This window comes from Papaver somniferum, chromosome 1, assembly GCF_003573695.1.
Source record: "Papaver somniferum cultivar HN1 chromosome 1, ASM357369v1, whole genome shotgun sequence".
NCBI lineage: Eukaryota > Viridiplantae > Streptophyta > Magnoliopsida > Ranunculales > Papaveraceae > Papaver > Papaver somniferum.
The window spans coordinates 119,824,037-119,896,125 of record NC_039358.1 but is presented as its reverse complement, the minus strand read 5'-3'; the positions used below and the strand labels follow the sequence as shown (position 1 = coordinate 119,896,125).

The 72,089-nt window shown below is 36.6% G+C and overlaps 3 protein-coding genes and 1 non-coding gene across 4 annotated transcripts; 3 read left to right on the top strand and 1 right to left on the bottom strand.

The window, feature by feature from the left end:
• Positions 1–37,950: 37,950 nt before the first annotated feature.
• On the top strand, positions 37,951–41,102 carry LOC113298458 (G2/mitotic-specific cyclin-2-like). Its single transcript, XM_026547215.1, has 10 exons — positions 37,951–38,195; positions 38,377–38,449; positions 38,644–38,776; positions 38,874–38,921; positions 39,044–39,266; positions 39,383–39,514; positions 39,731–40,042; positions 40,168–40,266; positions 40,355–40,533; positions 40,645–41,102. The coding sequence occupies exons 2-10, from the start codon at positions 38,386–38,388 to the stop codon at positions 40,787–40,789; spliced, it is 1,335 nt and encodes a 444-aa protein (XP_026403000.1). The 5' UTR covers positions 37,951–38,195; positions 38,377–38,385; the 3' UTR covers positions 40,790–41,102.
• A 1,118-nt stretch (positions 41,103–42,220) lies between these two features.
• Positions 42,221–45,037, top strand: LOC113298468 (penta-EF hand domain-containing protein 2-like). The gene is made up of 10 exons (XM_026547226.1): positions 42,221–42,372; positions 42,452–42,510; positions 42,609–42,649; positions 42,737–42,768; positions 42,938–42,966; positions 43,060–43,096; positions 43,738–43,794; positions 43,994–44,070; positions 44,346–44,416; positions 44,528–45,037. Exons 1-10 carry the CDS (start codon positions 42,289–42,291, stop codon positions 44,545–44,547), a joined length of 507 nt encoding a protein of 168 aa, XP_026403011.1. The 5' UTR covers positions 42,221–42,288; the 3' UTR covers positions 44,548–45,037.
• A 708-nt stretch (positions 45,038–45,745) lies between these two features.
• LOC113298451 (serine acetyltransferase 2-like) lies at positions 45,746–49,044 on the top strand. Its single transcript, XM_026547204.1, has 10 exons — positions 45,746–46,210; positions 46,725–46,922; positions 47,051–47,110; positions 47,281–47,376; positions 47,487–47,511; positions 47,740–47,834; positions 48,045–48,211; positions 48,435–48,508; positions 48,602–48,670; positions 48,805–49,044. The coding sequence occupies exons 1-10, from the start codon at positions 45,938–45,940 to the stop codon at positions 48,816–48,818; spliced, it is 1,071 nt and encodes a 356-aa protein (XP_026402989.1). The 5' UTR covers positions 45,746–45,937; the 3' UTR covers positions 48,819–49,044.
• A 149-nt stretch (positions 49,045–49,193) lies between these two features.
• TRNAE-CUC lies at positions 49,194–49,266 on the bottom strand. Its single transcript has one exon. It is a non-coding gene; the product is annotated as a tRNA-Glu (tRNA).
• Positions 49,267–72,089: the final 22,823 nt, after the last annotated feature.

The following is a 72,089-nucleotide window of genomic DNA, read 5'->3' as shown; positions in this document are numbered from 1 at the left end:
GAATCATTGAGATTTGGGGTCAATAAAGCCCATCCGGGAGAGGCACCTTGGATTCTCAGCTTAAGCATATGACTTGGGTTGGGCGACTAAGGTAATAAGGACTCTCCCAAGGAGTGCAGATATGATCAAGGTACACGGTTGCGTCAAGAGTTCCAGGGACGTTTGAAGCGTACCTTTCCATTCTTGACAAGTCTTGGCTTATACTGCACTCGGCCTGAAGAAAACCCCACTTAGGGTGCAGTCTCGTAACCATAAGCCCTATAGGTAAAAGGGATAATAGGCTGCGAAAACAACCGGTTGTTGTTAAGACTGGATGGGAGGAGCTAACCTTGTATGGTAGAAGTACGCCTCCTTGAAGGGGAAACCATGGGGAGATAAGGGCGACAACCTCCATTAGGGAGCTGATAAGTGTCTTAAGACGCAAATGTCATGAGGATTTCTATTCGCAAGGATATTAAGGCTTGTCATATTTGTGCAACAATCCTGAAGAGGCAACAATACAAAAGAAAAGGATAAGACGATATCAATGGGTTTCGCATGAAAGTGCGAAGACGTCCTGCGATTTCATCGCAAGACGGAAATGTCATGGGACTTTATTTTCGCAAGAATTTTTAGGCCTGTCATATTGTCGCAACATTCCTGAAGAGGCCACAATACAAAAGAAAAAGTTAAGGAAAGATCAATGGGTTTTTGCATGAAAGTGCAAGGACGTCCTGCGATTTTGTCGCAATGACAAAAGGTGGCATAATAATACCTTTAATTAGGAAGACAAAATAAGACCATATGATTAAACAAAATATTTATAAGTATTCGTAACAGATTATTTTTTGCAAGAAAGATAATGAGAGGCAAGTATGAGAATCAGTACACAAGAAGCATTATCTTTCTCATCAACAAAATATTAAAAGGAAAAGTTGACTCCAAAGTTGGTTGAAAAATGTAACTCGCAAAAATGATAAAAATAAGACAGTTCAAGAAGACAAAGTTAAATAAGAAGCTCAAGCTTCAGTATTAATTTCAGTAGCAGGAGATAACAGAAATTCTTCGCCAATATTCTCGCAAGCCTCTCCTTCATTTCGGTTTTGATCTTCGCCTTGACTAGCATCTTGATTATCGCCAGCAATTACTTCTTCAGGAGAAATTTCTTTCTCATTCTGATTAACACCAGCAGATGCTTCTTTAGAAGGAACCTCTTCTTCATCTTCTAAGAAATTATCCTCTGCACCGCTTTCGTAATCATAATCACTATCAGCAGGACGAGGAACTTCATCATCATCTACTTCTAAAGGATCAATTGATGTAGGAGGAAGATAGTTGGACAATAAAATGTCATTTACAAGGACTTCAGCCCGGAGATGAACTTGGCGAAGAAGTGCTCTCTGATGATTCCTGTCTTGAATATCCTTAAAATAAGCAAGATAATCAAGTCTTCTTTCTGCTCGGTCGCGAGAACCAGTAAGGGTAGAGACGATCAATGCATTTTCTTTGCGAATTTTGGCATATTTAGCCTCCAAAACAGAAATGGAAGAATAAAGATTCTTATCAGACTCTGCGAAAGATAGAATACAAAATTTTATTAAGATAAGGAATTCAGAGAGATATGACAAAGAAAACATAATTAAGGCAGTCAAACTATTATGACTACCTTCATTTTGTGAAATAATGTGTTGAATCAAGGATAGACAACTATTCTCCCAACGGTCCATTGCGTCATCAAATTTATCTCCAACTAAACCTTTAAGTCGAGACTGCAGATTTTTCTCTTTAGAAATAAGAAAGGCATTTTTCTTCGCAAGAGAAGAATAAGATTCTTCTAATTTGTAATATTGTTCTTTAAGCTGATTCGCCTTTACACTTAAAGATATTCTACCTTGAATGAGTGTATCTCTTTCAGCGATAGATGACTCTGTTACTTCTTTAAGTTCATTTCTCAAAGAGAGAAGAGATTGCTCTTGGTCATCACATACTTTTTAAAGAATACTAAGTTGTTGCGAAGATATCGCCATCTTGTTTAAGTAAGTTCTCTTCTCTTGGGACAAGGTTTTATTCTCATCTGATAAAGTTTCCATCCCTAAATTAGCTTTAGTTAAAGAATAAGAAAGACGAGATACTTCATTACTTAATAAATCTTGTCTTTGAATTAATTGGGTATTTTCATTGGTAAGATTATTTATATGATCAAGAGAATATGAATAGAGGTTATCTAATTGGTTATATTGATCCATCAAGATTTCTTTATCAACACGGTCTTCTTCAACGGCAGATTCAAATTGATATCTCTCTATTATTCGTTTCTGGTTTAAAGCTTAACATGCGAAAGAGGGATTTCAAGGATAGTTAAATATGGGAAGGATAAAACTATTCAGAAGGAAAATTAAAGACACAGATAATAAAATCATACCTCTCAATTCATCATTCTTCTTGCGAAGATTATCACGATCCAGTAAAACATTTTGAATCTTCTGATTTTCGAGACGAAGAGCATTACATTCTTTTTCCAAAGCTGTCTGCGAAGCAGCTCTGTCAGAACCCAAATGCTTGCTCAGAAATTCGCAAACATTAGACTTGATAGGATCAATAGAAGACTTCTTGACATCATCCAGAACTTCAGATAAAACTTGAAGGCAATATCTATCCCTTCCACGGTTTCTTTAGAAAGAGGAAGAGACTTAGGTAAAGAACTGGTAGAGATAGAAGGTTGAGAAACATTCTCAATGGGAAGATAAGAGGTTTCATTCACAGCAGGATCAATAAGGGGAGTTTAAATCATTGAGAGGTCAGCTGAAGAAATGAAGTCTGAGGCAGTTTTCTCGCGAATTGGAGATAAAGGTTTATCTTGCGAAGATGTCGCAGAAGATTTAGAAGAGATGAGTAAATGGAAGGGAACAGAAGTTGGAACAGTTTTAAGGTGGCGAGATTTCTTGTTTGGTTTATTAACATCTTTATCACCCTGCGAATTACAATCCAGATAAGAAACAGAGGCAACAATATTGTTATTATAAAAGGATAGTGTTTCTTACTACCTTCTCATTCGCAGACTTTCTTTTATGCGCAACAACCTTATGCTGCGACTTGGGAATGTTAGGATTCTGAACTGTAAATCTAGTGTTGGAAGCGCTTTTGCTGAAATAACAAGAATATGGGAATCACATAAACAACATCAAATAAGGCAATAAACAATATCAATTTCAGCAAAACTCATAAAGAAGAAAAAAGAAAACTAACCTTGATGAATCCATGGAAGATAATAGCAGGGAGATTGTTTCGAAGAAAATTATGAACTATGAAGATTTGCAGAAGAAATAGTATGAAGATGAAGAAGAAATTAAAAAGATTGAAGAAGAAAGAAGAAAAGTTGCAATAATGGAATTTGCAGAAGAACGATGAAGTTGCAGAGAAGATAAAAAGAAAGAAGAAGAGAGTGAAAAGGAATATATATAGAGGGAATTTATCCTCGAGAGAATAAACACGATTAATACGGAAAGATATAAGCGGTTAAAAAGTAACGGTTACAAAAGACGTGTCGAGAAATAAATGGAAGAAAGAATACGTGTGATAAATGCAGAATATGAAAAGATAAGCAGCTACGGTATTTCTCACATCATTCTCTACTTTGCATAGAAGATATGAGAAGAGGCAAGATGTAGGATCAGAATCTCACAACGACAATGTTTCAGCGAAATTATCAATGACATAGCACAACAGCGTCGCAGAACAATTTCATAAATGATAAAATAAATGACGTCAGCAAATATCACGAGAAAGATATGATAGTTCTGCGAAAATTAGAGAGTTTGCGAAATTAACATTTGTAAGGTTGCGAGAATGTCGCAAACCATACCCGAAAATAAAAGACAGATTAGCTGTCATCCACTATGTATTTCTTTATAAATAGTCGTTCGAGTTGTAAAGAAGGGGAGAGATCTTTTTCGAGTAAGAAACAAGTAAATAGGAGAGAGAAAGTTCAGAGCAGAGATCATTCTTGATTTCTTTATCTTTTCTTGTAAGAACATTCAAAGATTAATCAATAAAATTAAGAGTGTAAACCTAAAAATGAGTTGATTAAAAATGAAATCATATGAGGGGTGTAGTGTAGGATTTCCTGCAACTATAATGTTAAGAATCAATCAGAAGGAAAAAATAAAAAGAAGGAAAGACTGAGAAAATGCTCAATACGTTCAAGGATATGGAAACTCACTAGATTAACTCTTGATCTTTTTGAGGAATACTATCGAGATGGATCGATTGATAAAAATATGTTCGAAACGTTCGAAGGCGTTTTTAAATTCTTAGAAAAACTTAAATATGTTAAGTCTAAGAATCATTCCGAAAAGGGTTCTGTATGTGTTAAATCTGTTAATACTGAACAACCCAGAAATCGGAGGTATCCTTCTTCAGGCCAGAACAAACGAAGGAAAGAAAGTTCTAACTGTCCTGACTATCATCATTACTTTGATTATACCACAGGGACTATTCACACATATCAACCGGAAATGTCGCATGAGAATATCTCTGCACATTCTGCCTCTTGGTAACGAGACTGGCACTTTCCCTTTGTATATATCTTGTAGAGGGGCAAGAAATAGATTGTGTTGTGTACGGATGTGCTTTCTACTGCATCCGTTATTTATGTTGTCACGGGTTGCATGACCTTTAGTGTTCTAATGGCTAAGAAAATCCCATAAGTCTTATGTGGATCACGGTCATATTCGGCCCAAGCCCATGAATTAGGGATACATGTGTGTATGTGGTCCGCGAACTTTCTCCTCCCTCTTCTTCCCGTCCGCGTACGTGAACTTCTACGGTTTTGTATTTTACCTCCATTAAAGCTTCTTTGGAGAAATTGAGAGAAAGGGTATTCAATCCAAGTAAGTATTTCTCTTTTGATCCTTGCTTAGTTCTAATTCCATGATGAATACTAGAAACACAAAAAGGAGTTCTAAAAGCTCAAAATCCTCTAGCTTGAATCCTCCTCATGATCAAGACTCTCTTAGAATTAGGTTTGTGAATGATTCTTGTTCTAGAATATTTGATAAGATTGCTTCAAAAGGTTTTATTCTAGAAAAGAAGTTGGATTTTTCTAGTGGGCATGAAGAGGATTTGGTATGTTTTTCAAAATTCAAGCTTGGAAATATCTTTGATGGTCTTGGTCAAGGATTTGATTCTCTTACAAGGGTTTTCTATGCCAATATTCATGATGTTGATTATGATAAGATGGAATTCAAATCCATGATTGGTATGAAAAAGTTTCTTGTTGATAGAGAACTAATTTCAAGGATTACCGAAATACCGTTGGGTGACGTACGGCTACCTAGACAAAGTGATGAACGTCCTTTGTATGATGATATCTCTATAAGACTTCGTGGAAAGAAGGTTGTTTGGAGTCAAGGAAAGTTCCTGACTAATGATCTTAGTGTTGCTTTAGTAGCGTTTGGAAAACTCAGCATCTCTAACCTTTGTCCCTCCACGATTGAGAATTCATGGTGGAGTTATGAGTTTCTGGAATTGGTCTACTTCCTTGTATCCGATAAGACAAAACTTGATATTTGTGGTGTTATCATCTTTCAAATGATGACGATGACTTCTCACATCAAGATGTTGGGATACCCTTGTTTGATTATCCGGATTTTCCGGGATCGTGGACTCAATTTTATTGGAAATTCTCTTGGAGTTCCTAAACTTGTCCGTCCATGTACCTTCCGGCGTATAAGGGAAAATGTTCGAAAGCGACAAAGAGGTACTCCTCTTGATGTTGAAGACCCTACCACCTTGAGGCTTATTCAGAAAATTCACAAGGGTGTGTGTAAGGTTAATGCAAGAGTGAAGTGCTTAAAGAAGCAAGTGTCGTTAATTAGAACCAAGTTTCCCGAGCTCAAGGAAGAGTTGGATTCAATTCAAGCATCCTTGAAATTGTCCGATGATGAAGATGATGAGTAATGCTTTTAATTTTATGCCTAGTAAGTCTTCTTTTTGGATTAGTTGGAAGAATAACAAGAGCTTTGAATAGCGACGATTGTGACTACACATAGCTATTTTTGTTTTCATCTTCTTATGTTATTTTTTAGGTTTAATGGTTTTTAAATTCTAAAAATATTTGGAGGATGATATTATTGCAGTATTAATCTGTTTTGAAGTATTGCAATATTTTTATGGGATATGTATTGTTTGCGTCCGTGAACTTGAAGGTCCCATATTGTGTCAAAAGTAAAGTCGTTCATAAATTGATATTCGTATTGATGAAAGGACGAATGGACTTTTGACAATTACAAAAGTTATGCCTATGCGGTCATTTATTTGATGGAAAATAGGATGAAATCTTTTGTTTGACAAGGATAAAGTCTATTATGTCGTTATGCAAATAGTGAGGGAAAATAGAATAGATCCTTGTATGTTATCCACGGTATTGATCTTCATTGATCCATTTTGTTATGTTTTACCGTGAAGGCTCCATTGTGTATCTTATGTTGAGCATCTTACAACTATGTCGATTAATATTGGCCTTGTTGGTTGTTCCATGAGATGCTATATGTTGAGCATTCTTGAACTAAATTAATCATCTTGATTGGTTATTTAGTTATTTGCTCCGAAAGTCTTCTTTTGTCGAGCAAAATCTTTTGACAATTAAATTGATTGCTTCGGTGATAAGTTTGGTTGTGTGTTCCAATTAGATTAATTATAGGTTCTCTTGTAATTAATCTAGTTGAGTTTTTCATATATTTCACAAGTTCTTGTGTTGAGTATATGAACGTATATACTAATCATGTTCTATTGGTTGATGTAGTCGTATATTCCGTAAGGTTTTCCTTATGTCGAGTATTTTAACGATTAAGGTAGTCATCTCCGTGTGGTTATCTTAGTCGTAGATCCGTGAGTTTTCTTATATTGAGCACAATTAATTAAATTGATCACTTTTGTGGTTTGATTTAGTTGTGTATTCCGATTAAATTAATCATGGGTTTACTTGTGATTTGGTTTTTGGTGTCCAATTAAAAAATACTTCTTTTCTTTCGAAATTAAGGTCGCTCTTGTTGTTCTTTCGGGAATTATATCAAATGGGGGGGGGAGTTCTTTTGAACTTGTGCTTAATGGTAATATCTTGCGGGGTGTGCGGCTGTGGAATTTTATAGGGGTTATCTTGTATCTTAAAACTCCTTGATGAATGCATTTAGCTTCGGCTTTATGATTGCATCTAAATTAAGTTGGTATGTATTTTTATTTTAGTCTATGAAATGTCTCTTGTGGAAATTTCATTATGATCCCGTTCTTTTACCTTTGCCAATTTTATTGACAAAAAGGGGGAGAAATAATGTAGTTCACACTACAAATACATATGTTTTTCGGATCATTGTGTAAGGGGGAGTGGTTTTCATAATCGAGATGGAGTATTGATTAAGGGGGAGTGATATATATCACCATAGTATTGTTATTAAAGTCATAATGATACTATGATATTGTATAACAATGATCGAGAATCTCGATTTCTCTCATTGTCATAGCTACAGATCTTCAACAACGGTGGTGCTAAACTTACAACCTTTGGGATCATTGGAGTACTTGGAAGGACGAAGATTTCAAGGAACGTTGAAGATTAGACTATGGAATAGGGTCCACTAAAGTTTATCTTTTTTGTATTCCATATGTATTAATAGTTTTGTCACTAAAATTGACAAAGGGGGAGATTGTTAGAGCATATCCCGGTCAACCTCGCATGCGTTGCTATATCAAGCATGTTTGTCAATGTTAGTGATCAAAACTATGAGTCTTGATTTCTAGTCTATTATAGCTAAGTCTCGGACTAGGATAGAAAAGTGTAGTTGAGCTCAAGGACTTCATGGCGATTCATTATACAACGACGAAGACCTACTCAAGGAACCGTGGAACTTCATCAACAAAAAGGTATGTGGAGACTTGAACTTATCTATCACTCAAAAGTCTGTCTATTCTATCTCATACTTCTTATGAGACAAAAAGTCATATGCTATATAGACTGGATCATACAGATTTGACATTTCGAACTGAGTATTCACTACTTATCTTTTTCTCGAAATCTTGTGTTGGTAAAGCGTTTCGCTTTGATCAAGTTTATCTTCACCTAGTGACGAATGTCATGAAAAGTTTCAATTACTTTGAGAATTGCTCTGACGTGAAACGGTCTGTGAATAACGGTTATATAACGTCCTCTGAGAATGTCTCAATGATTGGAATGAGAGTTTAGATTACATAACCATGTATACCTTAATCTGAAGTTTTCGAATTTTGTTGATTGAGAGAAACCGGAGGAATTGGCTTTGCCAAGTTCGCGAACTCAGTTTGCGAACTCAGTCCGCGAACTGACGGAAGTTCTCTTGCCGAGAATTTCTGCTGGGTCTTTCCAAAAACTCGTTTGCGTGTTTAGTCCGCGAACCTAGTCCGCGAACTGGCGTAAGTCTCTTTGCCGAGATTTTCTGCTGAGTTTGGAAAACTCTGCCGGTTGCCTTAAGTCCGCGAACCTGTTTGTGAGCTTAAGTGGTTATGATCTAAAGATGTGCTCTGAACATGAAACTTAAATTACTAAGGAATGCTTTATACAAACCGTGGCTATAAAGTTCAAGAGACGATTCATCGAATCAAATCACCTTTGTTTCAATTGTGTCTTGTGTAGTTACCTAAGATCTCATAGCAATTGAACAACTCTCTAACTAGTTCATTTGATTCAATTGAACTAGTTATGGTGAAGAAGAACTAGGTTAATATGAATTTCTCATATGGTTAACCTTTTGGGTTACTATATTGAACCAACATACACGTACACGTTTGGGCATGGTTTTCACAAACCCAGTAAACGTCTACCCAAGTGTGTGTGACAAGCTAAGTTTTCGATCTAACGGTTGAGAATTATTAGCTTGAATCTAAATCAGGTTTTCATCTAACGGTGAATATGGATTTCTTTGTAACTAAGGAAAAACCATGATTTGAAGGCTATATAAAGGAGACATCTAGCATTGTGCAAAAATAATCCCCACACGTCTGTGTGATACTAGTGCGCTCGCTAGAGTCGATTCTCCTTTAACCTTTGGTTTTCTTCTCTAAAACCAGGTTAACGACTTAAAGACTTCATTGGGATTGTGAAGCCATACCGATTACTACTTTTATCGTAGTTGTGTGATCTGATCTTGCATCTTCTATCGTACGAGTACAATCTTTGATTGGCTTGAGATTGTGAGAGTTCTCCGATAGGCAAGATGAAGAAGTCACAAACATCTTCGTCTCATTGTTTGTGATTCCTCGACAAACCGCTTGTGTAGTCAAGAAGGATTGTTGAGAGGTGATTTATTAATCTAGGATGTTCTTCGGGAATATAAGACTGGATTATCAATTGGTTCCTGTTCACCTTGATTTTATATCTTAAGACGGAACAAAACCTAGGGTTTTTCTGTGGGAGACAGATTTATCCTTTGATAGACTTTTCTGTGTGAGACATATTTGTTTATTATCAAGTCTGCGATTTTGGGTTGCAGCAACTCTTAGTTGTGGGTGATATCAGCTAAGGGAATCAAGTGCTCAGTATTAGTGGGTGAGATCAGCGTAGGAGTACAACTGTACCTTGAATTAGTGGAAGACTGATTGGGGTTCAACTATAGTCCAGTCCGAAGTTAGCTTGGAGTACGCTAGTGTCTGTAGCGGCTTAATACAGTGTGTATTCAATATGGACTAGGTCCCGGGGTTTTTCTGCATTTGCGGTTTCCTTATTAACAAAACTTCTAGTGTTTGTGTTATTTATTTTCCGCAATATATTTTATATAATTGAAATAATACAGGTTGTGCGTTAAGATCGTCAATTGGAAATCCAACCTTTGGTTATTGATTGATCCTTGGACATTGGTTTTTGGCATCGTCCAAGTTATTCCTTGTGTTTGATTAAAGACTCGCTATTGTTTTAGCTTGAGTAAATCAAAACAAGTGAGAGATATTGACTCCTCGTGGTACTTTAATCTAGATTGAGTCTGACTGTCTAGTTGATTCTCTAACAAACTATTTTGGAGTTAGTCCATACAGATTGGTAATCGAATTATTGGGTGGTGTTGTTAGACCCCCGCTTTTTCAAGGATGACTCTAGCTTTGCAACTAGGACACAAGAGTACCAGGGACTAATAAATCATGTTGTAAGAGTCTCTCTATTTACATATTTTTCAAGGTTATAGAGAGCTTTGAATTTAAGCTAAGGTTTACTTGAGATTCAAGCAAACAATTTCTCGGTTTAGATGAAAATCCTAGTTAGGAATTCATTTAAGCATGTTAAAAGTTTTCCTTACAATTAAACAGAATAATACGCACTATGGTCCGGGTAGTTCTGGAACCGCGCACAATAATAGTCCATAACGGCTAAGTAAGCCTTTGATCTTACAAGCAATAACAATGTTCAATAACACCCAAAACTAAACAATAATCCAGAAGCCCATGGTGATTTTGTGGATAAGGTTGTTTTAGAACTGTTTATGAGAGTTATAGCAAAGTCGAGCATAGTCATATAAACATCCCATGAATTTTTTCCATCTAAAACTGTATAGGTATATGCCTCGCGAAGTCAGACCATATGGGTATGCAAACCTAGTTTGCAAAGCTTACCTCATTCCCGAACTCATATGTAAATGGTATGCAAATGGGGTTTCCAAACCTCTACATCTCGCGAAGGCATATCCCAGGGTATGTAAACCTCCCCCATTCCCGAACTCATATGCAAAAGGCATGTAAATCGGGTTTGCGGACCTCCACAGTTCGTGGAATTAAGATCGACTACTTTGCTCCAAGCAGTTCATGTAATTCTCTCATTCTTAAATTTGAAGCATTCCAATAACCATAAACAACACGTACTGTTTGCTTGAGCAGTTTCCAAATGATCAACTTGAAACATAGATAGTTTGTAAACAATAAATTTTTCTAACTAAGATTGTTAAGGATCTACCAACATCCATTGCTCGAATCATATTTCGAGAGTTTAACCAAGACAAGCTTGAACTCGATTTTTTTTTTTTGCAATATTTACTAAAACCATACGCCATATTCTCATAATGTAAAATGGTATATGCCATGAGTAAATAGGATGGGTGAATCTTCACATACCTCTTTGTTGATGAAGTTTCTCATAAATATCTTCGTTTGTGCTTCAATCTCTGAGGGTTATTCGGTGATGTTTAGTACTCAATTACCATAATTTAATCCTAGTCCGAGACTTCACTTTAGTAGACTAGAAATCAAGATATATTTTTGTGCATCTAACATTGATAGCAAGTTTGAGATAAAAAAACTTGCGAGTTCGACCGAGCAATGCCCTAACAATTTTCACTCATTTTTTTTTTAAGAACCTGTAAAGGTAATTTGGATTTTAATGGTAACTCAAATATTTTTCTTATGTTTGAATTTATTTTCAGGAACTACAAAAGGTAATTAGCTTTTCAATGGTAATTCAAAAAGAAAATTTATGTGAAAAAAATTAAACAAAAAAGCCTGTGACTGATGCAAATGAGTTGAGATTCAGTATTCAGGAAGTTATAGGTTATGTGATAGGATTTAAGCTTGGTAACTGTTGGGTGAAAAGAATTTTAATCCATTTTTATACATGCATATAAAGAAAATTTGAGTAACAATTTCTCTAATATCATTCTCGGTTGGAAAGTCATACTATGAAATTAGTCGAGACAAACAAGTATGGTATCCAAGTGTGTACTAAAAGATAAACGTTTTTTTAATCAGGGAGAAAAAAGGACCCTGACTCAGAGAGAGAGTGTCGAAGGATTGGGCGACGAGTCGGTGAAGTTATTTTTCAAATCTTGTTTGTCCAACGCTGATTTCATTAATACAGGTTTTGTTTCGATTTATTTTCTTCTTGTTTTATGTTCTTCATGATATTGTTGTCATTAACTAAGTGGTTTATAATGGATTCTTGTCCTAAAACCACTTATATTAATGAAAATAATGTTGATAACCTAGATTTTCATAATGTGAAAAGTTCAGAAAATATTCCATCAATTAATTTTCTTGATGATTTGTTTGAAAAAGGTTTTAAATCCACGAAAATTTTCTCTCATTGGAAGATTAAATTTACAGAAATTAAAGTTTATTGATGCTTCAGTAATCTTACGAAGTAAATGGAAACTGGTAGGTGTAAGCTTATTCCATTGGGAAGGGGTTTCTTCATAATCAAATTGGATAATGAAATTGATAGAAAATACATCAAGAATAATGTATGGGAAGTCACCGATCAATTTTTAAAGGTTAGAAACTGGGTATCTAATTTTCGTCCAACTATTCAGAGGAGTTCAAAGCTCTTGTATGGGTAATATTTCCAGGCTTGGGTTTGGAATTTTGGAAGGAAAGTTTTTTATTTACAATATACAAAGAAATTGGAACTCTGGTCAAGATTGATGCAGCTACTGCAAAATATGAAATGAGGTATTATGCAAATGCTTGTTGGAAGTATATTTTGCTCAATCAATTCCCAGCAAAATATAGATTGGTGCAAAATTTGGTGGATTTTTTCAAGATGTATTAATTCCGAATGTCCAAAATTCTGCAATACTTGCAAAATTGTAAGTCACCTAATTATTGAATGTCGAGTTGACATAACAAGAACAAAGCTCAAGATACTGAAGCTAGTGAGATGCGTCAAACTGAAAAGGCTCAAGGTAATAAATTTTTCAAGGCTATTTCAATTTTATATTTGTGATAATTCAGAAGTAAAGGAGGGTGATTCTATTATTGAGAAACCTTGTCTCGAAAATAATGTTGAAGTAGTAATTTCAGAATCTGGTAGATTCAATCCTCTTATAACAGAGGAATGTATCAGATGAAGAATCTGTCACAATGGAAGTAACAAAAATTTTAGAATTTGCAGAGAATATTTGTTTACAGAATAGTGTTATAAAATATGTTGATGGAACTATTGGTAAAGTTACAAGTTCAATTGAGAGTATGTCTAATACTGCAAGTACTTTAGCTTCTAAAAAGTTTACATAGAAAAATAAGGTGAGTAAGCAGACACATGTTAACAACAAATACAAGGGAATGGGGGTACAAAAAACCTTAAATCAAAAAAATGAAGATTTTATTTTGGAACATAAGAGGCCTTAGAATATCCATGGTTCAAGACAAGTTATGGTCTTTAGTGAATCAATTTAATCCTTCTTTAGTGTGGATTGTTGAACCTAAGATAGTTTGTAGTGCTTCTTTTTGTAATAAATTGAATTTACCAGGTACTCAAAGCATGGTAATTCATAATTCTTCTTCTCCAAATAAAACAAGAAATATATGGTTGTGTTGGAATAAGTGTATTGCAACTCCTCAAGTGGTATCAATTTCAAGTCAGATGATAACAATGAGTATTGGTGATGTCCTAATTTTTGGTGTTCATGCTCATGTAGGAATTTGTTCGGAGAAGATTTTTATGGTCAGAAATGGAATCAACAAGTGATATAAAGAAGCCATGGACTGTATTAGGTGATTTTAATGCATCAATATCTCAAGACTCTTGGTCAAATTGTCAGCACGAGAAAAACAGAATATTATGCAACCTTGACAAAGTGGTTTTTAATCAGCAATGGCTGCAGTTACATGGTGATTGGGGTTACAAAGTAGGTTTGAGAATTGTATCAGATCACGCAACTTTATTGGGAAGAAGTGCAGGTGTTCCTAAGCCAAAAATGCTTCTAAGAGATTTCAAAAAAATATGGATAAATCATCCAACTTTCCTTCAAGTTGTTGCAGATAACTGGTCAAATGAAGTAGTTGGAGATTCTTCTTTTGTCTTAATGCAAAAATTTAAGAAGATAAAACAATGCCTCAATGACTGGAATTGGAATGTCTTTTGGTAATATTCAAGTGAAGCTGAAGCTAAAGTTAAAGAAGCAATACAGAATTCTTACAAAAATCGTTTTGATGAAGATGCTCTTAACTTATTAGTGAATGCTCAAAATGAATTATCTATCAAGGAAGTAGAACAAAATACTCTTATGAGGCAAAAATCAAGAATTAAATGGGTTAAAGAATGAGTAGCTAACACCAGTTTCTTTCATACAACCATGAAGATAAGACAAGCATCTAATCAGATCAGTGAACTTGAAGATTCTAATGGTAATATAATTTCTGACCAAGAAAAAATTTATTCTTATTCTTAATTATTTTTTTTAAGAAAAAGTTTGAATCTAAAGAAGTAAACGTTGTTTATAGTCTATTAGATGTCATTCCTCAATTAGTTAATTTTGAAGATCCGACAATGCTTGATGCTCTCCCTGATTCAAAAGAAATAAAAAAATGGTGTTTTTTTATATTGGAAGAGGAAATTCATAAATAAAGGCTTAAAATCTAGTGTCTTGATTGTGCTACCAAAATTTCAAGGTGTAAAAACTGCTTCTAAGTTTAGGCCTATTGGATTAAGTAATGTCAGCTTCAAAATAATCACCAAGCTAATTACCAAAGGAATGAGTACTCTGGTTGGAAAGCTTATATCTCTTCAATAGACTGCTTACATCAAGGGTATAAGAATTCATGAAAAAGTACTTTTAGCTTCAGAAATGGTTAATGATACGAAGAAGAAAAGAAGAGGTGGAAATGTGGGGGAAGAAAAGAATAGGTGGAAATATGGGTCTTAAGTTAGATATTTCTCAGGCTTATGACTCTGTAAGCTGGGAATTTCTAACTAAAGTATTAATCAAATATGGTTTCTCCACTTCATGGTGTAAATGGTTAATAACCATTCTTCAATCAACAAAAATTTCTGTAATTGTGAATGGTGGACCATGTGGTTTCTTCTCAATTGTAAGGGGGTTAAGTCAAGGTGATCCTTTATCACCTATGTAATTTGTTCTTATGGAAGATGTTCTTAGCAGAAATATCTCACAGTTAGTTATGGATGGCAAGCTAATTCCTATAGTGGTCAAAAAAGATATTCATCCAACCCACATATTCTTTTCAGATTATGTTTTACTTTCTGTAATGGAACAAATTGAAGTTTAGAGAGCTTAATGAAGTTATTGGATAATTATCAGTCTAGTTCCGGGCAAGTCATAAACAAGATTAACATCAAATATTTTGTTGAAGGTGTTTCTGTTGTTCAAAAATAACAAAGTGGAGGAATAGCAAACATGGAAGTAACTAATTTTCCTGATAAATATCTTGGAGTCATTTTTGCTCCAGGTAGAGTAACTACTTCAATGGTTTGGCCTATAGAGGAAATGATTCAAATCAAGCTAGCAGCATGGAAATGCAAGCTACTAACTTTTCAAGATAGATTGGTTTTGATCAAATCTTTCCTAAGTAGTGTTCCATTGTACAATATGACAATTTATAAGTGGCCTGCTTCTGTGATTAATAAAAACGCGGGGGTACCAAAATACGCCACCAACTTTTTGTTAGGAAATCTGTATGGACAAACTTAAATACAATTTCGAGAGTTCAACTTAATGAATCTCAATCAAGGAATAATATTTAGAGTTGTATCTCTTTCTCCCACAATCAGAAAGTTTACGGAGACAAGTTCGTGAACCTGATTTGTGTGTGAAAGTACTTGGACGATTCTAAAGATCAATATCCAAGTATAAATAAAGTCGTATCCAACAAACAAGGATGGATGTATCTACTTTGATTGATTAACGTACAAACTGTGATATTTCAATTATAAATATAAACAATATAATACGGAAAAAAATGACACAAATACCAGAAATTTTGTTAACGAGGAAACTGAAAATGCAGAAAAACCCCGGGACCTAGTCCAGATTGAACACCAAATTGTATTAAGCCATTACAGATACAAGCCTACTACCAATTAACTTCGGACTGGAATGTAGTTGAAACCGAATTAAACCTTCACAACAATTCAGTTACAGTCGCGTTCCTTACGCCTCTTAAATTCCAGCAGTACTCCACGCAATTGATTCCCTTAGCTGACGTCCTTTAAGTCTTAAGAGTTGATTCAACTCAATTGAAGACTTTAAACCAATCTGCCTCTCATAGATAAGCCTATATCGTGACCAATAGTTCTTTTTATGTATGCATACTACGTATGCGTACCATTCCAGGTTCACGAGTTCACATACTTTTTGTGGCATGGATACCGGGTATGCGTACCACTAAGTCACTGCCGAATTATAGCTACACCGGTACGTGTAATACGGCTCCGGACTTATAACAGTTTTCCCAGTTTTTGAAACTGGTATGCATACTCTCATGTATCCAGATTTTCAGTAGTTCTATATTTCTCTCTAGATCAATTCGAAACATTCTCAAATAACATCAATGACACGTATCACTGTTTCAGGCTATTTTCGAATGATAATCTTGAATCACAATTTTAGATTATGAACAATAACTTGTCCTTAACCGAAATTCATCAAGTATGAACAAATCAATGTTCATTAAGCTTAGTGATATATATTTCGAGAACTAATTACCAAGATAAATGAAAAAGCGGGGGTCTAACAACACCACCCAATATTTCTCTTAGCAATCTGTATGGACTAACTCCGAAATACTTTGCTAGAGAATCAACTAGACATTCAGACTCAATCTAGATAAAAGTATCTCAAGGAGTTAATATCTCTCTCTTGATTTGATTTTTACTCAAGCTAAAATCAATAGCGATTCTTTATCAAATAAAAGGAATAACTTGGACGGTACCAAAGACCAATGTCCAAGGATTAATCAATATCAATAAACAACCAAAGGTTGGATTTCCAATTGATGATCACGAACACACAACATGTATTATTTCAATTATATAAAATATAATGCGGAAAAGAAATAACACAGACATCATAAGTTTTGTTAACGAGGAAACCGCAAATGCAGAAAAACCCCGGGACCTAGTCCAGATTGAATACACACTGTATTAAGCCGCTATAGACACTAGCCTACTCCAAGCTAACTTCGGACTGGACTATAGTTGAACCCAAATCAGTCTCCCACCGATCCAAGGTACAGTTGTACTCCTACGCCTCTGATCCCAGCAAGATACTGCGCACTTGATTCCCTTAGTTGATCTCACCCACAACCAGGAGTTGTTGCAACCCAAAATCGCAGACTTGATAATAAACAAATCTGTCTCACACAGATAAGTCTATCAGAGGATAAATCTGTCTCCCACAGATAAACCCTAGGTTTTGTTCCGTCTTAAGATATGAAATCAAGGTGAACATGAACTAGTTGATAATCCGGTCTTATATTCCCGAAGAACATCCTAGATTAATCAATCACCTCTCTACAATCCTTCCTGACTACACAGGCAGTTTGTCGAGGAATCACAAACAGTGAGACGGAGATGTTTGTGACTTCTTTATCTTGCCTATCGGAGAACTCTCACGATCTCAAGCCAATAAAATATTGTACTCGTACGATAGAAGATGCAAGATCATATCACACAACTACGAAAAAAGTAGCATCGGTCTGGCTTCACAATCCCAATGAAGTCTTTAAGTCGTTAACCTGGTTTGAGAGAAGAAAACCAAAGGTTAAAGGAGAATCGACTCTAGCGAGCGCACTAGTATCACACAGACGTGTGGGTATTAGTTTTGGACAATGCTAGATGTCTCCTTTATATAGTCTTCCAATTAGGGTTTTGCCTTTGTTACAAAGCAATCCATATTCACCGTTAGATGAAAACCTGATTTAGATTCAAGCTAATATTTCTCTACCGTTAGATCGAAAACTTAGCTTGTCACACACACTTGAGTAGACATTTAATTGGTTTGTGAAAATCATTCCCAAACGTGTACGTGTATGTTGGTTCAACATAGTAACCCAAAAGGTTAACCATATGAGCATTTCATATTAACCTTGTTCTTCTTCACCATAACTAGTTCAATTGACTCAAATGAACTAGTTAAAGAGTTTTTCAATTGCTATGAGATCTTATGTAACTACATAAGACACAATTGAAACAAAGATGATTCGATTCGATTGAATCGGCTCATGAAATTTATAGCCACGGTTTGGATAAAACATTCCTTAGTAATTTAAGTTTCATGTTCAGAGCACATCTTTAGATCATAACCTTTTAAGCTCACAAACAAGTTCGCGGACTTAAGACAACCGGTGGAGTTTTCCAAACTCAGCATAAAATCTCGGCAAAGAGACTTTCGCCAGTTCGCGGACTTACACGCAAACGAGTTTTTGGAAAATCCCAGCAGAAATTCTCGGTACAAGAACTTCTGTCAGTTCGCGGACTGGGTTCGCGGACTAGGCAAAGCCAATTCCTCCGATTTCTCTCAATCAACAAAGTTCGAAAACTTCAGATTAAGGAATACATGGTTATGTAATCTAAACTCTCATTCCAATCTTTGAGACATTCTCATGGGACGTTATATAGCCGTTATTCACAGACCGTTTCGCGTCAGAGCAATTCTCAAAGTAATTGAAACTTTTCATGACTTTCGTCACTAAGTGAAGATAAACTTGATCAAAGCGAAACGCTTTACCAACACATGATTTCGAGATATAGATAGGCGAGATATACTCAGCTCGAAATATCAAATGTGTATGATCCAGTCTATATAGCATACGACTTTTGTCTCATAAGAAGTAGGAGATAGAAGAGATAAACTTTTGAGTGATAGATAATTTCAAGTCTCCACATACCTTTTTGTTGATGAAGTTCCACGGTTCCTTGAGTAGATATTCGTCGTTGTATGATGAATCTCCATGAAGTCCTTGAGCTCAACGACACTTTTCTATCCTAGTCCGAGACTTAGCTATGTAGGCTAGAAATCAAGACTCATAGTTTTGATCACTAACATTGACAAACATGCTTGAGATAGCAACGCATGCGAGGTCGACCGAGCTATGCTCTAACAATAAACTTGACTCGAAATTCTTGATATGCTTATGATAGTTTAATTAGTTATGCGACCACGTCTCATAGATATAAAGATGAATATAACTTGAGAAATAGGTGGTTTAGTCTTCACTTACCTTTTGTTGAAGAACTTCTCCAAATTCTTCGGCTGATCTCTGACCTCAAATGGTATAACGCACTGATGTACGATTCCTAACTACATCTTCTATCCTAATACGAGACTTAACTAATTGTAAACTAGAAATCTAGATATACTTTTGACAACTAAATTTGGCAACAAGCTTGAGATAGCAACACTTGTGAGTTCGACCAAGAAATGCTCTAACAATCTCCCCCTGGTCAATTTTAGTGACAAAACTATCAATACATATGGATTAAAAGATAAAGCTTCAGAAATCCTCGAATCCATCATGCTTGATTTCCTTGGTTGCTTCAACTCCTTAAATTCTTCGTTACTTCAAGTTGCAATGATTCTGAACGTAACTCAGCATCGTTGTTTTTGAAGATTCGTAGTAATAACAACTTTGAAAACAATTATTCTCAATGATCGTTATACGAAAACATAGTATTATTATCTTCTCCAAAGTTCAATTGTATCACAACTTTGAAGTAATACTACGATGATGTGTTTCTCCCCATTAATTAATACTTAAATCTTTTGTATAATAAATGAAACCTATAGATATTGATTCACTACCCCTTACATAGTGATCCGTAAACCATATGTATGTAGTTGGAAACTACTAATTAATTCTTCCCCTTTTTGTCAATAAAAATTGGCAAAGGTACGAAAATCATGGGATCGTAATGAATTCAACCAAAAGATACTTCAATATTTAAGGAAGATAGAGATAATACATAATAACATAGTTAATATGTAACTCCTTATATCAACTTTATTTAGATGATATCACATACTATGAATACTTAGCGCTCATCTAGGAGATTTAAGATACAAGCATTCACTGTAAATTCCACAACCACAGTCCCTACAAATATATAGCAATTAAGCACAAGTTCATTTAAGAACTCTCCCCCATTTAATTTGATGTTATATGCAAGAGAACAACATGAGTGACCTTACTTTGTGAAAAAGAAGGATTTTGTCGGACATTAAAAAATCACATGGATTTGTATCCTGAACATCGACTTAAATTAATCTCAATGCCAGTTACGCACAAGGAGATAATTTTAATTGGTATGACTCAACATAAGAAAAATCTTATGGAGTGTATAGTGTAGTAATAACACAGAAGTGTGATCACGAGTAGATTGATACTGCGAGAAAATTGTCAAACGTACAGTTTGTTCTATTTTTAGTTTATATATAAAACACATAATAGATTTAACTTTTGAGCATATATGAGATATTAGTTCAATTTACAAAAAATACAGAACACATATATCTCATTAGACTTTGCAATATATTAAACCAATAATGATTACATACTGCAAGTTCATCTTCAAAAAAACTCTAGAATTTAAATAAATACATCTAAAAATATGCAAGATAAAAATCGTTGGAAATAGCTTGTGTAATCACAATATATGTTATACCAAACCCTAGTCATCCTTCTCAAAATCAAGAATAAATTCCCATAAGAAGTTTCCTAGAAAATAAGTTAAACTATAACTCATCTATTTCTTCATACCTTTCCAAGACTTCATCATAGAACGTATCATTAATGTCCTTAATCCGCTTGACTGTTGAGAGCCCATGCTCGTGAGTTAAGACACCAACCTTCCGATTGACGATGCGAACAAGTTGTCGATCTTTTGTGCATTCAGAAATCAGCTTCTTCTGGTTCCGTATCAGGACTTTTTGTTTTTCAAGGATTTTGGTTTGACCATCAATAAGATGATTTATTTGCAATCTCAACCTTTCAGTCATTCTGAGAATGAGTCAGATCCTTGATGGACTCTGCAACCCAGGAGTTTTATTCTTTTCTCTCAACCATTCTTTTTAATAGAGATCCTTAAAACGTACTTCTTTCTTCTTTAACATCTTCATCATCAAGATCAATTGTTTCATGAGGTCCTTTTGAGATTTCCATCTTTTTAGAAGAATATGACTCAACTATTTGTTAGGTCAATACAAGAGTTTTCTTAAACAAATAAATCCTTTATTCTTTTATAGATGGCTTTGTCTCTAAGCCCTAACAGAGTACGTGAACTTGTACGCAAACATTAGTTCTTGGATTGGGTTCGTGTACTAAGAAATTATAATGAGTATTCATCACAATAAAACTTTACTTACATAGCAGTTAATCTCTCAAGTATCAATAATGTATTCTTAGCTCGATAAATAATGATTTCCGGACGGATACATCTTTAGAGCACATGAATTATTAACACTTACTTCCCATGGGAAATAATAAAAGATCAATAAGACATTAAGGATCCAAGCTAAACTAAAATATCATACGTTACTTTTGTAGAAAAAGATTAAACTTAACTGAATAAGACTTGAACAATCCTCAAGCATCATTCATATCAAAAATTGATATGAGTGCATTCCTTGTAACTCTCAAGTTAGTTTCAAGGACTAATGGTGTACCGTTATGTAACAGAGTGAGACATAGTCTCACTAGGTGTATCACAAAGTGATGCACTGAGGTTTTTCATGTGACTATTTCTCTTTTTTCTCTTCTTTCTTCTAGTTCGTTTTCTTGTAGAAGATTCTGATGAGCTTTCCGGTTTGTTATACTGATTAATAACACTTGAAAGTTCTAAGGAATTTCTCGAGGTAAGTCTAGGAACTCTTGAAATCCTTTTCAATGAATTAGAATCAGAGATCCAATTCATTGAGGAAGAAATTCCTGTCGTATCCTCTTTATCAGTAGGAAGTCTGACACTAATAATGTTGTATGACACTACCGAGTGAGCATATCTAGGCTTATGCAGGTTCCGAGAGGATTTCTTAACATAAGTACTTAAATTTTCTACAGTGTAAAGATCAATTGAAGATGCAGACAAAATTTTCACTTCATCAATTGCAAAAGTGAGCAATTTTTTAAGTCTAGTAATCAGTTTTGTTCTTCTGAAGCACTTTAATGCTAAATGACCTTCTTTACCGAAGTGTGAACAATTTCACGGATTAGGAACCTTAGTCGGTTCATGATCTTTATTGCAGTATGTACTAGTTTTTTACGCAGTTGTTTCTTACCAGTTTCCTTTCCCAAAACGGAATTCTCAATACTAGGTAATGTTTCTGAAAGTTCAAGGACAACATCAGGTTTTGAGGATTCCTTACTCATAAGTGCAGAATTATCCTTTTTAAGGACTTTATTTTGTTCCCAAGCTAAGTGAAGATCAGAATCGACTTTTTCCTTTGTAACACGAAGTTCATTCATTTTTGATGAATGAGTCTCAGTTAGATGTTTCTCACATATCTCGTTTTCCTTGACATTATCCTCAAGTATACTAAACTTTTATCGGAGAATGTTAGTTTATTGAACAAGTTTCTCGATATCGTCAGGGATAGATTCCATCATGTTAATGAGATTACGTTCTCTAACTAGAGACTTTTCAAGTTCATCAATAGACCGAGCCTTTTGTTTTTCAAGTTCCTTAATTCTAGAGACTTGAAAATAAATCATCTCAACAGCCTTTTTTAAGCTTCTGGTTAGATCCAATTCATATTCTGATATGAAGATATTTGTGTATTTAGGAGTGTAAAGACCCTCAAACTCGTCAACGATATTAGACCAGTCAAGAGACGTTTCAGTCGATAATAACTCGATTAGATGAACACAAACGTTAATTAATGTAAATTAATCTAACAACTATCTAGATACGAAACTAGTACCGTTGAATAGATATCGAAAGGTTATGCGAAATAGGCTACTAGAGCGTATCATTCATATACAAGAAGAAGAAGGAATCATCGGAATAGTGAGAAGGAAAAAATAGTCTTTTGCCATTTGAATGTCTGGGACTTCCCTTATCAATTCAACGGGTGTTCCATAAACTTCCTTTGGTCTTATCTAGACCGGATCGATAAGATAAACTCGATCTCTCTTCTTTTCTTCTTATTCTTAATTCTTCTTCTCTCTTCTCTCTTCTTCTTCTTCCCTGGCGATTCAGAGAGGAAATCTCTGGTGAGAAAACCTTACAAAAAATTAGTCAAATCGCTGGATCAAATAAGGTGTTGTTGAGTTCATAAACTGGATTTGATCAGAAGTTTCGATATTGTTGAAGAAAGATAGATTTGTGAAGAGTTAGGGTTTCACCGGGAATGCAGAGAGGATTCAAAAAATGGAATTGATACTTTGGAAGACTAATTGGAGATGGGTTTGATCCGAGTTAGAGAAGAAGGTTTGAATAACAAGTGTTTAATTTGAGAATTAGGGTTTGTAGATTTATTTTTGAAGTTGTTTGGAATTGATCTGTAAGTCAAGATAGTGATAGTCAGAGAATAAAAGGGTTGGTGATGAATTGATATTTCTGGATTGTTTGGATGAAGAATCGAAGAATTAGAAATTAGGGTTCTTAAATAGAATTGGGTATTTAGGGTTCTTGAGTTTGGGTTGCAGATGAAAAGACGAGATTGTTGTTGAATGGAATAAGAAGACTTCAGAGTTGGTAAAATAAGGTAATTGTTCTTCTCTGCGATTTTAGTTTAAGTCCTGCAATTTCTGTTGTTGAGTTTTGGATTATCTGTAGATAGAGATTTGAGATGGTATGATGACCAAGAGAGATAATTGTGTATGTTTAGAGTTTATCTTGAAAATTTCAGAGAATGGAGATGATACAAGAAATGAGTTTTGTATTAGAATGAGTAATTGAACGAGTGACTGGGAAGAATATTTATTAGCTTGTGGTGAAGAACATTGTATTGCTGGTGTTGTTGCACAAAAATGGAGTCTGGTGATATGGTTGTTGCAGTGTATGTGGTGGTTTTATTAGCAGTGAGTCAGTTTAATGGCCATAGCTTGTAGTTGAACCAAATTTGGTAGTGATAAACTGATATGGTGATGGTGTTGTTGTGTTTTATTTGATTGTGTTGAGCTGAGGTGCAGGGTTATTGAGCTGTGTGTGTGTATGTGTGTGTCTAGTGGTGTTATGAATGAACTGAGAATTGCTGGTGGAAATGATGTTGTTTAGTTTGAATTGGTAGTGAATGTTGTGTTGAGCTGAGCTATTAAGAATGGGTTGTAAGATGCAAGAATAGTTGTGAGTCTTATGTATGAGCTAGAGATGAAATTGTTGGTGAATGTTGAACTGATATTGCAAGGATGTGAATTTAGGGGTATTGTTGGTACTGGGATGGTGGTGCAGGTGAAGTTGTTAGTGGCTTAAGTTAAGAAGAAAGTTACAATAGTTATTTAGAGTTGTTCATGGTAATTTCTGTGAAAGCTTGGAAAAGCTGCAATTTCAGGTAATCTTAGTTTGTATTGTAATTGAAGTTTAAAGTTATTTGAATGAATGATTTAATGTAGTGAATAGATTGAAATTCAACTAGACTTAGAGTTGCGGCTGTGTGCGAAGAACCTTTAGCCTGTCTGACTGAACTTATTCAGTCTGATTTAGTTTGGCATAGCTGACTCAGTTAATCTGACTGCATCAGATCTGTTGACTCACCGAATTGCCAGTTTTGACCTGAGTAGACTCAGTTGACCGAGTTAGACAGTTGACTAGACCAAACCTTGACTTGACTATTGACATTGACCATTAGAGACTGTTAGTCGACTCCCTCTGACCAGACGTTGACTGTTAGTGACCGTTAGTTGACTCAGGTGGACTGGACCTTAAATTAATGGGCCTGTTTAGTGAACTTGGGCTTATAACCAGTTTTCTTAATGAACATGTATTGGACCTTTGTGGTCTGAGTTAGCCTTTGGCTTCTTCTACAAAGTTGTAGATACTCATAAGACTTAGCTAATGGACTATAAAACCATCCTAATTGAATTAGTAAATGTTAGATATGCTAGAGATAGATAATAAAATGGGTAAAACCATAAATGAGCTTAGAACCATTAGATAGTTCACTTAGCTTATAACTAGAGACTTGTACGAAATATTTTTATGAGCCTTGTGTGAGTATTTTGGCTAGGTTCTTAGAGTTCTTGTGCGATTAACAGTTAGTTATTAATAACGATCGATTCAAAGGATGAACCGGTGGATCGTGGATCTCGAGGTAGGCGTGGCTTGTCATCAAAAAAGGTGGGAATACATTTAACTCTTGTGTAACCATTGATGTTTTCTTTTACAAAGATTTATGTTTATCAAACTCATACATTTTCTAGTAGTGTGTTCCATGCTTTGTTTAAATTGCATTATGATAATTCTGTTGATTCTGTTAATCTTTCCATGATTTGGAAAGGACCTGTAATGTTTTGTCGTCAATATGAATTGTTATCGAAAATGAGAATTTCCACGTGTGGTATATAAGATACGCTCCTTCATGTATATCTACATGAATTCGAGTTTTTATGCGTATTAGGTGTGTAAGGAATTGGTCGACACCAGTATAAACTAATAGGGTGTGTAAGGAATTGGTCGACACTCAATATAGTACATTGTTTGAAGAAGGAGTTTGTCCATATACATGTTTGTTTATTTCAGTGACTTGGTCACTATTTAATGTTTCAGAAAACATGTATTGTTTTCCAACTCTTGCTTACGATTACTTGAAAGTTAAATGTTATTCCTATTGGGCACCCCTTTTAGGGATGATGTGCTCACCCTTTCCCACTTTCAGTTTCAGAGACAGATCAGAGTTGCGCAGCGGAAGCTTCGAGGAGTTGAGTTCGTTAGTTGGTTAACTTCGACTATATTTATTATGTTGTATATTATATTGCAAACCAAATGACTATTGTATATGTATCATTTCAGAGGAGTTTTTGTATGTATAAACATTCCAGAGTGGGGCTAGTTTTCGGGATAAGTTTTCTATCATATTTCTTAATTTAATGCTCTAGTTTATGATTAGATCCTTAGTGCCTCTTTATTTAGTTAATCTCTTTTATTAATAAGCTGCTAGCTTTGGGGGCGCTACAAGGAGCATCTCCTCTGGATTCGGAAGAATCAACTAAGGTTATATCCTTTGAGGTAAGTCCCTAACACTTGGCATGATCAAAACCAATAGGAGACGTGTTTGTATGTGAATACATATTCCTAGAGAGTTTCAAACACGGACTTATTAGGTCTTAAACGTGTTTGCCTGCTCTGATACTAATTGAAAACGTGGGGGTACCAAAATAAACCACCAACCTTTTCTTAGGCAACCTGTATGGACAAACTTAAATACAATTTCGAGAGTTCAACTTAATGAATTTCAATCAAGGAATAATATTTAGAGTTATATCTCTTTCTACCACAATCAAAAAGTTTACAAAGACAAGTCTGTGAACCTGATTTGCGTGTGAGAGTACTTGGACGATTCTAAAGATCAATATCCAAGTATCAATCAAGTCGTATCTAACAAACAAGGATGGATGTATCTACTTCGATTGATTAACGTACAACCTGTGATATTTCAATTATAAAGATAAACAATATAATCCGGAAAAAGAAATAACACAGAAATTTTGTTAACGAGGACCGCAAACGCAAAAAACCCCCGGGACCTAGTCCAGATTAAACAACAAACTGTATTTAGCCGATACAGACACTAGCCTACTACCAATTAACTTCATACTGGAATGTATTTGAGACCGAATTAAACCCTCACAACAATTCAATTACAGTCGCGTTCCTTACGCCTCTTGAATCCCAGCAGGAATTCGCGCAATTGATTCCCTTAGCTGACGTCCTTTAAACCCTAAGAGTTGCTTCAACTCAATTGAAGAATTGAAACCAATCTGCCTCTCACATATAAGCCTATATGGTGATCTTTTTTTTTGATCGTAGATCAAGGTGAGATTGGAAATCGATAGCAATAGAAAAAGTCTAGCTAGCTAACCTCAAAATCAGGACTTATGCTTCCCGAAGAGCAGCCTAGATTATTATTCACCTCACAAATATTAAACTTGCAGAATCAACAAAGTCTGAGACGAAGAGAACTTTGTGATTTCTATCCATCTTGATGGATGAAGCAAACTCAACAATCAAACAAGATCAGGATACATGAACTATCAAGATAAAGATAGTTGGACCTGGCTTCACGAATCTATGTGAAGTCTTTTTAGTCGCTAAACCCTAGAAAGGTTTTAGGAAGAGGACGATTCTAGTTTGCAACTAGGACATACAAAGATAGTGTCGGGATTCAAAGATCCCAGTTGTTTGAGGTTCCCCTTTCATAGACTTTCAAAGCATAGGTTGCTTTAGGTTTAATATAAGATAGCTTTAGAACCAAGCAAACAATATTCACCGTTAGATGAATCTCTGAAATGTGATTGTCATATCAAGATAGACACTCTGGTTAAGATGAACTGTAACCGAACCGTCTACAAAGACATTGTTCATAAACGATTAGCCAAAACTAGTCGATTGAACTATAAGCTTAATCATTTTCATAAACACTTGAGAATTTAAGATTGAGTCACAACCATAAGTTATAATATGATCAATCATGTCTATGTAATGTTCTTAGAGATTTTTTCAGATACCTAATTATCTCACAGAAATAATTTTATGTGCATCTGAAAATATTCGACAGGGTAAGTACGTGTACCGTGTACGTGTACGTTAACCTTGTTCGTGACTATATTTGTAACCTTAAGACGAATATAAGTTCTGAAAAAAGTGGGGGTACAACAACCACACCCAATATTTCGCTTAGCAATCTGTATGGACAAACTCCAATATACTTTCTAGAGAATCAACTAGATAGTCAGACTCAATCTAGACAAAAATTATATCAAAGAGTTTATATCTCAATCTCTGAATTTGATATATACTCAAGCAAATAGAAATCTGCGAGTCTTTATCAAATACTAGAGAGATAACTTGGATGGTACCAAAGACCAATATCCAAGTGTCAATCAATTTAAATCAACAACCAAAAGGTCGGGTATTCTAATTGATTGAACAACGCACAACCTGTGATATTTCAATTATATAACAAAATATAACGCGGAAAATAAATAACACAAACATCAGAATTTTGTTAACGAGGAAACCGCAAATGCAGAAAACCCCCGGGACCTAGTCCAGATTGAACACACATTGTATTAAGCCGCTACAGACACTAGCCTACTCCAAACTAACTTCAGTCTGGACTGTAGTTGAACCCCAATCAATCTCACACTGATCCAAGGTACAATTATTCTCCTACGTCTCTGGTCCCAGCAGGATGCTACGTACTTGATTCCCTTAGCTGATCTCACCCACAACTAAGAGTTGTTACGACCCAAAGTCGAAGACTTTAATAAACAAATCTGTATCACACAGAAAAGTCTACTGTAATAGATAAATCCGTCTCCCACGAATATACCTACGATTTTTGTTCCGTCTTTTGATAAATCAAGGCGAACAGGAAGCAATTGATAAATCAGACTTATATTCCCGAAGAACAACCTATTATTATCAACCACCTCACAATAATCCTAATCGACACAGCGAAAAAAGATATTGTGGAATGACAAACGATGAGACGAAGTGTTTGTGATTACTTTTCTATCTTGCCTATCGGAGATATAAATCTCGAGCCAATTATTACAATTGTACTTGTAACGACAGAAGATGCAAGATCAGATCACACAACTACAAGAAAAGTAGTATCGGTCTGGCTTCACAATCCCAATGAAGTATTTAAGTCGTTAACCTGGTTTTAGAAGAAGAAACCAAAGGTTAAAGGAGAATCGACTCTAGCTCTGCAACTAGTATCACACGTAAGGTGTGGGATTAGGTTTCCCAATTACTAGAGTTCTCCTTTATATAGTCTTTCAAATCAGGGTTTGCAATCAATGTTAGCTTGGTAACAAAGCATTCAATATTCACCGTTAGATGAAAACCTAATTAGATTCAAGCTAATATTTGTCAACCGTTGGATCGAAAACTTAGCTTGTTACACACAAATGAAATGTCCAATTTTGGGTTTATGTAACCGTTCCCAAACATTAACATTTGTTGGTTTAACAATAGTTAACCAAATGGTTATCCATATGATTACTTTCATATCCACCATATTCTTCTTCACCATAACTAGTTCAAATGACTCAAATGAACTAGTTAGAGAGTTGTTCAATTGCTTAGATCTTATGTAACTACACAAGACACAATCGAAGCAAAAACGGTTTGATTCACTCGAATCGGTTCATGAACTTTATAGCCACGGTTTGCAAAAGCATTCCTTAGTTTATATAAACATGAGTTCAAGAACAACCTATTTTAGATATAACCTTCTCAAGTTCGCGGACTTAAGCTCATGGAAGGAGTTCACAAACTCCATCAGAAATTCTCGGGTCGAGAACTTCCGCCAGTTCGCGGACTTGGCTCACGCCACATTCCGTTTCTCTTGATCAACAAAGTTCGCAAACTTTGGTTCAAGGAATAAGGACTTATACATATATGTGTTTCCACAACAATGCTTATATCCTACCAATGGTTATGTAATCTAAACTCTCATTTTAATCATTAAAACATTCTCAGATGACGTTATATAGCCGTTATTCACAGACCATTTTTCGTCAGAGCAATTTCCAAAGTGATTGAAACATAACATGACATTCGTCACTAGGTAAAGATGAATTTGGCTAAAGCGAAATCTTACCAACACATATTTCGAGAAATAAATAGGCGAGTTACACTCAACTCGGAATAGCAAATGTGTATAATGAAAGTCTATATATCAAAACGACTTTTGTCTCAAGAATAGGAGATAAAGTAGACAGACTTTTGAGTGACAGATAAGTTCAAGTCTCCACATACCTTTTAGTCGATGAATATCCACCAGTTCCTTGAGTAGTCCTTCGTCTTGTATGATGATTGCCATGGAGTCTTGAGCTCAACTACACTTTCTATCCTAGTCTGAGACCTTTAGCTATATAGGCTAGAAATCAAGACTTATAGTTTTGATCACTAACATTGACAAACATGCTTGAGATAGCAACGCATGCGAGTTCGACCGAGCAATGCTCTAACAATCTCCCCCTTTGTCAATTTTAGTGACAAAACTATTAATACATATGGAATACAAAAAAATAAATAAATAAACTTTTGTAGCTCCTATTCCACATGCTTTATCTTCAACATTACTCGAAACCTTCGTCACTTCCAAGTACTCCAATGATCCCAAAGGTTGTAAGTTTGGTATCATCGTTGTTGAAAATCCGTAGCTATAACAACAAGAAAACAATAATTCTCAATCATTGTTATACAGTGTCATAGTATCATTACACAGCGTCAAAGTCCAATTGTATCACAACTTCAACAACAATACTATGGTAACATGTATCACTCCCCATTAGTCAATACTCCTCTCACATGGAAACCACTCCCCCTTACATAATGATCCGAAAACCATATGTATGTGTAGTGTGAACTACATATTAATTCTCCCCATTTTTGTCAATAAAATTGGCAAAGGTACAAGAACGGGATCCTAATGAAATTTCCGAAAGAGACATTTCTTGACCAAAAGAAAGCAAAAGTATATCATCTTATTTAGATGCAATCATAAAGCCACAGCTAAATGCATTCATCAAGGAGTTTGTAAAGATACAAGATAACCCCTATAATATTCCACAGCCGCACTCCCCCACAAAGATTTGGTAATTAAGCGCAAGTTCAAAAAAAACTCTCCCCCATAAAATGTCATTCCCGAGAGAACAACAAGAGCGACCTTAATTTCGAAGGAAAAGAAGGATTTCTTTGGACATAAAAAATCACATACAAGTATAAATTTGAATCCAAAATATTCAATTAAACTAACCACAAGAGAACTCATGATTAATTTAATCGACAAATGCTCAACATAAGTAAACTTATGGAGACTCAAAATATAGAATTAGATTAATCACAAGAGAACCCGTAATTAATCTAATCGAAATACACAATCAAACTAATCACAAAAGTAATCAATTTAATTGGTCGTGCTCGACATAAAAAAAACTTACGAAGCAACAACTAAATAACCAAACAAGATGATTAATTTAGTTGAATATTCTCGACATAAAGTACCTTACGGAACAAAAACATAGCTAATCATGAAAATAATCAACTTGGTCGTTCAATGCTCAGCATAAGACACTTTACGGAGCCTCACAATAATACATAAAATATGGATCAGGGAAGATCAATTACTGCGGAATACACAAGGATTCATTCTATTTTCCATCACTATTCGCACAATGACATACAATAGACATAATCCTTGAAACAAAAGATTTTAACCTATCTTCCATCAATAATTGACATAATAGGCTTAACTTTTGTATTTGTCAAAAGTCTATTCATTCTTTTATCAATACATGCATATCGACATATAAAAGACTTTTATTTTGACACGGTATGGGATAGTCATAGTTCACGGACGCAAACACATATATCCCATAACAATATTGCAATATATAAAACCATAATGATTAATACTGAAAAAATCATCTTCCAAACAAATTTAGAATTTAAACCAATAAATCTAAAAACATGAAGATGAAAACGTTGGACATAGATATGTGTAATCATAATAATGACTATTCCAAACTCTAGTTATTCTTCTAATAAAAATAAGAAAATAGAAGATTTACTAGGAAAATAGGAACACAAATTACTCTTCTTCCTCATCGGAGATACTCCAATATGCTTGAATTGTGTTCAATTATTCCTTGAGCTCTGGAAACTTCGTTGCAACCGAAGACAATTGTTCTTGGACACACTTCACCCTTGAATCGACCTTACACATACCCTTATGAATTTCTTGAAGAAGACTCAAAGTGGTAGGGTCACAATCATTAATTGAAGCATCTCTTTGTCTTTTGCACACATTCTCCCTTATGCGTCTAAAGGTACACGGACGAACCGGTTTGGGAACCCCTAGAGAGTTTCCAATCGAATCAAGACCACGATCACGACAAATTTGTATAATCAAGCAAGGGTAACCTAACATCTTGATGGGTGAAGTCATTGAGGTCATTTGATAAATGATAAAACCACAAATATCGAGACTTTGAACACCTGATTCAAGGAAATAGACTAATTCCGCAAACTCACGACTCCACCAAGAATTCTCAATTGTGGAGGGATAAAGATTGGGGATACCATTCCAGGTTCACGAGTTCACAGACTTTTTGTGGTATGGATACCAGGTATGCACACCACTAAGTCGTTGTCGAACTATAGCTATGTGGGTACATGTACTATGGCTCCGGACCTATAACTGTTTTCCAGTTTTTGAAACTGGTATGCATAATGTCTTGTATCCAGATTTTCAGTAGTTCTATATTTCTCTCTAGATCAATTTGAAACACTCCCAAATAACATCAATGACACAAATCACCGTTCCATGCTATTTTCGAATGATAATCTTGAATCATAATTTAGATGGACAATAAACCGTTCTTAACCGAAATTCATCAAGTATGAACAAATGTTCATTAAGCTTAATCATATATATTTCGAGAACTAATTACCAAGATAAACTTGACCCGAAATTCTTGATACGCTTACGATAGTCTAATCAGTTATGCGACCACGTCTCATAGATGGAAAGATGAATATATCTTCATAAATAGGTGGTTCAGTCTTCACTTACCTTTTGTTGAAGAAGTTCTCCAAAAGCTTCGGTTGATCTTCAACTTCAAACGGTAGAACGCAGTGATGTCCGATTCTCAACTGCATCTTATATCCTAATCCGAGACTTAACTAATAGTAGAATAGAAATCAAGATATAGTTTTGACAACTAAATTGGAAAACAAGCTTGAGATAACAACACTTGTGAGTTCGACCGAGCAATGCTCTAACAATTAAGGTATATGAGCAAATCATAAGGAATTTTTTGTGATCTGGTGACAGTAAGGTGAGGAAGTATAAAACTTTAGCATGGAAGAAAGTTTATGCTCCATTTTGTGAAGGAGGTCTGGGTGCCATAGGATTAGAAACTGTGAACAAGCTTTGCTTAAGAAAATGTTTTGAAAGATAATAAATTGTAAAGAATAATGGGCTATGTTTTTCTTAGCAAAGTTTACATATAAGAATGGTTAATAGAACACAAATTAGAAGCAATCTACTGTGTGATCTAGTCTCAAATGGGCTTGGAATTCATTACAGAATGATATTATGTGGTGTATTGGAGACGTTTCAAAAATTTCAGTTTGGTTTGACATATGGATTGGGTAGTGTCCAATAATAAGTGATATTGGACTCACTAATTTTGTTAAAGATAACATAAACATGAAAATTAAGGATTTAATGCAGGGGAAAATTTGGTGCAATCCTGATGAGATTCAAAATTGTTTTGCTTCTACAACTCTGCCTGAAGTTAGTGGGGAAAAAGATATAATGGGTGTGGAGCGGTGACTTAAAGGGTAAATTCTCAACTTATGCAGCATTTGGAAAAATTAGGTTAAGGAACCAAAAGTAACTTGGCCTTTTGTTATTTGGAAACCATTTCTTCACCATAGCATTGCAAGCAATATATGTAGAATTAAACATAAATTGTATGTTGATGATGAAGCAATGAAAGAAAATGGTTTTGAAATGGTATCTACATGATGTATATCTGTGGCAGGAGTCAGGACAAGACTGTATGGAACATATTATGTGGCAGTTTAATTTCATCTTAGAAATATGGTTTTGACCATGTTGCATTTTTGGTTTTAAGATACCAACTTCCTTTGATGATGTGTGTAAAGCAGCTCAGCAGAAAAGTCCATTGATAAAAGAAATTTGATAACAACTGCATGTGCAACAATGAAAGAAATATGGTCTCAAAAGAAAAAACAACTCTTTGATGAAAAAATCCCTCATCTCAATGAATTCAAAAGAAGGATCCGTTAGATAGTTCATGAAGCGGGTTACCGAATGTAGGGCACAAAATGGAAACAAAACTATGATCATAGTATAATTGATTTTTTTCAAAGGAGACATTAGACACACTAATATAGCTGTATCAAGGAATTAATGATCTTGGTTTGTTCCAGATTATGGTTATGTACTATTTTGTTGCGATGACTCAATTCGTAACCCAGTTACAACTGGTTTTGGTATAATTACCATATATGTCAAGTAATTGGTATAATGTCAGGTGGAATTGGTATTGCAAAATTTCATTGCAGAAATGTTTGTTGTTATCTGTGTAATTGAATGGGCTTCTGTATTGGGTGCTAAGAGGTTAATAATCAGGTCATATTTTAAATCAGTCATTAGTGATTTTTGGAGAGGTACAATTCCATGGTTTATAAAAACAAGATGGCTAAAAACAAGACACAAATTGGAATGTGCTAGATTTGAGCACTGTTTCAGGGAAACGAATTTTTCTGCATATTTTTTAGCCAAGAAAGGTGCAGAATTTACAGTTGGAGAAAGAACAATGCACAATGGAAGGCCGGAATTTTTGAAGCGTATTGAAATGCCAGAAATTGCCTACTTTAGATTTTGCAGTTGATAGTTTTCAGTGTTTAGCTCTGTAATATTTTTTGCTTTTGTTCTTTTTGGGGGAATCGGATTATAATTTACATAAAATATAAGGGAAAAATTTTATGGGATTAATTAGGAGTTAGGACTTGAATAGTTTTCTACTTTCTTATTATACCCTATCCGTCCTAATTTGTTTGCACCTTTTGTTTGTATTCTTTCGTTTTCTTTACATATTGTAATTATCGTATTATCACTGTATCAAATCTTTTATATAACAGAAATTCTTGATTAATGTTCAATTTTAAATGGTTGATTGATTTTAAGGAATCAAAAATTTAAGTATTAGATAATTTACTATTTTTTTTGTTCGTATACATTATATTTTGGTTGAATTTTTTAATTTAGGTTATAAATATATATTTTTTTTCTTACAATTAGTTAGTTTTTTGTCCAAGATAAGATTACCAAACAGTACGCAATAGCCTGTTTGGATTGCACATCAGAAGTAGCTTTTCAACTTCTAGAAATCGAAAAGTTAGAAGTCAGTTTAGCTGTCAAATTTCAAAACGATTTCTAGAAATCAAAAAATTAACTTTTGATGAAGCAAAATAATTTTGCTTCTGACTTCAACTTCTGGAAAAACAGAAGTCAGAAGCAGATTTTTTCATCCAAACGCGTTATACGTGTGTCAATGGGCCTTCTCTTCCTTGGGGATGTGCCTTGTTTGGGCTCTCGTTCCGTCTTGCTTCGAGAATCAACGCCAATACGCCATAACCGCTTTCTTTCTTTTTAGTTCCTAAAATATAAATCTTTAAGGCTTAGGAAACCAACAAATGTCTTCGGATCGCTTCGGTCATATCTCCATTTAAAGTTTGAAGGCTATTATTGGGACGTCACCATCTAATAGAGGGGCTTCACTTGGATATCTAGTGACCAAAAATCTGGTTATGGCCCTTATGGGGTACTTTTGATTCAATAGCAACTGTCCAAACTACCCTTCAATTAAAATTAAAACTTAAAAACAGAAACAAAACCTAATTTCTATTCTTTATTCTTCACATTTCAATTGCTCTTCTTCTTCCTCTCCTCTTTCTCTTCATCCTTTTCATCGTAAATCCATTTGAATTCATTTCATCGAACAAACCCATGGTGTATGTAAGGTAATAATCGAACATACCCATCTTTGTTTACTTGTTTTTGTGCTTAAAATAGGTTAGATTGAATGAAATCGAAGTAAAATTAGGGTTTTAGTTACTTTTTGCTAGTGTTACGTCTGGGTGCGTTACTAGATTTTTCAACCGTAATTTAGTTTTTGAAGAACTTACGTCTAGGTTTAGTTAAATTCAACCGTAAACTTTGATTTGCATGTTGTATTATGTCTAGGTTTAGTTGAATTCCAACCGTAATTTTCAATTTTACGTCTAGGTTTAGTTTACTGAATTTTCCTTTCGTCAACCTAGCCGTAAATTTCAATTTTACGTCCAGGTTCCTTTTAATTCCAACCGTAGAAATTCATTTTACGTCCAGGTTTGGGTTGATTCCAACCGTAAAAATTGGTTTTACGTCCAGGTTTGGATTGATTCCAACCGTAGAATTAATTATTATCTAATAAAATTAAAATTAACTAAAGGGTTGTTCGGTCATTACAAAATTATTTGAGATAAGGGATTTTTAATATTACTTCTGGGTGACCCGTTTTTGTCCTATTAGGTGACGCCCCTCTAATGGAATGTGACGCCCCAATAATAACCTTCTAAAGTTTAGCTCCCAAAATGGCTGTCGATTTTTCCATAATGCAGCGTCTCCACGATTGATAATTTCCTAGTGCAGCAAACGATGTCCATGTCTGGAGCGTGAAATTTGAATCATGCAAAGCTAAAATTAGAAACAAGGACAAATCACACTTTCAAATTTGTGCTAGCTTTTCCAAAATTCCCTTTTCTAAGGTATTTTGACTCTTTGTGTTTTGTTTTTGCTGAATTCTTCTAAGTTCTGACTGATACCTCATTGTGTGGCATTCTTAGTCGTCTTCTTAAATGTTGTCTTTATATATAATCACACCAATTAGTAATCACTTTGCTAATTATTTGATTAATTGTAATATTTTAAGAAAATTTTCACTGCTTACTCATCAAAACATTCCAAAACAAAAAATAATTTGATGCAATACTTAAATTTAGGACAAGTTTTAATTTCTCCCTAATTAATGTGATTAACATATATTGAGTATGTACCACAATTTTTACCACGATCTATCACTTTGTTACGTGGAGTCCATTGATTATGATATTCATGGCCTAAAATACAACCACATTTCTGGAAAAAAAATTATGAAAGTTTTCGAGTTTCTTGTAGAATATTTGTACGTTTCGAAGATGTCCGGTTCTTAACAATGGTTTAGGTTGATCGGTAAGTCCACGTGTACGGCGCTAAGACAGTACAATTAAAGCAGTATTTGTTATTATAATAAGACTAATTAAAAAGTTAATGGAAGTTTTAATTAGATTAAGCATGGGTTAAATGGTTCAAACGGATACACTATACACTATTACAGGTTGTCAAAAAGTTCAAATTATCTTGATACTTTAAATGTTTCCTAACGGCTTCATTTAATTTAGTAGGAGACGAATCTGAATTCTGAATGAATCTCTGTCAATGCAAAGGCTTTATACTTAATAAGATTATATGAGTCATCGATATTCCTGTCTCAAGTTTTACCACAATAAACATATGATATTCTTTGATGTGGACAGCTACAACACACAATAACCATGTCCAAACCATAACCTAGCTCTTAACCGTTAGATGTATTTGATAATCTGATTGATGCAACAAGTTATTGATTTGACTGCAGTAATTAATGAGTGGTAGATTTGCACGTAAAGTGTGGTTTACACACAATGTACTACTGTTTGAAGTTTGAACCCAAATTTTGGAGGGTAGTCTAGTCTTTCTAGCATAAACCTTGAATTTACTTTGTGAACCCACTTTAAATGGGGGTTAGTAAACTGATTACAGGATTGGTGAAAACTTGCCGTGGTAATGCACCATCATAGACTGCAAAAATGCACGTTGCTAAGATGATTGAAATTTTTTGAACTGTTGAAATTATGAAAATCCGAAATTTGCCCGAAAGATGGCATATAACATAAAAACCATGTCAATAGTGTGATGTTTAAAACTCGTTGGCACTGTAATTTTTATTAATCGATAGAAAATAGATAAATCGGACCATCATAAACGGATTCAAACCTGCTGTAAACACTGGAAACAAACATCAAGACTTTGTTTGGAAGATCAGTTTTGTTTGGTTTCGAGTTGGCTACGGATACCTTAAACAACCCGGTCACACCCGCAATGGGGGTGTACGAAATCCAAAAGTTAAAAGAGAAAGTGACACGAAAGAGAGAAAGTAGCTGAGTGGTGAAGAGCGCACCTCTAGTCTAGTGGTATACAAAGAAAAACTCTTAAACTCAAAATTTGAAACAAGTAACCGTTAAGAAGCTAAAACTCAAAACAACGCGACTTTTCATCGTTTTGAAAGATCTAACGGCTATAATAAACTAGCCGTTGTATTGAAAAGAGAGAGTCATGTGTGTGCAGACATATATCCGTTATTTTCGTCTTAATTTTTCCGAAACTCATATGTTTTTTTATCCTCACCGAGTCTTTATTTTTTTCTTGAATAAAACCAGTGAGAGAGAAAAACTCAAGAGAAGAGACAGACACAGAGAGAGAAGCAAGAGATACAATTTTTCATTGCTACTTGCAATGAAATCATCATCTGCCTAATCTCTCTATTAAAAATCAATTATCTTCTTTTATGTTTGAAGATTTGGGTCTCTCGTGAGTCTCCTCGTCGTCTGGATTGAAAAAAATTTGAAATCTTGATATTTAAGGAAAAAAATCTAGGTTAGAAATCATAATAACCCTTCTATTTTGATTTGATTTGTCAACGATAAATAATCATCTACTGTGGGTTTTGATATTTCTTCTCGATATGACCTAATCTGGGTTATTTCTTAATTTTCTTTTTTGAATAAAAATTTGAATTTTGAATACAGTCTTGATGAATCTGAATTTTTTTTCTTAGATAAGAAAAATGGTGAGATCGGATGAAAACAGTGCTCCTGGTGTCATTGGACCAATTAATAATAATGCCCAAGGTAAATCCAATAATTTCTTATCAAATATTTTTGAATTTTCTTTTGAGCGGCATTTATTTAAATCCCCAAATTTAATTTTTTTTCTTTCTGATTTGGTCTTAAAAAGTTTGAATTTTAGGATTATAAGTGAAATTCCATTACTGATTTTGAACGATATTCTTATTTTTGTTGATGTTGGAATTAAAATAAATTAGGACATCAAAGAGGCGTGGTTGGGAAGACGGTATCGGAGACAGGACATCAAAGGAAAGCGCTGACCGCAGTTAACCGAAATATAATCGGAGGACCTCCTTATCATCAAGCTAGCAAAAAACCAGCATTATCCGAGTAAGAAAATTTCTGTAGAACCCCAATCTTCAAAATGCAATTTTTTTCCTTCTGTTTTCATGTATTCTCTTATCTAAGCCTCAAACCCTTTATTCAGAAACAATGGGATTTGTCACAATAAGCCCCCGCATCGACCCATTACAAGGTCAGAACAAAACCCTTTGTTTCAAATTGAATAAAATGAATTTTGATTTTGATTGTTTTTTGGTTTTCCCCAAATGTCATACCTAGTTTTGTTGATTTGTTTTCCTTGTGTTTGTGATTTAGGAAATTTGCGGCACAGTTGAAGACCACCAACAACCAATTGCCACCAACCTACCCGCAAGTTAAGCCTGAGGAAACCAGAAAACAAGTTCCTTTGGTTGTTCTCGAAGAAGACCCAGATGATTGCACAATTATTGATGTCGATGAGGATAAATCATGTGATGAAAACTTTGTGCCGATGTATGTTAAGCATACTGAAGCTATGTTGGATGAGATCGATCAAATGGTATGTTTCTTAAACCTATACTGTCAAGTACATGATTAGTAATGAACTAATGATGTTTATGAGAATGGGGATGAGTGTTTTATTGTGCCTAATGGGAGCATGATTGGTTTTATTAGGACGATGAAGAGGTCGAAATGGAAGATATAGCAGAAGAGGAAGTCATGGATATTGATAGCAGCGACAAAAAGAACCCCCTTGCTGTTGTTGAGTACATTGAAGATATATTTGCGCATCACAGGAATACTGAGGTTTGCCCAATTTTCAACTTGAGTTTCTATGATGTTAGTAATTAGTAATTCAGAATGATATGCTTCTAGACTAGTATTGTGAACCTTTCTCATTACAGTTTGCCCAATTTTCAATTTAATAACTTCTATGGTGTTAGTGCTTTTGGAGAAATGCTAGTGAACCTTCACAGTTAACAATGTGAGGTAAATTTTAACTCCAACTCAAAATCATTCCAGGGTTCTAGCTGTGTTTCACCAACTTATATGGCACAACAATTTGATATCAATGAAAAGATGAGAGGCATTCTTATTGACTGGCTAATTGAAGTCCACTACAAGTTTGAGCTCATGGATGAGACTTTATACCTTACAGTCAATCTCATTGATCGATTCTTAGAGCGTCAAACTGTTTTAAGAAAGAAGCTTCAGTTGGTTGGAGTGACAGCAATGCTACTTGCTTGCAAATATGAAGAAGTTTCGGTACCAGTTGTAGAGGATCTAATTTTGATATCTGACAAGGCCTACACAAGGAAGGAAGTCCTTGACATGGTAATTTGCTTAATTCTCATGTTCATTTGAATCATCTCCCTTGTATAAATTTCTTGTGTTAGCTTCAATTTTTCAATGTAGGGTATAATTGGTCTAACTCTGCTATATGATGCCTATATTTACAGGAAAAATCCATGGTAAACACGTTGCAGTTCAACATGTCAGTACCAACCCCATACACATTTATGCGGAGGTTTCTCAAGGCCGCCCAATCTGACAAGAAGGTTTGTTGCAGCATTTCTAATTCTCAGTTATATCTGTGTAAATACCATATTGAGTAAATCTGATTCAGAGTTTGATTTGAATCCACAGCTGGAGCTTCTTTCCTTCTTCATGATTGAGCTATGCTTAGTCGAGTACGAAATGCTCAAATACTCGCCCTCTCTATTAGCTGCATCTGCAATATACACAGCTCAGTGTACTATTAGTAGGTCCAAGCATTGGACCAAGACTAGTGAGTGGCACACCAAGTACTGCGAAGATGAACTCAAGTAAGTTGTAATTTTTAATCCTGCCTCGTATTATAGTTTTGTGGTCGATTCATCAGATTAGTTAGATAGCATTAATAAATTGTGTTTGATCTCTTGTTTTGTTGTACACAGGGAATGCTCAAGATTGATGGTTACTTTCCATCAAAAAGCAGGATCTGGAAAAGTCACAGGAGTTCACCGAAAATACAGTACCTATAAATTTGGGTGTGCAGCGAAATCAGAGCCAGCTCTATTTCTCTTAGAGACTGAACTCTAGCAGGATGCAAATGTTATACGTTTACTGGAGGAGTGGAGTGTTCAATCTTGGGTGAGAGTTTGTGAGGGAGGAGGGTGAGGGCGCTATTGTGCAACAGAAGTTGCCCCTGGGGGATGAAGTCTTTATCGGTCCTAAGAACCTATGATTCTCAGATAGGTTTCTTTTGTTGCTCTGGAACATAGATATACAGTCTACTAGTTTTTCGTTTACTTGTCTCCTTTTATCATGTGGATTTTTGGACCCTGTTTGGTAGTCATAAACAACTTGGATCCTGTTTATCGATAATAAAATTGGATCACTTCTGTTGTTGATATGTATGTTCTGCTCTCAGTAATTATTTGTTCCTCTTCTTATCAGTATATTTCTTAAAATGCTAATAATCTATATATTCATTTGGGACTGAAATTGTATAACCTACCATAGTTTTCTCTGAGCTATGATTCAATTGCGACTGACATCTGAAAATATGTAAGAGTTTGGTTTGCTGCAGGTATTTGTAATATACCATGGTTTCTGACAACATTTTCGCTACAGGTGAACTCCAGATATTTGGCACTACTGCATTCACTACCAGGTGAGGTCCAGATATTTGAACAGAAAGTCACCAAGTATGAAGAAAAAAACTTGGAATAGAATGTATATGGCTTTGCATATGCGGATGTCAGTCTGAAGAAGTGGAACCTCCGGATCACCAAGTACGAAGAAAAGAAACCTTGGAATAGTATGTATATGGCTTTGCATATGCACATGTCAGTCTGAAGAAATGGAACCTTTGGATAAGTGAGGCAAAGATTGTTAAGAGTAATTCAGAATGTCTATAGGCAATGTAACAATGCATGAAGAACAATCTCTGTGGAAAGATTTGATATGCAGAATGTCACAAGGCAACATAACAATGTACCAAGAAAGCTGTGTGGAAAGATTGGATAAGCGGGTAACTGATTGGTAGGGAGTAATTCAGAAGGTTAAAAGGCAGTATAACAATCTATGAAGAACCAGCTGTATGGAAAATGTCATATCTCACTCATATCATGCTGTGCAGTACCATCAATTCTTCGTACAGATTTACGCATCATTTATACCCTGAAGAAAATGAGTTCAACAGAACCTTACTTGTTTAAAAGTTCATGGCTATGTGCACGAAGCAATGGGCATTAAGATTGAACTGAATTGTATCCATTGAACTGGCTCATCTAAGCTAAATAATTACGGAGTAGTATATTTATAAGGATGCAATTTGCAAATAACCAAGGTCAGACTTTACTCCTAGAAACCAACTAAAAATCCTAAGTAAAACTTTGATCGCACACTAGAGGACCAGTTGTTCCCTCTTCAGCTTAGACCACTGACTAGTGACCACCACAGCACAAACGAAATGTTTACTTTCTTGGTGTGGGTCCTACTATTTATCAGTTACCTAACTATTTAAGCAAGGTTATCATTTATCAGCTTAGAAGTTTGTTGACTGAGGAAATAAAAGACGTGATTACTGATTAGAAATGGAAAACACAGCAAATTTGAGAGAATGGTTTGGAGTTGTGGATTCAAACAACACAGGAAACATCACTGCTCCTCAATTACAGGTTCTTAACGAAAACCCCTACTTCCCTTTTTCTTTTGGTTTTTTTTTTCTGATTTATGATTGGGTTCGTGCAAATCCAGAGAGCTTTTTCTATTGGGAATTTGGAATTCTCTATCTCAATTGTTCAGCAGATGATTAGGTTTTTATTTTCCTCTTCTTTTTTTTTCATTTCTGAGATTTCTTTTAATTAGGATTGGATTGCTTGAGCTGAGATTTGATTGGTTTGCATGTTTTCAGAATGTATGATTTTGATAAGAATGGAACTATGAGCTTTGAACGTAAGACGATACTTGATCATTTTCTAGAATTTAGCCGGATATTGCTGAAAGTTTCTAACTTGGATTTTGGCCTTTTCATTTTCTCAGAATTCGTTGCCCTCAACAAATTTCTTCTTAAGGTGAGTTAACCTAGCTTTGATATAGAGATGTAAATTGGTTTATGGGCAGTTCTTTTTGATGCCCGAGATACCTTTGGCGTTCTTCACCAACAGTTTTCTAAAAGAGTTGCTCCGTAAAGCATAGTGTTTTCGCGAATATGTTTTTGATTTAGTGTATATGGTTTTGTAGGTACAACAAGCCTTCGCAGACCTAGAGAGGTAATTTATACTGCTTCTTAGTTGTTGCTTATGGTTGAATTTTTTGGGTTGTTGCAAAGTTTGTGTTACTATCTAAGTTGATTGTTGTTGCAGAGGTCGTAGATATCTTGGTACTGATGATGCTTATGAGGTACAGTATTTCTATGAGGCAATAAACAAAATACTGCTTTTAATTTGCTCCAATTAACTTCATACCATAAAAATAGTGGGAAAAATAGGGTAAAGTAACTACCATATCTCCTGGCTCTTTTGTCCACTTCAAATCAAATAGCCATCGCAGTGCACATTACAGACAAGGCTTTTGGAATATGTGGTTGGTAGGTTTCAAGACGTTTAATTATTCGAAGTAGGTCCCCTTTGTGTACTTTGTGAACTTAAGTGTTACTTCAATGATTGGAATGTTCCAGTTGATTTCTTGAAGTGCTGCTCACAGTTCTTTCTTCATACTGTACAATGTAATAGACATGCGTGAAGAACAAATCGAGTTTTCTCATCAGTTCCCTTGAGTATTTTCTGTTTGAAATGATGCCTTCAGAGGTGATCCTTGCATTGTGATCTCTCTTGGCATGTAGATGGACAACCGACCAAGTATGTGATTGACCTCGTAAACAAGCATAACTTGGTGATGCATACTGTTCTGGTGTATAACTTTAATTGTATTTCTTTTGCTCTTATTCCCTGTCTACTGCTTCTAGTTATTCCATTCAAGATATCACGAGGCTAATACCCAAAATATGTCAATTTTGTTTCCATTTTGTTATCTTACTGTAGGCATTGATTAAAGTTGGTTTCTCCCTGGACTCACCTGCTTTCTACACAGTCTGTGAGGTAAAGCTTTAATCTAGTGTCTACCCTCCATAGCAGCTTTTAACTTATCATTTCATCGGTCAGTCGGCCTAAGAAAAAATCTAAGGCATCTGTAGGTCTTCATGAACTGCTTAGGAGTGATTGTTTAACCCAGCATTAAATAGGATATGAACCACTGTTTTAATAACCTCTTGAAGTTGCTGCTTTTTGACCATTTCAGAGCTTTGATAAAAACAAAAGTGGGAAATTTCGTCTGGATGACTTCATATCACTTTCTATATTCTTGCAATCTGCTCGGTATGTTCTCTAAAACTCGGTATGATGATCAAGCTTAGATGGTACATATAGAACTGGGAATGTGTTCTTCATTGGAATATCGGTGTTGTATGTGTTTCACAGATGCAGCCTAATTTGATCTAACCTACTTTTTTGTTGGACATTATATTTTGAGTGTAACTAGATGGATACCTTGCTTGTAAGATATGAAAACTTCTATACTGTGATACTAGATCTTACAAGAATCTAGAAACCATCTCAGTTTCTTGGTAAATGACTTCCTTTTTATTTTACAGGAATCTTTTTAACTCTTTCGATACAGCTAAACAAGGCCGTTTTCTGGATCTCAACCAGTTCGTTTTCTGTGGTGAGTGATTTTTCTAAGCTGATGTTTGTATTATCATAGCTCTTTCTTCCATGTTGCATTCTTCATACTCTGTGTATTAACAATGTAAAAAATAACTATTTTTTTGAACAGCTGCAAATTGTAGAATATGAATTCATAGAATCTGCATTTCCAGAAAGATCACAACTGCTGCCTCCTGGTTTTTGTACTTGCCTTCGTAGCAGAGAAGAACATTATTCTTTTGGTTTGTGTGAGTAATTGTCAAATTCTATAACAACAGCATGTAGGAGTTTCAGAGAAATGCCAATGATCGGGATTCGAGCCGTCCTAGCATGTAAAATGGTAATACAGGGTGAACAGAGTCTTCGAAGGGTGTCCCATCTGAAGCATTGCCTTAAAGGTTGAAGGGTAGAACCGAAGTAAAACACTTGTCGTTCTGTTGCAATATTGAATCCATTAATCTGGTTCCAGCCCAGTGCTAGATGTATTCAAGTTTGCTCTTAGTGTTGCTTGATTGTGTTATGGTTCACAGAATTAAACTTACTGAAATTTAAGATGGATGAGTTCTTGGAGGGACTCAAAACCTCCATCGAACACTTGTGTTTCAATATAAATTCATTATAGGATGCTTCATACATTCAACACCACTCTTACAAGGTAACAAGAAAACTCTGCACTTCCGGGTGCACCACTAACACGTTCCAAATTTTATTTTTGTGCACACCACTGCTAATAAACAAGACTTGTTCAAATTACAGCCAAGGAAAACACTATTCAAATTTAATGTGATCATATCATGACTGTAACAGATTGACCATGCAACTACTACGACAATTTCCACATTTCATGATAAATAGTTTCTGTGCTATTTCCAGAATCCAAACACAAATTTTATTCTACTCCCAGTTGCACACATATTGTATATTGCAATTAAAAATAATAGAATACACATCTCCGCTGCTATCTCTGCCCAGCCCTGGCATTTGAAGCTTTAAGAAATTGGAGTTAAGGCAAGGCCAAACCAGATTATATTAGTCAAATATAAACCTTATCTGGAGATATGCGCTCAGTTTCATTTTCTTTTAGAGTATGGACACGCAGCATTGCACACCCACGAAGCAAATGTACAATACAATAATATAGAAAACGAATCATATTCTTGTCTCACTATCTATCACCACTTTATCAGGATAATGAAGGTCCTTTTTCAGGAGCCTTTTAGGTGGTAGGAAGTCTCAGTGGGACTTCCTCCTTGTTGGCCTTGATACAGTCTCTACTCTAGTCCCTACCGAACAAGTGGAACTAAAGAAAAGGGCAACTCAGTCATCTTACTGTATTGAAACAGTATAAAATTACAGAGTCATAGACAACAATAGGTTTGAACTTCCACACCCCCATTTTCTCTCCCTAAACAACCAATTCTATTATCTCTTCGTCTTCTGATAATGTTGTCAAAGGATAAGTAAATGAATTTCTAGGGTTTTGATTTTGATTTTTTCAATTCTATATCTTGTTGGGGTTTTGATTGATTTCCTGGAGTGAATGGCTTGTTTAAGAGAGGAAAGAAGTGGTTGTTTATCTGAGTGTGTAGTTGTTGTTGATAAAGAAGAGATAAAAGAAGAGAAGGAGAAGATGATGATAAAAACAAGGCCTATAGTTCATTCTGCTTCAAAATATAGGGAATATCGATTAGAGAAAGTTTTTCCTGTTTATGCCATGGGAAATTTGAAGTTAGATGATTCTAATTTCTTGACTGATAATATTACTGTAACTGATCCTATTTGGGATGCTGTCAAAACAGAGGCAAAGATTGAGGTAATTTTTTACTAATTTATTTTTGTATCTGGATTTTGCATGGAATATATAGTGAATGAATTATTGATGGAGTTGAAATTAGTGTTTTTCTTTTAATTATGTGTTTGATCACTCATTAGAAGTGAATTTTAATCATAATGACTAAAAGTTAGGAAAATAATCAAGTTAACAAATGGTATCGTAGTCATAAACCTGGACCACATACATCAAGGGACAATGGTAGGCCAATAGTACCCCCACGTTAAAGTTTTCATGTCTGATGCTCAAGGTAGCGCCGCACGTGAAAAGGACTTTTAAGAATGAGAATGTCTGGCCGAATAGCGTAGTGTTCATGTAACTACTCCGCCTCATTGCAAATTGGTTTTGAGCTGGATGACCACAAATTTAACTGAAATGAAAGTTTATTTTTCTAAGTAATTGGTCTAGATTGTTTGTTACTGTAATTTTCAACTGTATTGTGGAGTTCAATGTGAGGATTGAGAAAAATAGTGATATACTGTTGATGAATTTTCAGGCAGACAAGGAGCCAATCTTAAGTAGTTTTCTGTATGCAAGTGTTTTATCTCATGATTGTTTGGAGAAAGCTTTGGGGTTTGTTCTGGCTAATCGACTACAGGATAACATACTCTTAGCAACGCAATTGTTGGATATATTTTACGATGTTATGTTGCATGATAGAGGTATTCAACGCTCAATTCGCCAAGATGTGCAGGTGATTTCATTGCCATCCGAAAGGCATCTGATTTTCACCCGTGCTTTTTTCTACACATTTTGGTTAATGCTCTTAAGGTTGCTGTTTTAGTGTTCTTTTTTTGTTCATAAGAAGATTTGTTGTTTCAGGCTTTTAAAGATAGGGATCCGTCGTGTATGTCGTATTGCTGGGTCTTGTTATATCTAAAGGTAAGTCTTTCATTCTTTATTTCTGGAACTCATGTTTCAGAGTATTAGATGTGGTTTGTTGTACTTTCAACAGCAGGGAAAGCATATACTTTACAGCAGTTACTTGCATGCATCTTGTCCCGTGCTTACCTGCAAAAGGATCATCTTTTGTCCTTTTTCATTTCTTTCAGGGTTACCATTCCTTACAGTCATACCGAGTAGCTCATGCTTTATGGAACAAGGGACGTAAAGTTTTGGCCTTAGCTTTACAAAGCCGAATAAGTGAGGTATTCTTTGGCCTAAATTCCCTGGATGACCAAATACCAATTATGTTAATTGCATGCAATTGTATCTTCTTGCTTTTAATTTATCGTGTTTTCATTTGTTTGGTGTGTAGGTTTTTGGAGTTGACATACACCCAGGTATAATTTATCTATCTGTCTCTCTCTTTCTCCTGAACCCATGTACAGAATTTGTGTGCCTAGAGTCATAGTTTGTCAACCTTTTCAAAAGCATCAGTAGAAGTAGTTCAGGTTTTGATGACCGGATCAGAATTATATGACTTCTCTTTATTCAGTGGTCTATGGAGATTTGGAATTTCTCCATTACTAGCTTTCAGTTTCTGACGTGATCTGATGTGATTTTATCAGCTGCGAAAATAGGGAATGGCGTATTATTGGATCATGCGACGGGTGTAGTTATTGGTGAAACAGCTGTTGTAGGAAATAGAGTTTCATTGATGCAGGCAAGTAGAAACCTTTTTGCCCATCATCGTTCTATGAAATTGCAGTAAAATTCTGTACTTGCAGTGTGACCGGTATTGCACGTTGACTTTTTGGAAGTTTTAATCAGATTCTTAATCACGACATGAAACGGAATGTGTTGATGTTTTTTAGTTCACACTGTTGGTTTGGGATTTTATTCCGATATTTTGATGGTCATGACTTCTGTGCAGGGTGTAACATTAGGTGGAACAGGGAAAGAAATTGGGGATCGTCATCCAAAAATAGGCCAAGGTGCACTAATTGGAGCTAGTGCAACTATACTTGGTAATATTAAAATAGGTGAAGGTGCTATGATAGCTGCTGGTTCGCTTGTGCTAGAGGATATTCCAGCACATAGGTATGAAGAATAACATATCCTGTATCTATTAACTATCATGTTAGTTAGCAAACTCTGTTTTAAATTAAAATTACTGTTGAATATCATTGAGGATCACACATCGAGCAAAAAAAAATCATTGAGGATCACTTGTTTGCGTTGGTAAGCATATAAAATGGTTCATTGTTGTAAAGTGCGTCTATAGGAATCAATCTGACTTCTTTGATCTGTTTTGGGCTCTTAGCATGGTTGCAGGAATACCTGCACAGGTGGTTGGATATGTAGAAGAACAAGACCCATCTTTGACTATGAAGCACGGTATATTTATGATATTTGAGTATTATTGTAGTATTAGCATATGTTACATTGGCCAAAAATTGACTTGATTGATTGTTGATGTAAACAACACAGATGCTACGAAAGAATTTTTCCAGCATGTAGCTGCTGCAAATTCAGTTGATGGAAGGTCTAGTTGTGGTGGTTAGTTCTCTCTAATACTTCATTCCTCTCTATTTGAACTTGAAGTTCAAAATCCCCATACATGATACACTGTTTTTATTTTTACACACATTACACATCTGGACTCTCACAAAGACCAACTTCTCTGTTTGCAGGCAATTCAAAATGAGGAGAAAGAACAGTATGACGAGGCCAGCTCGAAGATAACTATCTGATGTTATTCGTGTCTCCCTTCAAAAGTGAGATCATTGCACGTTGTATTTGAAGCTCGAACTCTCAACAATAAGTTAGCAAACCTTAGATTGCATGTTGTCCGTGATCCTTTTTCTATGTGACTAGAAAGATGTAAAATCATGATCCAGCTATAATAATCCAATCCATAGTTTCTTCCTGTTTCTTGTTGTCCTCTTTTGTCTGGGTGTTTCTTTATAAGAGAAAAGCGTCAAAAAAAATAAAATCCGTTGCTTTAAAAGAAAAGAATCTTTAAACCAAAAAAGAAAAAGAATTCCGTTGCCGGGATTTGAACCGGAAAGAAAAAAAACAATTCCGTTGCCGGGACTTGAACCCGGGTCTCTCGGGTGAGAGCCGAGTATCCTGACCACCTAGACTACAACGGAGTTATTGCTAGCCAACATTAAATTACTCCTCTCTTGAATAGATTTTCATAAACTTTGTTTGAACTATGATGCCCTATTTCCCTTCCCAATCCCTCATATGTAGTGAAAAATCTAATTTCGCAACTACTATATTCTCCCATATCCCTACTTATGTAAGGATATCCCTTCCCTACTATTCAAAGTGGATCAGATCTGATCCCCTTGTTCGGAAGGGAAATCACACGGATGATTTTAAACGGATACTCAATATCTGTTTGAGATTATTTTTTTTGCTCTTGATTTTCACTTTTAACTCTTTTATTTCCACTAAAACTATTTATTTCCAATTATATCTCCATTTTTTTCTCTTCAAATTTTTTTACTCATGATAAATATTTATCTAAACCCGTAGAAATAAAATTTGGAAGGGAAAAAAAATGGAAAGTCATTATTCACACGGAAACTAAGTAGGAAACGGATGAAAAGAGACCATAATGAAGTTGCCTTTTGAGCCATATCCCTTCCTACATTTGAGGGATAGGAAAGGGATTCCCTCTCCCATAATGCTTGGCCTTATGGACTGACAAACGTATTTATAGCTCATCTTGTTCCCACTCTGATGGCCTATGCTTAGCCTGAAGGGTCAATTTGAAAGTTGGAGTTTTTAATAAATCTATCTTTATAACTCCATGAGTGTGAAACCATTATCTCTTTTGTTTGTGGTAATGGCACAAAGACTGAGATAATAAAATATTGGGGTTATTTTTAATCTTTTTTCGGAAGAAATGGTAGTTCAAGTGGATTTACCATGGCTGCTAACAGGATCTGAATATTACATTAGCTAGCACAGAAAAACTTGAAGGAACCCTTTTTATAATTATTAGAAACAAGGCTTGATATAATTAGGTTTCACTGGACCAATCTTCACTTGTTCAAACAAGCAAAATAGTGGAGATTTGATTAAATCCATATTAGACAGAGCTTTAGCAAATCAAGAGTATATTGTTATTCACCCTAATTCCATTGTGTCTCATCTCCCAGTTATAGGGTATGATCATAACCCTATCATTCTCAACACTTTCCTAGTGATTTTAAACAACATATTCCCTATAGATTCTTTAGTCTCTAGCTTAAAGTATACGAGGTAGTCCAAATTATTAAGGAATTGTCAGAAACACCAACTTTTGGATCCCCTCCGTTTAAAATTGTCTTCAAGCTCAAACTAGTTAATAACCATCTTCCCAAGTGGAATAAATAAGTATTTTAAGTTATTCAATATGATATAAAGTATAAGATGGAAGTTATACCTCGGATCCATGGAAATAATCCTCTTAAAGATCAATATTTATTAGTTATATATCCATCCGGTCGTCGAAGACTTTAAACGAAAGGCAACGCTAGATGTTTCACCTAATTAAAGTACTCTTATCTCTTTTAATTTGGCTTTCCAAAACGACAAAGGCATGTTTTATGGATGAGTTTGAAAGGATATAAGACTCCATATTCATAGAGTTATGACCAAAGGTTGTTTGGAAACATGATCTACCAATTTCGAAAATCCTTAAGATATGCAATAAATGTACTGTGTATTTTCGAAATTAACAAATACTAATTATATTCCAACTCATAACCGATTTAACTTATAGTATGATAACTAAGATTAGCTCACATCCATGTACTTGAAAAATATAACAATTAAAGTGATGCAAACCTATGGGATTTGTTAAACATATAATTCGATAACAAAATTAGTATTGAAAATCGCTTTTTAGGATCTTGTCTTTAGCATCAAAGGAATATACTTGAACAATAAAATATTAGAGTTCGGCACATGTCCAAACAATATGTCAACAATTATGAACATTCGCGGTTTAATTCATGTTTGTCTCGATGAGTACATAAACTCGAAGATATCAGACCAATCGAAAGTATATAAATGAAATCATACATAATCAGGATCAGTCCTGAATTAGGATAGGTATGGGATTGATCCTTGCTAAAGGGATCCATCGGTCCTGGGATCGGTCCTACTACTCGGATCGGTCTTGAATAATAGTAGAAATGCTTAACTGTATTATACTTTTACGTGAGACGTCAAATATGTCACATGAAGGATATTCACCAGGGTTTTGGTCTGGCGTTCTATTTGTACTCATTTTATACCATAATTAGATGTGTTTATGTCCGTTTTAAGCCATATGGATTTGTTAACTCCAGGTATTGAGTTAGTATTACGCATACATGGTCTGATAAGTGAATTGTATTAATAATTTTATTTTGTGAGTTTTTTTAACTAGCAAAAAGGGTTAATTGTGGATGCAAGTATGGATTATGTGTTTGGGATGTATTTTCTTTATACCAAGGTGGGAGCCGTGACATAAAGAATAAAACAATTGAAGCCCTCATATTTTGTCTAAAACGAGAACAGATCGTGAGAAAGAGTTAGCTAGATCTCGTTTTGGGGAAAAAATATAGGAGGGAACTATAACAGCTAGATCTCAACTGAATCCTCAAGAGCCTGATTTAGTGTTTGTCTTTCTATCAGTGGAAACTAGTCAACCACCGAAATTAGTTGTTTTATGCAGCAATATGAGGTAGAGTTTACAGCTATTACAAGTGATTATTCATCGAAACAACAACATATTTTATCGAGAACGAATTACGGGTTTTTTGTGTGCCATATAGAGAGGTGGATAAGGGTTGATTCATGTCTTCTAGGAATGAAAATAAGGCTGATTTGTCGTATCATTTGTGTATAAAGGAGGAATAAAAGGAAAGGCAATGACGATAGAATACCACTTTTTTTTTTTGGATTGCTAGGTTTTTATATTAGTTTCTCCCTAGTTTTTTTTTCCATTCAGAATCATGATGGGTTTCAATATCACCATGAGAAACTAAACCTCTCACTGCCAAGGAAAAAGGGGAAAATTAGTGGTCTCCAATCATAAAATGAAGTTTCATTTCTTTGTCTTTTTTATTATAATTTTGTGTTGAGTGTGTCTAAAAAATTCTTAGATTCAGTGTGCTTTCTGGATACATTGAATTCTAAGAAATCTTTATGACATCTCTCAATTGAACTTTATCTTATGTTAGAGCAATTCTCGGTTGAACCCACAAATTTTGTTATCTCGCTTGTTGTCAATGTTACATAATCAAAACTATATCTTGATTTCTAGTCTACTAAGTCAAGTCTCTGGCTAGGTTAGAATTTGGTAGCTGAGTATCTGATGAGTGCCAAATATTGTATATATTTGCACCTTTTTATTGGCATTTAACTCATCATTTGTGCACTAACGCTCCATTTTATCCCATATTCTGTGTTTTCGTTGTTTTCAAGAATAAATATTTTTCTTAATTAATTTTGCATTTTTAGGTACTAAATAAATCCTGGTTAACTCACGGAGCGAAAAGATCAAAGAAACCGCAAAGACTCCCGCAGAAAGGCAGCGAAGAATGATGTTTACAAGAGCCGGATCAACTAGAAGTGGGCTTGAAGAGGAAGAATTGTCCTTAAAGAAGATATGGGCTTGACATACCCAAGGCCCAAAACCCTTACCCAAATCCATTTCCAATATCCATACCCATTTCCATGAGAGCCGTCAGATTGGATCCATTCCATCATCCAACGGTCGCTTCATCCGAGTACATCGAACTCTGAAGTCCCTGTCTAACATCATAGCACCTAACCCCGATCTTCGCCGTCAATTTTGATGTATCTCATCATCCAACGGTCGCTTCATCCATTCCATCGCGTCGTTGGATCACTCCATCACCTTTTCATCCTACGCTTTTCATCACCGATCATCAAATTTTGATACACCCGCTCAACACCCTAGCAACCAAATACCCTCTTCCCAACCAAACACTCCCCAATCCAAAATCCATCGATCTCTTCTCTCTTTTCCCCAAACTCCATCTTCCCCAAATTGCAGAGAACTGCTCCACCATCTCTTCACCCGACAACACCACCATCTCTTCACCCGACAACACCACCATCTCTCTAGGCTAGATATTTTGCCCATTTCACATCCCGTGAAACCCTAGGGTGTGGAGTTTGTAAAACAGCTAGCTAGGGCATCAATATGGAACAATAGGAGCAGAGGAAGAGCATCAGAGACGCAGAAGAGAGATGGGTTCGACAGAGGAGACAACAAAAGCAGAGACGGGTGAGCTTTAATTTTAATTTTCAATGTAAACCCTAATTTGGGAATTTGGGGGAAATTGTATGAACCCTAATTTTGGGGTATAAATAGAATGTGTGTGTGGATGTTGGGAAGGTATGCCCTGGGTTAGACAGAGCTCAACCCTAGATGCCCGGATTAGCCGGTGCACCAAGCTGTAGTATTTAGGTCTATTTTTCAGTTCTTATAATGTTCTAATTTTCTAACTAGGGCTTAGATGAAGCTCTTAATCTAATATCAGATAATATTTGGTTATGAATTTGTTCTTGTTGTGCTTAACTGCTTAAGGATAGATTTAATCTTTGTGCTACAACATATTACTTTCACCTTGTTTGTCATGCAACCTAGGTAGTTGGAACAATTCTATGTTGTTGTGCTGCAACTCATGCTTAAATGAATTGATTTATCTTTTGAATAGTTGTGCTTTAATCAGACAATTATTACTTAGGATAAATACTTTAGTTGTGATTAGTCATCCATCTTCAGATCACCTTGAATAAGCGGAAGACACGAATCCTCACCGCTATTCATTAAAAGGACAAGAGTAATATCCATAACTGAATTATCTAGTGCAGGTTAAGCAGTGGATTCGACTGCCCTAGTGCTTTCTAATTGTATTCTAATATTGTTTGTGTAGTGTAATCATTCATACTTGTCGTATCGACACATCAAAACAACCCCCATTTTGGTTACTCTTTCTTGTTTAGAATCAGTTTAAGTGAGACCATAGTTTCAGGTTTACACCCACCTTGTCTCTGTGGATCGACCTGTGCTTGCCCTGTTTTACATTGTGACACTGTGCACTTGCAGTTTGACATAGTCGTAGGTACTCTTTCAAGTCCTACCAAGTTTTTGGCGCCGCTTCCGGGGACTTGGCTGCTGTGTAGTTGAAAAAAAACATTCTTGCACTTGCTTTTCTGTTTTCAACCTGCTGTGTACCTTAGATTTTCTGTAGTTTAGTTGTAACTTAGTGTAACTTAGTGTAGCTTAGTTTGCTGTCACATACATCATCTTTTCTTGCATTACCTGTTGTGTAGTTCTGATAAGCATCTTAGTGTAATCATCTCTGCTGTAGCATCTTGCCTCAATTAGCTGTAGCTTGTCTGTTAGCTGTACAATTTTCATCTGTAGCTGTAGCTGTAAGCATTTGCATCTGTAAGCATCTTATTTTCTTTCCTCTTAGTGTAGCTGCATATCACCGCTGTTTTGATCCCTCATTGCTTCTTTATAATTCCATTGTTTCAGTACAAAGAGACTGATCCTCTCTTCTGAGCTAGCAGGTACCTGCTGTGGAGAAGCAACTTGTGGTGCTGCTGATTGATCAAGTCAAGGCTAAGAAAGGGAGGGCAGCAGTTGTGGGCTAGGCCAGAGGAGAAAAGCAAGAACAACAGATTGTGGTGCTGCTGAGAATCCAGCTTTTGGTGCTGCTGAACTGAACTGTGGGCTGTTGAGAAACAAGCCTGCACACTTCTGTGGTGGGCTAAGCCAAAGGAGAAAAGCCAGCAACTATGGGCTGAGGAAGTAATCATCCTAAGCTTACCCAGTTCACTGGGCCTGTGGTATTGCTTTCCTCCCAACTAGAATTCTTGGCTCTGTAGCAAAACTTGTTTTGAGAGTGTTATACCCAAGTTAAAACTTTGTTTCTGAACTGTGGGCTTGACCCAAACTAAATTTGAAAAACATCTTCAAAGCCCAAGTGGGCCTCGTATTTTGGCTAACTGAGAGCCCAAAAATCAAATACCCAGCTGGGCCTCGTGCATTTCTGGGCTTGGTTCATTGAACTCGTTAGTTGGGCCGTGTACTCAAATCTCTAGGCCGGTCGCTGGGCTTGTCCCACAGAAAATTTGAACCAGTTAGCTGGGCCTCATCCCATTAAAACCAAAAGGAGTTTTCAAAACCCATAAAAACCAAATGTTTCCCATCAAAAACCAAATGTTTTTCATTCCCAACAAAACCAAAAATTTCTCCCATATTCAAACCAAAATTTTGCTCCTAATTCAAAACCAAAGCTTTGCTCCACCAATGTGGGCTTGCTCCCAATTTTAAAACCAAAATTTTTCTCCCAATATTAAAAACCAAATTTTTCTTTTTATCTCCCGATTAAAACCAAAAGTTTTCTCCCATTCAAAAACCAAAATTTTTCTCCCTCTTTTTAACCAAAAATCCCAAATAGGCTTTACCTTTAAAGCCTAAAAACCAAAATTTTGAAACCCATAACTGAAAAGTGTGGGCCTTATTTCTCTTTTTTGAATTGTGTGATTGTTTGATAAACATAACATGTCTGGATTTTGGTCTGCCACTGGGAATAAATCTATTAGAGAAGCTTACGGGCAAGATTCACCTTATGAGCCTCCCACAGACCATGATGTCAATAGTTATAGGGATTATTATTATGGACCTTCTGTAGGTCATGAACCTCAATATGCAAACCCTAATGACTATTCACACATGTATCATCCACCATTGGGTGAAAGTGAACATCTAGACAATATCCAACTCACACATTCGTCACTTGTGAATCAGTTAGAGGCTCGGATCACTGCTTTAGAAATGCAAACACATGAGAAATATGTAGCATCTAGTTCACATAGACGACCTGAAATCTGTGCATGTACCTTATGTGGTGGTTTAGACCACCCGGATAAATATTGCTATATTTTGCATGATTACAGGCAATTTAGAGAATCCCATGAAAATCCAAATTATGAAATGCCCACAAATTGTGAGGCTGGTAGTCATTGGGACCATAATCAATCCTTTGAGGGTTGCGATCAATATTTTATAAACCCTAATGACCATGCACACATGTACCATTCACCACAATTTGAACATGAATAATTTTGTACTCCCATGAATTTACACTCCACCACAGAAGCTTTCAGACTCAGTGAGCAAAACTTTGCTAGATCTACATCACGAATTCAGGCATATTTAGATCAGATTTTGCTTCACCTACAAAAGGAGGAAATTCATGAGGAAATGTATGTTGTCCCTAATGAAGTGTCTAGTCCCATTCATGTAAATGATGTTGAATATGAACCTAATTTAGAGGGAAATGAATCGACTAATGACACCACCACTGTTAATGAGGACCAATATGCATGTTACCATGATGATGATTATGAAGATTATGATGATAATGATGTTATGTTAGAAGAACATGAAAATATTGTGGAACCTTTTGGTTCAATAACATATGGATTCTCGCCCTCGACCTTCATGAATGTTGTTTCTTCTAATACTCATAGCAAATCATATGATTTTGATATTGATATGGTACTCGTACAATTGTTCTTCGAAGATGAGCATGACATATGAATAGTTGAATCTTCTGTAGACACTAATGTTAATATGCATGAAAACAAATTTGATGTGTCTGATTCCTTTCCTAAGTCACAAAATGTTATTTCTTCCGATGTTGATTTGAGTACTACGGACAATCATGATACCGATTTAGGTCTTGATGTTTTGTTCGATGAATGTGAGCATGATTTACCAATTTCTTATTTAGGGGAAGTATGTGTTGGTACTATTGATCTTATCCATGAAAATAACTTAGAAGTACCAACTTTCTTACTTAAATCGCATATTGAGATTATTCCACCCAACCTAGATTTGGTTTGTAACAAAACTTTTAAACCAACTTTTCTGAAAATTCCCAACCTAGGATTAGAACTGTGTGCCTCCCAAGTCCTTTTGGACTATTTTTCATCAAAATACAACATTTTTAAAGAGCCACAGTTGGAATTAATTTCTCTGACCATCCCAAACAAAGTCCATTTTGAGTTAGACCTTGTGAATCCCGCACCCCTAAAATGGAAAGATTTTGTGCTTAAAAGTAAACCTGTTGAAAAATATAGGTTTAGGGGTGATTCATTCGGTTTTTCACTCTCACTCCCATTTAAATCCAATTTTAGTGTTTTGAAACTGTCTTTGTTTCAACACTTTGTCTTTTGGGTTGATCCTCAACTCTTTAGACTGTATGTATATAGTGAATTATTTTTATATAATATGGTAGGTAATGTTTAGTGGAATCATATGTTTCTTGTATATATTGTGCTAACCCAATGTGAATTCAGTTGAGTTACTGTTGGGTTTTGCCTTGAATAATGGAGTTCAAAACTTGCTTTCGCCAATATCCGGTAATCTCTTTCCTTTTTCTACACTTAGCATCGTTCTCATGGTATGTGTTATAATCATGTTTATCTTTTGAAACATTGAGGACAATGTTTAGTTTAGGTTTGGGGGTGAAAAGTAGATACTTTGATAACATGCTATAATTGAAAACAGAACTCTTTCTTTTTGAAAAAAAAAAAAAAATCAAAAAATCAAAATCAAAAATTAAAAAATTGAAAAAAACATAAAAATGGAGCTCATTTACCTTGAAATGTTGACTCTTGTGCATGTATGTAAACATAAGGATTCTTAGTCTAGATATTTAGGCACCCTGATTCTAGCACAATTCACATAGTGATAAGAAACTTGCACGCGCACGATCTACCAATACATGTATAGCCTCATCCTTGAGGTGTTCTACCGGAAGTCACGATTTCTAATCACTTTAGAATACTGAACGAAACTTGACTAGCTTGTTCTTTGGTTGGTTGGGATAGAAGGTGGAGGTTACATTAAGAAAGACAACCATCGAATTTAACTGGGTGCATCAAAAAGGGCTACCTCTTGCAAAGTGTCATGTAATTTTTTGTTTCTTTTTGCTTATGTATCAAAAGAGTTACCATGTTGTAAAATTTTTTTCAAAAAAAAATAAAAAAAAAAAGAAAAAAAAAATGATGTATATATTCAGAAAAATATCAAAAAAAAATCAAAATCAAAAAAAAAAAAATCAAGTATTTATCAATTCCATCCTCTCTTGTTCCAGAAATAAAAGAGAGTAGTCAATGTAAATAAGAGTCATCTTTTGTGTTTTTGTGTTATAAGCAAGGAAGGGTGTATGCCATTGATGTACAACGCGAGTAATTGTGAAATACCTCCAACTCATTCACAATTCTCGTAAAGTCCAGACAGCTAGCTAGATTTCGACCTCGGCTCTTAGCCTGAGAAACTATCTCTTGATGATTAGTAGTCATAACGTCCGATCTTTCTTTGTAGATACACTTTACACTCTTATCACATGTTTTTATTTGTTATCAGTGCTAGGATTGTGCCTTTGATAGCTAGATTGACATCTCCATTTTGCCGCGAGCTTCTACTGTCTTGCACATGTCACATTTCATGGAATCTGAGCTTATATTTTGTCCTAGAACTTTGTAGGTACGTTCTAAGCAAACCTTCACGAGACTTCAACTCGTCCACTAGGGACACTTAGTGGTTTAAAAGGCTTATTGCATTCGCTAAATGCAATCGAGAGACCAGCGACAGTGGTATAGGTAGGATTTCCTTAGTTTTGTTTTACTTGAGGACAAGTAAAATTCAGGTTTGGGGGTATTTGATGAGTGCCAAATATTGTATATATTTGCACCTTTTTATTGGCATTTAACTCATCATTTGTGCACTAACGCTCCATTTTATCCCATATTCTGTGTTTTCGTTGTTTTCAAGAATAAATATTTTTCTTAATTAATTTTGCATTTTTAGGTACTAAATAAAGCCTGGTTAACTCACGGAGCGAAAAGAGCAAAGAAACCGCAAAGACTCCCGCAGAAAGGCAGCGAAGAATGATGTTTGCAAGAGCCGGATCAACTAGAAGTGGGCTTGAAGAGGAAGAATTGTCCTTAAATAAGATATGGGCTTGACATACCCAAGGCCCAAAACCCTTACCCAAATCCATTTCCAATATCCATACCCATTTCCATGAGAGCCGTCAGATTGGATTCATTCCATCATCCAACGGTCGCTTCATCCGAGTACATCGAACTCTGAAGTCCCTGTCTAACATCATAGCACCTAACCCCGATCTTCGCCGTCAATTTTGATGTATCTCATCATCCAACGGTCGCTCCACATCCATTCCATCGCGTCGTTGGATCACCCCATCACCTTTTCATCCTACGCTTTTCATCACCGATCATCAAATTTTGATACACCCGCTCAACACCCTAGCAACCAAATACCCTCTTCCCAACCAAACACTCCCCAATCCAAAATCCATCGATCTCTTCTCTCTTTTCCCCAAACTCCATCTTCCCCAAATTGCAGAGAACTGCTCCACCACCATTCCCTGCCACTACCACCACCATCTCTTCACCCGACAACACCACCATCTCTCTAGGCTAGATATTTTGCCCATTTCACATCCCGTGAAACCCTAGGGTGTGGAGTTTGTAAAACAGCTAGCTAGGGCATCAATAGGGAACAATAGGAGCAGAGGAAGAGCATCAGATACGCAGAAGAGAGATGGGTTCGACAGAGGAGACAACAAAAGCAGAGACGGGTGAGCTTTAATTTTAATTTTCAATGTAAACCCTAATTTGGGAATTTGGGGGAAATTGTATGAACCCGAATTTTGGGGTATAAATAGAATGTGTGTGTGGGTGTTGGGAGGGTATACCTGGGTTAGCCAGAGCTCAACCCTAGATGCCCGGATTATCCGGTGCACCAAGCTGTAGTATTTAGGTTTATTTTTTAGTTCTTATAATGTTCTAATTTTCTAACTAGGGCTTAGATGAAGCTCTTAATCTAATATCAGATAATTTTGGTTATGAATTTGTTCTTGTTGTGCTTAACTGCTTAAGGATAGATTTAACCTTTGTGCTACAACATATTACTTTCACCTTGTTTGTCATGCAACCTAGGTAGTTGGAACAATTCTATGTTGTTGTGCTGCAACTCATGCTTAAATGAATTGATTTATCTTTTGAATAGTTGTGCTTTAATCAGACAATTATTACTTAGGATAAATACTTTAGTTGTGATTAGTCATCCATCTTCAGATCACCTTGAATAAGCGGAAGACACGAATCCTCACCGCTATTCATTAAAAGGACAAGAGTAATATCCATAACTGAATTATCTAGTGCAGGTTAAGCAGTGGATTCGACTGTCCTAGTGCTTTCTAATTGCATTCTAATATTGTTTGTGTAGTATAATCATTCATACTTGTCGTATCGACACATCAAAACAACCCCCATTTTGGTTACTCTTTCTTGTTTAGAATCAGTTTAAGTGAGACCATAGTTTCATCTTTACACTCACCTTGTCCCTGTGGATCGACCTGTGCTTGCCCTGTGTTACATTGTGACACTGTGCACTTGCAGTTTGACATAGTCGTAGGTACTCTTTCAATTCCTACCAGTATCAGACATCACCTTCGAAGACTGACGATCGACTAAGACATTTGAAGAACTTTATTAATCAGGTATGTGAAGACTGGACCATTCTATTGTACTCACTATCTTATCATTTTATATTATGAGACTATATCAAATAAGAAATTTCGAGTCAAGCTTGTCTTGTTAAAAACCTGGAAATATGATTCAAGCATAGATGTATAAAGGTCCTTAACAATATTCGTTCAAAACTATTTATTATTAAAAAAATAATTTGTGGATCAGTTGAAAATTGTCCATGCAAATGATTTTATCATTTGGGAATGTTTCAAACATCAAAAGAGATAAATTTAGAACTTCTGATATTTCTGCTCAAGGTAAGTTGGCGAACTAGTTCGCAAACCACAGATATCTAAGTTTCAGAAATATGGGGAAGGTTGGCGAACCAGAATGCAAACCGCAAGTTCAGTTGGGTACAACTATCGAACCGTGGTGAGCTGAATTTTGATGTTGGTGTAAAAGGCTTAAGATTGGCGAAGCCAGTTCACGAACTTGTTTGAGGGTAAAAACTGATTCTGCTGTTTTTGGTAAATTTGGGTGTGTTGATGGGAAACAAATTCAAACCTTAAACAAATGCACTGCACGGGAGTACTTTAGATTCGAGAGATCAATTTGTAAGACTCCAGCCTAAACCAAGAAATGGTCGTTCCAGATTCAATTCGGTCACAAGGTGAAGGAGAAGGGTTGATCTTAGGGAGGGAAGCGAAGAAGGTGTTTGAGATCAAAATGTTGAATGATGAAGGTGTGGCAATTTTATGACTTGTATCAGAAAAATGGTTTCTGGCTACTTGTGTTGATAACACCCTGTGTTGTTTTCGAAATAGATTGAAAACCTATTTATACATGTCATGTTCGAGCACACCCTGATCTCGTAGGAAATGGAGGTGATTAGGCAATGAAGAAGTGGAGTTGTGTAAAAGTGGTAATCACCACGTTTCCACTATGAAGGGAAACTGGTCATGCCTCTACTCACTATCTTATTGTTGTTAACCGTCCGTTCTTTCCTGACACGTTCTCGTAATGGGCGCGTTGCACGCCGCACGCTGTAAACCGCCAGACCAATACCCAAGTGAACATCCCCCAGTTTGTGACATGTTTGATGCCTCGAGTAAGTGGGTCGAGTCGTGGGACTCGTTGATGAAAGTAGCACACAATGCTTTTAGGTCAAATGATAAAATATTTGTGAAACACTTATAAAGCATCGCTTATAATCGATGTGTATGAAGTATCACTGTTTTTGAGCTCGATCGAATCAGTCACGGATTGAGCGTCTTAAAAGTAGCACGACCGATCATCTTTGGGTGATCTTTTGAGGACCCTATGAGCGTGCTACGACTTGATCGATCACTCCCTGTAGCGGAAGAGTGGCCGACGATCACAATGCTGCTTTGTTAGTTTTCTAAAAATAAATCTCCACCGTCCGACTAGGCTGGCGAAGTTGGACGGTCGTGATCGATTTGCGGCAGTTGTATATTGTCGTTGATGTAATTTAGGGTTTAAGGACGTGTGGCCTTCCCTATTTTGGATAGTAGAATCAAAGCACTGGAAGTTGATTCGAACAGGCCGATTGGCCATGTGTGAAGATGAGCCGCTATTGAGTGTGTTGACATCTCCTGGGTCATCTAAGATCGGACCTAAGGCACTTGATTCGGCTGGCGAAGATGAGTGGTCACGATCGATTTGCGATAGTAGCATACTGCCGCAAACATGAATTAGGGTTTAGAACAACCGCGACTACTCTAGTTCAATCGAGCGATTCGATGCGTTATTGACTTCTCACATGCAAGTCGATCGAATGGTAATGAAGTTGGACCGGCGGTGAACTCATGTCCACCTTCTTGATCGTCTGAAACGCAATCTAAGTCGTCCAACTAGGTTGGCTAAGTTGGACGGACACGACTGATTTGCGACAGTTGTATACTGCCGCGACCCAATTAGGGTTTTTAGAATAGAGCGTTTGCTCTAGTTTGGCTAAACGTTTTGGAATTCTCTGGAACTGTTGTGGGAAGGTCGATCGACTAACGGAGGAGTTGGGCCGCCACTGAAAACGCCAATACTCCTTTAATCGTTTGTAGGAAAATCTAAGTCGTCCAACTAGGCTGGCGAAGTTGGACGGTCGTGATGTTTTTGAGACCGTTTTGGCCGCTCTAGCTCGTTTGAGCTCTTTCCTTCAACAGCGCGATCACCCACGCTTGGGTCAATCATTCAAAGCGCCGCAGATGTACTAGGTAGGATTCGATCAGCTAGGGCACTAGTGAGTCCGCCGGTGGTCACTGCGGTGATTGCCTAGTTTCGCAAAAAGCGGTCTAGGTTTGCTGAATCGTACAACCAAATCATGTGGCCGTGATCACTTTTGAGACTGATATTGACAGTCTAGATCTTCCTTAAGGAATTTAAACATGTTCGACCGAGCTATCTTTTTAAAAGTGCGTTGATACAAAAATCTCTTTGTCATAGAATGATGCAGCCTGTGTGAGTATTTTTGTGCAGATCTCAATACTGACACTTCGGGAGATTCACGCTACTCTGCTGAGAGTGGACATTTAACTGTCATGTCATGCCAATATTAAGAGTTCGGCTGAGAATATAGCATAGGAAAATACTAGGCGTGCAATGTGTTAGCAAATGATGCCAGTAAGAGATACAATTCACAGAATATTTGGGATTGCTATTACACACACCATTTTGAGTGAATTTCATACATATATTAAATTGCTCAACGAGCGAGGAGGTTTTTTTTGCACTCGTTGCTTCTTAAATGGCCTTACCCCTTGCAGGGTGATAACATATTAAATAAGGGGTTTTACAATTTTAGACCTAAACCCAAAATCACCATCAAAATTAAGTCCCTGCTTAGTACGTAATGATATTTCCATTGCGGTGTAAGCATTAAATGGTGACGTATATAATGTAAAAGACACGAAATAGAGGAGGCTTACCCGAAGGAGTTTAATTGACCGCCATCAATTGGTCCGTGCGGCGATATCAACGTGGCCGCAGAGTCTTGGGGGTCCGACTACCTTAACGCGGCTGTGAAGTATTAGCGGGCCCATATGCCCTTCCTTGCGTTCGAGCCAAAGAAGGAATCCTTCTTCCACCCGGATTCCACAAACGTACTTGTATAAAAGGGTGTCGACCCTTATACTTTTTTTTTATTATTATTTGCTCGTTTGGCTTCTCCTCGTCGTTTCCGGTCTTTTCCGCCGCTATTAACTGCCTTGCCGTCGAGTGTTTCCAATAGCAAGGTATGTGCTCCCTCTTTTTTTTTTTTTTTTTTTTTCGTTTTTTTTTTTTTTTTACGGATGCAAACCCTAGTTTTAGGTATGGATTCCTTGAACTTGAGAACTCATACCAATGCGAACGGAACTTCTTCGTTGGCAATATTGTAGTGAATTTCACCAGTAGGATCAGGAGCGGAGTAGTTAAAATTGCGAAAATCACCAGTAAAACAAGCAAAGAACCTTAGTTATGTCGTCATTTGCTCATTTTCTTCTTTGCATGCAAAACCTAACTTTAGGTCGTGATCGATGCAAAACTCAACTGTAGGTTTCGGCAGTGGGTGCAATACTCACAGTATGCTCGTTCGTCAGACCGTGTGTTCAGCTTGATCATGGGAATGCATCCTAAGAATGATGCGCGGCTTCATGCGACCTCATCCATTTTTATTTTTGTTTTTCTCCCAAGATCCTATTGGGCCCGACTGTACATGCTTGTCTCGAGGCCAATAGGACGTTCGAGCATGTAATGACCATGAGGACGATCGAGCATATAACAGTCATGAAGATGATCGAGCATGTAGCGGCTTTACTCGATCCAGCTGTGGGCATACATCCTGCGGCTTAACAATTTTTTTTTTTTGTCCTTGCTAGCCCGTTCATCCACACATTTCTTTGTCCATGAGCTTTTGACCATTAGCGACCATGTTGAATTTTGATAACAGATTGTGTGCATGATTCCCCTTTTATCTTGAAGTAATGACTCTTTTACATTGTGCTTCATTGTAGTTATTTGAGAGTGAACAGAGAAGTTCTCGTTAAGATGTCACCTGGAAATACTTCTTCCGCCAACCCAGGAAGTGCTAGCAACGCCAAAGATATGTCGAATACGGATGACGATCTTTTTGTCGTGCCTTACCCAAATGTTAGAACTCATCCTGGTCATAAGATAACCTTGCTTACAGGCTCGGAGAATAAGGAAGATGCTCCATCAGTTTCTCCAGCACGTGTGATGAGGTTCTGTCTCCAAAAGAAAGAATATCCAGCTTCTCCCATTGACTTCAAGGTTTTGCATACTCCGCTACGCTCTTATGAAGGATGGATGAGGCACATGCTGGGCAATGAGCGTGTACAACTTGACTAAGGCGCAGATCGTTGAGGCTATCATGGCGTCTGCAAAACTTCATATCAGGAAAGACACTGCAGGTTTGATCACTTTCATTTCTCGATGGTGTCCTTCCACGCATACGGCCATATGTATATGGGGAGAAATGATTATTACTTTGGAAAGTGTAGTTGTGTTGCTGAGTCTTCCAATTGAGGGAAATATTCACTTTGAGTTGTCCGATGAAGAAAAGGTTATGTTCGCCACTCTAGTTAAGAAGCCGGAGGGGTATAATCAGAAAGAATGTGATGAAAAATGTTTTTATACTTGGTGGGTGTCTGAATGGTTTCCTACGCTGCCGAAAGCAGGACAGGTGTTGGATGATGTACTCAGTGTTGTCGCGTTTTTATCTCTGTGGTTGTCTAGAGATTTTTTCGATGATGGCTCTGGTAAGAAGATCATAAGATAGAAACTCATCATGTTTGTTATTAAGCTGGCGCAAGGCGTGGTGCTTCCCCTAGGTAGCTTGTTCCTTGGGTCTTTGTACTCTCATCTCGATTACCTGGCAGCGGACATGTACGTTTCCAATGGATATATGAAGTTGGAGTCACATATTCACATCGCTTTTCTCCATACATGCTTATGGGAGCACTTCAAAGGTTATTCTCCTGTCCCTGCAGTTTTGTTTTCCAGTTTATATGGAGGTTCCAGAATACTTCATTGGCAGAAGAGGCGTCCAAAGCCTAGGTTGAAGCTCATCAATTTCTTTGATAATGTGCAGGCCATAGATTTCCGCCAATGGGCATCGGTTCATTCTTCTGTGGTCCAGCCAAAAACCTTTGTCGTTGTTCCTGATGCGGTGTTGCACACTGGAGAGAAAATGGGTCTTGGAGAGATCATATTTATGTGAAGCTGCACGCCAGGATATGTTCCGTCCTTCTTTAATGAATCCTTTATTGTAGTTCCGTATAATATCGACCAGGCCGCTCGTCACATGGGATTTGATCAGGGTATTCCGTTCAGTCGTCCGCCCATGCCTCCAACGGATTTTGCTGCATGTTTTTGATACTAACCTCTTCGCCGCAAAGAAGAGCCTTCTATTCTTGATCCCAGGAAGGAAACCAGTGGCGACTCGTAAGTATAATGATTTCTGGAGAGAAGAGCTCCTGGATTTTCAAAAATTCGCGGAAGACTTTGTGACAGTCCCGCGTGACATGCCTTCCCCTGAGATTTTGAAACAACATAAGTTGTTGAAGAAGCTTCCCTCGGGTAAACGAACCCGCAGTTCTAAACAAGGTGAGCGCAGTCCCCAGGAAAAAGAGGTGCGGTCAAAGGGAAGTGCAAGTGGCGCTCGAAAGACTCCGACTGCTCTGATAATCTTCAACTCTTCTAATATGCAGGCGCGCATGTGCCTGTTCCCAAATAGTATGAATTTTCTGTTTTGAAGCAGTCTTACTGAATATCTCCTTTCTTTGAAATCAGGGTTTTGGGATTGTGGACGCCTTTGCTAGAGTCGCTCGTAGCCACAACATGGTGTATCCAGAAGAGAGGTCTTGTTATACTGAGTCTCTCGAAGAGGAAGATGAGGACGAAGAAGATTTGGGCCCTGATGGTGATGAAAGAAATGTTTCTAAGCGTAGTAGAGGATTTAACTCTCCTGGAGAGCCTGAACTGGTACGTCTTCTACATATTCTATGTAGATGATTCTCTCTCTTTTTTCTTTGTCGTAAAACAAACATCAACCAATGATATTGCAGGAGGAGGCCGCTATAGAGAACAATCTTGAGATAGAGGTGGCTAATGATGCAGAGAACGCCTCTGCCTCTCCTGATGAGAACAGAGACATTGCGTCCATGGTTGTGGTTGTCCCCAAAGAAACTCTCGGAAATGGTACAACATTAGTTGTACATTCTGTCGCTGGAGCCATTTTTGACGCCCCTTACACAAACCATGTGCTGGTTGGAGGATTCAGCGTGCCGGGTAAGTATGAGGAGTTGTACACCAAAATATGGAAGAAACATGGTCACATTGCCACTTTCAAGAAGATTAAGAGTCGCTTTTCATTGGTTAAGCGCGTTGAAGAAGCCCTATCTTCCATTCATGATATGTACAGCGTGACTGGACGCACCGTTTCTGAGGAGGTGGTCCAAAGCTGGGAATTCCATCGAGACGTGTTTGTAAAGTTTGAGTTTAACGCCTCCTGGTTCTGTGAAGGATTTTCTAAAGTCCAAGATATGCAAGTAGAAATAGATGATGTTCCCTTCATGGACTTTATTACTCAGCAAGAAGCAGAAATCGAGAAATTGTCCCAGGAGTTGAAACTGAAGCAGACTGCTCTCCAAAACATGAAAGATTCCCTTGCCAAGAAGGATGAGTTTTTGCTGGATGATTTCCCTTGAATTATTTATTCTTTCTCTTTTATTTCTTAGGTGTCTTTGAGTGACGTGAGGAATTTCTTTCATGGTTTGATTTTTTCAGGTTTTTGAACTAGCAAGTGATTGCTTTTATGAAGATATTTGAATTTGCTTTTGGGATAATTCATGAGTAGTTTTCTGAAAGGAATTATGCTTGGGTCGAGTATTCAGACTGAAATTCTGATTTAAGTAATGTAACTTAGAAAAAATTGTGCATGTTACATGAAAATTGCAAACATTACACGAAAAGGGAAATATAAAGTAGAGATTGAAAATGATATTCACTTCATTCTGAAAATGGGACGTGTGCGTCGAGTCCCCAACAAATTTCCAAATGGTCTCTCGCACACAAATAATCGTTTAACGAGACTTACTTGTTGACAAGGTTTCAACGAACGAAATTGGGCTCTCCCAGACAATTTTTTAGAGTCCGGGTTCGATCCGAGTTATTGTAACACGCCTCTGCTAATGAAAAGTCCCCAGATGATTCGATCCCTCCTGTGAAACTACACATGGAGAAAGGGAAGACTCCTCGTTCATAGACGTAGCTCCCCTGAATTAACTTTCTCCTGGACAATGCGTTTCAGGCCGCTGCATTCACTGGTAGGGTGATGGATGAATCTGTGGTAATGGCAATATCTCGGATCAGTCATCTCCTGATCAGTTGGCAGACGCCATACAGAAGGTAGTTGGATTACTCCGTCTTGTACCCAAGCTTCTAGCAGCTCCAGAATCTTCCTTATTGGAAATGGAAAGTGCGGGTACCCTGAGTCTATTTTTTCTCGCGTTTGCAACTGTTGTCGTGAAAATTCTTGCGGGCTTTGATACGAGGCTCGTTTCGAGAGTGGAGTTGAGGCGTGAGTGTGCGTCAACGCAGGTCGCTTAACTGCAACTCCTCTCGAGGACCCTGCATCGATGGTGGCACCGTTGCGGTGTGGTTGAACCGGGTACCATTCATTAGCGAAGCTCTCGTCTTTATGGAGACATTGGTAAATTTCCCCTTCTTCAAGCGTTTCTATGCTCGGTAAAGTAGGAGAAGTCGCGGCCGTGGATTGTTGAGCAACCCTCTGAACTTCTGCAAGGGTCTTAAGATATACACTCTCCAATAGAGCTTCATAAGCTGGTTCCCTGTTCTTATTCTGCAGGTATTGTGACACTCCTGGCGAGTCCCTTTCCCTATGAAACTGTTTTGGCCCTTTGTTGGCGGCTGGATTTTGTTGATCGTTTCCTTTCGGCTCATGTCCGATGTGGTTACGTATTCTGTCTGCATCACTGTTGGCGGAAACACGGACTTCAGATAAAGATCTGATGTCATCTTTATCATTGATGGTGTTCTCCGGGAAAATGTTTGCCGATTCCTTCCATAACCGGTTTACCATACTTCTTAATAAATAAAGAGTCTCGTTTTTCCGTTTGGCGATATCGGCTTGATTTGCGAGAACATTTAGTAACATCTTAGCCATGCCTTCCATGGTGATTGTACTTCGATCATTCATGACTTTCGGAGAGTTTGGCTGACGGGGATGCATTACAAAGTGGAAGTTGAGATGGGTGATTGAAATGAAATTGGGTTAACGAATGTGTTTAGACCTAAATCCACCCTCTTGAATTCGAAAAAATTAAAAATGAATTTGAAAATTGATCTTGTAACCGAGAGTTTAATCTCCCACTGTGGTCGCCAGTTGTTTGAGAGTAAAAACTGATTCTGCTGTTTTTGGTAAATTTGGGTGTGTTGATGAGAAACGAATTCAAACCCTACGAAAATACACTGCACGTGAGTACTTTATATTCGAGAGATAAATCCGTAAGACTCCGGCCTAAACCAAGAAATGGTCGTTCCAGATTCAATTCGGTCACAAGGTGAAGGAGAAGGGTTGATCTTAGGGAGGGAAGCGAAGAAGGTGTTTGAGATCAAAATGTTGAATTATGAAGGTGTGGCTATTTTATGACCTGTATCAGAAAAATGGTTTTTGTCTACTTGTGTTGATAACACCCTGTGTTGTTTTCGAAATAGATTGAAAACATATTTATACAAGTCATGTTTGAGAACACCCTGATCTCGTAGGAAATGGAGGTGATTAGGCAATGGAGAAGTGGAGTTGTATAAAAGTGGTAATCACCACGTTTCCACTATGAAGGGAAACTGGTCACGCCTCTACCCACTATCTCATTGTTGTTAACCGTCCGTTCTTTCCTGACACTTTCTCGTAATGGGCGCGTTGCACGCCGCACGCTGTAAACCGCCAGACCAATACCCCAGTGAACAACCCCCAGTTTGTGACATGTTTGATGTCTCGAGTAAGTGGGTCGAGTCGTGAGACTCTTCGCTGAAAGCAGCACACAATGCTTTTAGGTCAAATGATAAATTATTTGTGAAACATTTATAAAACATCGCTTATAATCGATGTGTATGAAGCATCGCTGTTTTTGAGCTCGATCGAATCAGTCACGGATTGAGAGTCTTAAAAGTAGAACGATCGTCCATCTTTGGGTGATCGTTTGAGGACCCTATGGGCGTGCTATGACCTGGTCGATCACTCCCTGTGGAAGAAGAGTGGCCAGCGATCATAATGCTGCTTTGTTAGTTTACTGAAAATAAATCTACACCGTCCGACTAGGCTGGCAAAGTTGGACGGTCGTGATCGATTTGCGGCAGTTGTATATTGTCGTTGATGTAATTTAGGGTTTAAGGGCCGTGTGGCCCTCCCTATTTTGTCTAGTCGAATCAAAGCACTGGGCGTTGATTCGAATAGGACGATTGGCCATGTGTGAAGATGAGCCGCTAGTGAGTGCGTTGACATCTCCCGGGTCATCTAAGATCGGATCTAAGCCACTTGATTCGGCTGGCGAAGATGAGTGGTCACGATCGATTTGCGATAGTAGCATACTGCCGCAAACATGAATTAGGGTTTAGAACAGCCGCGACTACTCTAGTTCAATCGAGCGATTCGATGCGTTATTGACTTCTCACAGGCAAGTTGGTAATGAAGTTGGACCGGCGGTGAACTCATGTCCACCTTCTTGATTGTCTGAAACGCAATCTAAGTCGTCCAACTAGGCTGGCTAAGTTGGACGGACACGACTGATTTGCGACAGTTGTATATTGCCGCGACCCAATTATGGTTTTTAGAATAGCGTGTTTGCTCTAGTTTGGATAAACATTTTGGCATTCTCTGGACCTGTTGAGGGCAGGTCGATTGACCAAAGGAGGAGTTGGGCCGCCAATGAACACGCCAATACTCCTTTCATCGTTTATAGGAAAATCTAAGCCGTCCAACTAGGCTGGCGAAGTTGTATGATCGTGATGTTTCTGAGACCGTTTTGGTCGGTCTAGCTCGTTTGAGCTCTTTTCTTCAACAACGCGATCACCCATGTTTGGGTCAATCATTCAAAGCGTTGCGGATGTACTAGGTAGGATTCGATCGGCTAGGGCACTAGTGGGCCCGCCGGTGGTCACTACGGTGATTGCCTAGTTCCGCAAAAAGCGGTCTAGGTTTGCTAAATCGTACAACCAAATCATGTGGCCGTGATCACTTTTGAGACTAATATTGACAGTCTAGATCTTCCTTAAGGAATTTAAACATGTTCGACCGAGATATCTTTTTAAAAGTGCGTCGATACAAAAATCTATTTGTCAGAGGATGATGCATCCTGTGTGAGTATTTTTGCGCAGATCTCAATACTGACACTTCGGGAGATTCACGCTACTCTGCTGAGAGTGGACATTTAACCGTCATGTCATGCCAATATTAAGAGTTCGGCTGAGAACATAGCATAGGAAAATACTAGGCGTGCAATCTGTTAGAAAATAATTCCGGTAAGAGATAAAATTCACAGAATATTTAGGATTGCTATTACACGCACCATTCTGAGTGAATTTCATACATAAATTGAATTGCTCAACGAGCGAGGAGGTTTTTTTTTGCACTCGTCGCTTCTTAAATGGCCTTACCCCTTGCAGGGTGATAGCGCATTAAATACGGGGTTTTACAATTTTATCCCTAAACTGAAAACCACCATCAACAGAACTGTGTCCATCTGAGTTTATAAACCCAGTACGGTTGGAGAAACCAGTTTGCGAATAGTGTACATCTGAGTTCTCGATCCGAGTAGGTTGGTGAACCTGGTTCACGAACCGTAGCACCCTGACTTGTGAACTAGCCTTACGACTCATGAACTGTTTCATCAACGATCTCAATAGAATTTAACAGATGCTCAAAGACTTATTTTCAAAATATGTTTATCTTTGCTATGACTCTCTTAAACACTTCTGAGACATCATTAATCACTGAAACACTTATGTTTGTGCATCATGGTTAAACTCTTAGGTGTTTAAATGAACATCAATTTTCTTATATTTCGAAAGGAATATTTGCTAAAAAGAATAGTCATTATACACGGTTATGTAACCGAACCATAGTATATATACTTCTATTGTATTTCCAAGAAATTTTTTCACATGCTTACTTTAAAACCTAATTAGAGTTTCATCTAAACCGAGAAAGTGTTTGCTTGATTCTCAAGTTATCTTAGCTTGAACTAAGCAACCCTCAGTCTTCAAAAATCACAAATAGAGATGCTCTTTCAACTAGGAAATTCAATCCCTGAAAATTTGTGCCCTAGTTGATATCTGGAGTTGTCCT

Excerpts from the sequence above, each read along its gene's own strand:
- LOC113298458 (XM_026547215.1), top strand. The coding sequence starts at position 38,386 with ATGGTGAGATCGGATGAAAACAGTGCTCCTGGTGTCATTGGACCAATT. Across the intron at positions 38,777-38,873 it reads AAAAAACCAGCATTATCCGA|AAACAATGGGATTTGTCACA; the intron begins GTAAGAAAATTT and ends CCCTTTATTCAG. Across the intron at positions 40,267-40,354 it reads CCGCCCAATCTGACAAGAAG|CTGGAGCTTCTTTCCTTCTT; the intron begins GTTTGTTGCAGC and ends TTGAATCCACAG.
- LOC113298468 (XM_026547226.1), top strand. The coding sequence starts at position 42,289 with ATGGAAAACACAGCAAATTTGAGAGAATGGTTTGGAGTTGTGGATTCA. Across the intron at positions 42,511-42,608 it reads ATTGTTCAGCAGATGATTAG|AATGTATGATTTTGATAAGA; the intron begins GTTTTTATTTTC and ends GCATGTTTTCAG. Across the intron at positions 43,795-43,993 it reads CTTTCTACACAGTCTGTGAG|AGCTTTGATAAAAACAAAAG; the intron begins GTAAAGCTTTAA and ends TGACCATTTCAG.
- LOC113298451 (XM_026547204.1), top strand. The coding sequence starts at position 45,938 with ATGGCTTGTTTAAGAGAGGAAAGAAGTGGTTGTTTATCTGAGTGTGTA. Across the intron at positions 46,211-46,724 it reads AAACAGAGGCAAAGATTGAG|GCAGACAAGGAGCCAATCTT; the intron begins GTAATTTTTTAC and ends ATGAATTTTCAG. Across the intron at positions 47,111-47,280 it reads GGGTCTTGTTATATCTAAAG|GGTTACCATTCCTTACAGTC; the intron begins GTAAGTCTTTCA and ends CATTTCTTTCAG.